The sequence below is a fragment of the Nanorana parkeri genome, unplaced genomic scaffold (genome assembly GCF_000935625.1).
Source record: "Nanorana parkeri isolate BGI_ZX_2015 unplaced genomic scaffold, ASM93562v1 scaffold389, whole genome shotgun sequence".
Classification (NCBI taxonomy): Eukaryota; Metazoa; Chordata; class Amphibia; order Anura; family Dicroglossidae; genus Nanorana; species Nanorana parkeri.
The window spans coordinates 555334-609437 of NW_017306657.1; the positions used below are offsets into that span (position 1 = coordinate 555334).

General features: G+C 42.1%; 3 protein-coding genes across 4 annotated transcripts in view; 2 read left to right on the plus strand and 1 right to left on the minus strand.

Annotated features, from left to right (window-relative positions):
* The first annotated feature begins 4769 nt into the window (after nucleotides 1-4769).
* On the plus strand, nucleotides 4770-5394 carry LOC108789353 (RING finger protein 223-like). Its single transcript, XM_018559333.1, has one exon. The coding sequence runs from the start codon at nucleotides 4819-4821 to the stop codon at nucleotides 5392-5394; it is 576 nt and encodes a 191-aa protein (XP_018414835.1). The 5' UTR covers nucleotides 4770-4818.
* An 18659-nt stretch (nucleotides 5395-24053) lies between these two features.
* On the minus strand, nucleotides 24054-39083 carry WDR31 (WD repeat domain 31). Of its 2 annotated transcripts, none has more exons than XM_018559351.1 (10): nucleotides 38915-39083; nucleotides 35069-35193; nucleotides 34241-34370; nucleotides 33066-33140; nucleotides 32809-32953; nucleotides 31383-31483; nucleotides 29722-29789; nucleotides 28154-28295; nucleotides 25482-25644; nucleotides 24054-24538 (listed from the first exon to the last, which is right to left on the minus strand). In XM_018559351.1, exons 2-10 carry the CDS (start codon nucleotides 35113-35115, stop codon nucleotides 24378-24380), a joined length of 1032 nt encoding a protein of 343 aa, XP_018414853.1. In that variant the 5' UTR covers nucleotides 35116-35193; nucleotides 38915-39083; the 3' UTR covers nucleotides 24054-24377. The 2 variants fall into 2 exon arrangements, with proteins under 2 accessions (XP_018414853.1, XP_018414855.1); XM_018559353.1 differs by having other exon boundaries at nucleotides 32809-32949; nucleotides 33062-33140.
* An 11009-nt stretch (nucleotides 39084-50092) lies between these two features.
* The window catches only part of BSPRY (B-box and SPRY domain containing), a 13904-nt gene continuing 9892 nt past the window's right edge, over nucleotides 50093-54104 (plus strand). The window contains exon 1 of the mRNA XM_018559342.1: nucleotides 50093-50422. Coding sequence (XP_018414844.1) covers nucleotides 50276-50422 — 147 coding nt within the window. The 5' untranslated portion in view covers nucleotides 50093-50275. The remainder of the gene's footprint in view (nucleotides 50423-54104) is intronic.

A 54104-nucleotide genomic window follows, 5' to 3' on the forward strand; every position in this document is an offset into this window, starting at 1 on the left:
ACTAATCCAGCCTTTCGGCTGCAGTTCAGTGAAGACTGCCAGAGTGCCAGCTGAAAGGATCTGAGTGCCGGTGTACCGGAGCAGCTATGTGGTCTGCTTACGACAGAGATGCTGCCGCAAGTCAGGTACGCAGTCCAGCAAGTCAGGTATGCGTTCCATGACTGCGTGCCTGACTTGTCAGTTGGCTGCGGGCTACAAAGTACCCACAGGCCGGTACTTTGAGGCCCCTGGTCTACAGGGTATGTGCCTAGTGTACCTCAAGGTAAACTGAGCCTTGTGCATGGCTATGCTCTGAAAGTGTCCTAGATGGCCAGATCAGCAAGCCTAGCACCACCACAAAGTTAAGCATCTCTAGTCAGATCAGGGTGGACCAGCACTTTAAAGAAAACAATGCTTTAGCTAAATAATTGTTATAATATACAGCATAGAACTGTTACATTTTGTAACATTTAGCTTTCCATTTCAATCTGGCTGCTAAGATTTTCTAGAGCTGTCAAAGGATTCAAACTGTGTAAAGGACAGCCTCAGAAATTTCATATCCTGCTCATTTCAATTTCACTCAAAGCTTCTAGAAATCTGCGCCGACCCAATAAATTTGATAAAATATGTGCACACTAAAGGAAAGCAGATGGCGCTCCTTTTCCTGTAACTCCAGGACTGCACAGGTGGTTATAATGAAGTCAGACCCTCCCCCACCTAACAGTCAGATTGAAAACTTACATTACAATGTGTAGCACAGGAGTAAGTAAGGACCTGCAATAAAATATATATGCCGGACTGCTTACAGTGCATGGGGTTCACCTGGGTGGGAGAGTTACTTTTTCAACAAAATGGGTGTTTTATTTAATTCATGAAATAATGATACTCAAAGAATTAGGGGTAAGGCTGTTATTTTGTAGTGAAGACTACAGAACCGAAAACTAGATTCTCAATGAACCATTTATTTACAAGCGGAAAAATATTGAAGGTAATAACATTTGCCTTCATTTCCCTGGCAAATGATCCCGGCATCAGCTGCGCTACCATGGTGTATACACTGTTACAGCAATGTCAAAGAACAGCTCACCGTTTATAAAGAATCCTTTACATGAAGGGGTCTGAATGGTCTTCCAGGAGCAATCCAGAACTGAAATGATTGATTTTCTATAAACCAGGAGACACAGTGCCAATTGCTGCTTAAAGTGGACCTGTCATTAAAATTCAGACTTTACAATAATTAGTATGGTAGATAGCATCATCCATAGCTACTAACTGTCCCTCATTTGCAGGGATTGCCCCTCTTCTGGAACCAGATCCCTCTCTCCCTTTTCCCTTCTCACGTGTACCTCTTTCATAGCTACTAACTGTCCCTCATTTGCAGGGATTGCCCCTCTTCTGGAACCAGATCCCTCTCTCCCTTTTCCCTTCTCACGTGTACCTCTTTCATAGCTACTAACTGTCCCTCATTTGCAGGGATTGCCCCTCTTCTGGAACCAGATCCCTCTCTCCCTTTTCCCTTCTCACGTGTACCTCTTTCATAGCTACTAACTGTCCCTCATTTGCAGGGATTGCCCCTCTTCTGGAACCAGATCCCTCTCTCCCTTTTTCCTTCACTAATGTGTCCCTCTTTTTGGTCCGATGACCAGACCGCTATAAAAAAAAGTACTATTTACCTATCAATGTACTACACCACACTATACCTTCATCCCACTTCTGAATGATTGATTTGCTATTTCAGAAAGCCAGTAAAATAGTAAAGTAGTAAAGAACCACTTGTGTGTTTAATCATTTATTGCATATTCATTCTTTAAGGTCCATGTACTCGGGGCGAGGCAGGGATGTGTCTTTTGCCAACATACTTTATGATTTAGGATGTCCCTCTTTATTTTGGAAGTTGGGAGGTATCCAAAATGATATTATTTTGTGTAAAAAAAGTGCAAAAGTTCCAAATCTGCAGCTGCCGAGATGCCTCATCTGACCTAAAGGCTAGGCAGCTCAGATCACATTGTCTATGTCTCCCAGGAGCACTGTGACCATTTCATTTATTTGGAGCTCTAGAAATTCTATTGTTATTAGGCAGAAAGACCCTGTCCTTAAGACTTCCAGTAAGACAAGAAGAGCAGTAAAACACAATCACAATCAAAGCACAATACTTTTGCCATTTTTTTTAGTTTTGCATAGAGTAGGGAACAATTATAATCTGTTTGAGTCTTCTTCTTAGCTGTAAGATTTTGTATTCCTTTCCTGTCCTGCAGACACAACAGAAATAGAGAGGAAATCTCTCCAAAGTGAGGAGAAATCCCCTCTCAGACCACTGTCACTGGCACAGGTGTCCCCATTGGAAGACTTCACATCTATTGTTTTGTTGATAACAATAACATTTTCAATTTTCCATCAACAGAAAAATGAAAGCTCTGCTTATTAGATCAGGCCCCCCTCCCTCTATAGAAATTGATCTAGTGTATAAGGGTAACCATGTACCTGTAAGGAAAAAAGTGAAAATATATACTTACTATACCCCGTCTTCCACTCTCTGCGATTAGGTGAGGGCAATGTCATGATCCTTCCAGTGTGATCCTGGGAATGATGAGGATCGTAAATCTCCATGCTCTTGCACTGGGCTGTAGTGTCTTCTTACAATATTTGGGGTACTCCCCCCAGGAATCTTGGGGAAGGATAGGTCCGTCACTCCCTGCAGTGCAAGAAACAACGGTTAGGTAAGTGTTCACTCTGACTCTTTTCCTTGCAGGTATATTTTTGCCCTCCTTGCCATCTTGTCTTGAATTGTATTGTGATAGTAATGTCTTCCTTATATTGTAAAGCACTACGTAAACTGTTGGCGCTATAAAAATCCTGATGAATATAAAGAAATTCTGCACTATGGAAGCTGTCTCAAAGTGATAAATATCAAATATAAAAGATGAAAAGCTGCCATGCTAATAATATAAATAAATTTGATAAAACAGATGCACCGCCCTAATCAATCAGCATAATGCGTGAATAATAAAGTGCTAGGTATCAAATTAATCACAGGTAACCCATATAGTTCATAAATACTCATATTTATATCTGTTTGGCCTAAGCTATAAAAATCCTGTAAAATAATAATAATGATAAATTATGGGGGGGGGGCCCTGATCTAATAAGTAAACCATACATTTTGCTGCAAGGACCACTTTAAAGGAGAAGTGTTGGCAGAGTATAATATACCTTTCCCAATACTTATAGCTAGCATGGGACACTTCAGCTGTCACACATATGCCAATGTTGTACCAATAGCCTTGGCAGCCCACATAGCTGCTATGGGTCCAGGGGTATGAGAGGCCCCCATTAGGGGTGCTGATTAGGAAAACTAACTTGTTTCCAACATAGATCAGGGTTGTCTAGTCACAGATCCTCCTCTGTGCAGTAGAAGCATTTGTACGGAAGAGCCCTGGGGCCATGCTAAAAAAAAGTTTAAAAGACAGAATTCTGATTTTCCAACTTAGAATTTTAAAAACAGAGTTCTGAGATTATAAGTCTGAATTCTGACTTTCAAACCCAGAATTTTGACTTTTAATCTCAGAATTATGTTTCATATTTTTTTTTAGCATGGCCCCAGGGCTCGTCCGTACATTTGCTTATCTATCTTAACAGTGTAGATGTATTGCCCTCTGAACGTCTCCTTCAGAATGAAATTAAATCCATATGTGTAATGTAGTCACTAATCTCAGAGTTTCACCTGTGTAAAAACCTTATGGCGGTGCTGAGGTCTGTAGTTCTATCACACAAAAAAAAAGCTGAATGAGACCAGAGTTTAAAGAAGTTTGAATTAGATTGAAGAGTAGATGTTTTTGAACTTATTAAACAAATGTAACAAAACACTTTCAATGGTACACGTAACATACTAAAAGGGACCAAACAAGAGAAGTTGATTGTTAGGGTTTACATTCACTTTACTGAACAATCAATTCCCCTCTATATAGGAGTTTGAAGATTAATCCTCCAGATATGGTCCAGAAAATTCCTTACAGGTTTGGAAGTGATTGCCTTCTTCTAGTTGGCCTTCTGCCTTCGGCTTTTAGCGAACTCCCTCTGATCTAAAAGGACATCAATGTGGCAAAAGTAGATATCACACCTTAATGAAAGGGATTGTGCTGAGCAAGAAGGACAGTCTTGAATTGTCAGTGAGTAACATGATCCCGTGTCACTGTATGAGTCCACGCCAACAGAATAAGTAAATATTGTTACTAGGAGCATCGTGAACACAAAGCTGACGAGCAAGTAATTAATATTGTACAGCCTATTCCAGTCCAACACTCTTTACTCAAGAACAATCCTTTATGAAGCAGGGCTACAAACAAATGGATGACTGCTCGGATACCTGGGCATTCAGAGATAAATGGAACAGAGAACTTCTACAGTCATGTTCCTAAGTTGGGAAGCTGACAGCCCCATGACCTGAGAACTTTCAGACCTTCCTACACAGGTATGGTAGCCTGCTACAACATAGTGTCTGATGTATAGATGATAATTGGGCCTCGTGCCTAAGTTTGTAAAACCATTTTCTAAGATTCTATCACCTCTTCCTTCATAGGAACTTATCTTTGCTCTTGGATACATGTAGATCGAAACTTTTTCATCTATACTAGTTTGGATTTGACAGAGGTTGGTCTTCCATCTTTGGAGACCACAAACTGGACTATTATTCAATTTATCTAATTTCATCTTGCTTCTTCTACAACTGAAAATGAAACTCTGGCATCTACTATTGAAAAAGACCTTTGCAAAGTCAACTTGATTCCAGGAAGAACTAAGACTTGTATTGCTTGCTCTCAGACTGCCCATTTTGTTTCAGACATGGAACAGGAGTATGCAGTTCCAGAATGCCCAATTTGCTTTGGATCTTATGATAATGTCTTCAAAACTCCTCTCCTGTTGCCTTGCAATCATACCTTCTGCATGGAGTGTTTGTCCAAGCTTTGTGTCTTTCAGAAAGAGATGGAAGCATTTTGCTGCCCCATCTGCAGGGCCACGGTCACCATCCCACAGGGGGGCATCCCACACTTACCCCCTAACATGGATATTGTCTCCCATTTCCCGCCATGGATGAGTCAGCTGCAGAAAGTGTGGCTTGAAGGGTCTAAACTTTGTTGGAAGAAAGATCATGGGCAGACCTACACCAGCAGTACCAGAAATTCTCTGTCTCACTTCCCACAAGGACAAGATGAAAATATCATTATCACAGTCTATCTACTGGGGGCTGCTCAGCCCCGCTTCTCTCAGTCACGGGACATAACCACGGTTACTCGACAGCCACACTACCACCGCTGCCACTTAATGTTGAGAAATTATGGATGCCTCTTGTGGATTTTCACCTGCTGTATTCTTGTGCTGTTTTTCGTTGTGTTTTTTCCTACATATCTGCGTATTTAAATCATTTAACCTAACAGGTGCACATGTGGCAACTGAACATCCTTCAGCTATTCTGCACCAGTAAGGACCTAAATAACTACCTTTAAGTATCAGTCCATCCAAAACTGGTATTTGACGTGCAATTGGATGCTGGTGGATCTATTCACACACCACCATTGCTGTCCCTTACCCTTAAGGAGTTTCTTTCGGCTGCATTCTTCATAATTAAAAAAAAAAAATCCAACAAGGAAAAACAGACCCGCTCATTACAAATAAGGCAAGTGGGTGGTGCTGGGAACTCAAGTTCAAGATATACATCCAATGGGCATCTGCCCCACTGACATCTAGCTTTGTTTGGACTGACCCTTTAAATAATCATTAACTTACAAATACAATCATCTAAATAGGAATTTAGGAACAACCATAGATATATGTTTCTAGAGCACTACAGGACAGGGTATATTAAAGCCAAACTTCAGCCATTTTTTTTTAATCACTTATAGAGTGAGTTAAAATTAATGGCAGGCCTTTATTTTTGTCTGTAACCCGATTGAGTTATGGGGCTACAGACAAATTCTGACATCTGCCACATTTGGGGCTTCTGGTGCTTCATAGGGTTGCCAGTAGGGATGCACCGATACTAGTACTAGATACTAGTCAGTGGCAGAACTATCACTACAACGACCAGGCCCTGGCGCTCCACCACTGTCCTAAAATCAAGCACTGTCACATGACACTATAACAAGGTATCGGTAATTGGTATCAGCGAGTACTTGAGGAAAAGTATTGGTACTCGTACTGAATCTGGAAAAAATTGTATCGGTGCATCTCTAGTTGCCAGCATTGATCAAATGTTTGCACATCAACATTGCACTTATGTTAGATATCTGATTCATTAACAGCAGTGGGCACTCTGTAACATTTTCATTTCAGGTTGATTGGTTATTTAACTTTAAACATGAACCTCCAATATTGTAACACACAATGGACAAAGCACATTCTTGTCAATTGTATATAACAATGTTTATTTTAATTTATAAATAACGCTGAACTTCTTTATTTACCAATCGGTGACGGGTCCCATTATATCGTTGGTGAAACATAAGCTGATTGCTAGCTATACTATGTCAGGCTGACTACTGCTTGATGATGCATTAGGGGCTCAGTCAACCCAACAGTGACATTTTGGTGGTGTGGTGTCTTGGAGACTTTAACAGTGAGATCTTTCTGGCATAATTCCCGGCTCTGCTCCTGTCCTCCTGGGAGTTTTGGGTGCTCCCGTCACCTTTTCAGAAGTGTGTTCCCGCTACTCTTATTACAATCTCCATAATATAAAATAAATGAAAATCCAGACCCAGAACTGCAGAGAGTTTTGCTGAGCTGATTTGCCTCTCCAGCATCTGACAAAAACTAAAATATTAGTTCTGGCTGGACTGACTCCTAAAGCAATAATATATTATTGCCAGCCTCAATAATACAAAATTTCAAAGTTTGGTGTACGCATTTAAAGATTTGTCCTACACATCCTACTGTTCTCCAGCACACAAGCAGAAACTATTTGCATGATAATTTACTCCAGCATCAATGGGTTAACATTGGCCAGGCACCCCGCTGCAAAATAGTAGGCTACAGCATACCTGCTATTCAGCTCTGGCAATTAAATAGTTAACATGTGCAGGCTGTTCTAATATAGTACCTTGATTACCTAGTACACTGTAACTCAGTCCTGCACTGAAGTTATCAATTTGTAGACAACACCCTGCTCCAGTGCCATCGTGCAATGTATCCTTTGGCTCAAGCTGCTTTTGTTTGGCGCTGACGGGGTTATTTTGGCGTGCTGCAAAGTGGTAAAGAATAAATGCCCCATTGTATTTAAAAAAAAAAAAAGAATGAACATAAATCATCATGTTGCTCCATGTCTACCTGGCAACCCTAAAACAATTATGTTTATATTAACACATGCCTTCAACGATGTGTATGAAAGCAGGTGCAGGAAGAAAAAAGCATATTGAGGAAATGGCAAAGAAAATGGTCTGCCGGGCTTTAGGGTGATAGAAGCAAGTCTTCATTTAGGCCCCGTTCACATTGGGCGATTTATCGCGCGGTAATTCCCGCGATATCGCCGCCATATACCGCACGATATCGCGCTTCAATGCATCTCAATGGGGCAAAGGGTCCTGCTGTCGCGGGTCGTGTGTCGCTACAGCAGGACCCTTTTTGGAGTGGATTTTGCCGCGATTTGTGAACCGCTCAATGTGAACGGGGCCTGAGAGGAGCAGGCTTTGTGCTCATTCTGCAGGCTACCTGTGAGTAAACATGCTGCATCTAAACAGATGATAAAGGTGGTTTCTTCTACATAAATTTGTATGCAGAGTGACTTGTATCTGCAGACAGAATTAGTAGTCAACAGAAGCAAGATTGACAAGCAGACCAACTGATGTTCCCAGTACAACTCTAAAAGGACAGCAGGAGTAAGGAAAAGGGCAATACCTTGCTTGATCTATCTATCTATCTATCTATCTATCTATCTATCTCATATCTATCTATCTCATATCTATCTATCTATCTATCTATCTATCTATCTAATATCTATCTATCTATTCTATCTCATATCTATCTATCTATCTCATATCTATCTAATATCTATCTAATATCTATCTCATATATATCTATCTATTCTATCTCATATCTATCTATCTATCTCATATCTATCTCATATCTATCTAATATCTATCTCATATATATCTATCTATTCTATCTCATATCTATCTATCTATCTCATATCTATCTAATATCTATCTCATATATATCTATCTATTCTATCTCATATCTATCTATCTATCTCATATCTATCTATCTCATATCTCTCTATCGTCTCATATCTATCTATCTCTCTCATATCTATCTATCTCATATCTATCTAATACTAATACTATTACTTACAAATACTATTACTTACAAATACTATTACTTACAAATGTACGGGTCATCAGACTCTTGAAAAACACACAGCATTGGTGTATTTAGATGTATGTGGATTTTGAGTCACTTGTTCCCGATAGTTATTGCTATGTAGGGCTCATACAAAAAAAGCCCATTGCCCATAGCAACCAATCAGGAGCTTTAATATCCTTGCCCTAGAAAAATTATAGCTTAGACTTTTCTGCTTGACAGCACCTCAATTTCCAGCTCAGTTTTCATAAAGCATTGTGAGTTTCTAAGCATTGTACAGCCACATGACCAAGGGTGTGAAATAAATTCAAATGAGAGAACAGCAGTCACGGGCCCAAAGATCCCATCATCTATTGCAGCCTAGCCGGTCATGCTGATTCTCCAGTTACAGGATGCAGTTGATGAATGTGTGATAGTTGCCTCTGAGCCCTTCCATTGTTCGCCTCTCCAATTGTTAGTGTTGCCATGGGCTGAGGGACGACCGAATGACCCAAGGAACTCTCTTGGCTGAATCTTGCAGCTCAGGGCTGATTGTTAGTTACTAGGCAAAAGAAGAAGCTATATACATAGAAGTTCAGAGCTGATTCAACGCTAGAGGATAAACTGAATGGGAGGAATGGGAGAAAGTTCTAATTCCTAATGGAGCCAAAGAATGGTAAGATTCCATACAGAGCCTAAAGATGGGGCTGGACACATGCCAGGTAGCAGGTAGGCAATGTACCCAAAAGTTTCAGCTGGCACTTAGTTATTTAGAAGACTTTTTATGATGTCAGTGGGATGGATGGCTTTTGCATTATTTATGATTTTTTAAAGGCTAGTCCAAAACTGATATATTTCAGTTACATTAGGGCATTGGTAGGTTGGACATGTAATATATATTTACATATGTAGAATGACATAAACAGAGACGGGCAATAAACTTTGCATGTGAACAGACTACTGAGAATGGGCTTAATGTGTGACCTAACAGACTTTGTCGGTGCCAGGAAGGCGGGATTTCATTACTGGAAAGGTTGTAAGCGTAAAGTATCTAACACCCATTTGCACGAGTAATAAAACAATTTTAGGTCATCTGCTTCTATTGTCAGATACCATTATGTCTCTAATTAAACACATTCATTAACCTGATTAATAAAATAAGGCACTTATTAGTCTCACAGAACCATTACTACCTCTAAGACTACAGCAGTATACCACTATAAACTGTTTGTTAGACATGCCAACATGTTTTGGGCATTCTTTATAATGCTCTCTAACAGTTCTGTACTGTTGGATACCACTGTGGCCCTAGAAGGGGTTAGTATTCTTGGAGGCCAGTGACAATCTGCTGAGTGATTGTTAACCTATGATGTTTCTAAACTGTGTGGGTGACCTTGGAGGTGGACAGTGAATGACCCAGAAGACATGGAAACATCCTCAAATATGGAAAAACATGGAAGACGCCAGGTGGCTTCAACCATAACAGCAAAACACCACAGCACCGTACAATTAAAATCACAATAAAATAGTGGGTTACAATGACGACAAGGACTGATCTCATTATCCTTCTTTTGTATTACAGAAGGGAAGCCCAAATGACTACTTAAGGTATTTCTACTTTCTAAAGCAAACTGCTGAAAGCTTTACATAGTCTAGAACATCAGTTCTAGACTATGACTTAGTGGGAATAAAATGTTTTCGGGTCCTTTGACTACCAGTGCACCAACACAACAATAGGATCAATGTGTAATGATTTTGAGATAAACCCAAAAGGCAGTGTCCACAGAAGTAAGGATTTACCCATCAACTTTAGACACATATGTGACACAGCGATATCTGCATGGTCGGCTTTAAAACTTGGATGTTGCTCAACATTTATACAGTCACTGATATAATGCACAGCAAATGCTTACAGTGCACTACATATCTTCACCTGCTAGATCTTACCTTCTCATTCTTAGGGCCAGATTTACTCTCTTTGCTGCCCCAAGGTCAGGTTCCTGGAGAATGGAGAATGGCAACAGATGGAGGGGGCAGCAGGGTTAGTTTTATTTTGTATTTATTTATTTTTACTTTTAATCGCTTAGTTACTTTTTTTAATGTTTAATTATGTTATCATCTTTTACTCTTTTTTATTTGTTATCATTTTTAGCTTATTATTTACTTCCTTTTTTTTATAATTTTTTACTTTTTAATCACCTTTTTATTTTAATTATTTCTTATTTTTTACTTATTTTTTTAATTCTTTTTATTTATTTAATTCTTTGTTTTATTTATTTACATTTAAAAAAAAAATGTCTCCACTTAAATTTATTGCTATCACACAGGAGCCAACAATCCCCTGTGTGATAGCATTTGGAGGTGACAGGTTCTCTTTATTTAACCTGTCACTTCCAATACAGGAGTTCTAGCACAGCACTGTGCTGGAACTCCTGTGACAGCTGAGAGGGGAAGGCTGCGAGTGCAGCTCTCCTCTCACTGTAAACGGAGCGGAGCGGAGAACCGACGTTCTCCGCTCTTCTTCCCGCTTTTCATCCTGAAGATCTCCGAAGAGAGGTGGCCAGCAAGCAGAGAGGTACACGGTGGGGGAGGATGGACCTGCAGTCTTATTACAAGTGATTTTGGCGACATTGCCGAGATCACTTGCAAACGAACGAGCACTGACTTCCCTGCTCTGCATTTAGCTCTGCTTGCCCAAAGCAGGGTTAAATGTAGAAAACAACTACCTGCCCGGCGCTGGGAACTTCATGTCCCAGATGTCGGAAGATTCCACACCCCTGCCACCCGGCCTCGGTGGCCTTGTGGCAAATCCAGCCCTGCTCGTTCTCACCCCTTTATGTCCCCATAACACAGACTGCTAAACCTCTCACTACATTGTCTACAATATAATGGGTAGCTATTCTTTGAACTTTATGTTTTTTTCTCTGTACGCTGTCTTATTAAAGGGTCAGAACACTCAAAATTGGTATTTCAGTAATGGGTGGTCTTTGGTGTCCTGAATAACAGCTTCTCATACCTCTTGGGTGCTCCAAAAGAAAAATGTCCAAGATGCATGTCAATTACAATTACATACAAATTACAAGTCAACAAAATGCTACAAAAAAATTAACTCATAGAGTGAGACCACTTAGTGACAGCTTTGGCAGGTGATTAGGTTGGGAACTCAGATCCCCAAGAAATGTAAGATGTCAGGTTGGTGTCAGCAGCCTATAAGTGAATCACAGTTGAACCCCAAATTTATGTCCTCAGTTTTCTTGCAATATATGTCCATTTTGTCCCAATTATTTTCCATTTCCTACAATTTAGATATTTTTTTTATGGTCCTCTAAGATTTATAGAGAAGGACTTCTACCATATCATTCATTGGTGGACCGACCCTAAATCCACAGATAATTGATGGTGATCAAATGTTTTCTCTTCACAGTAGGTAGATGCAATTTAACCATGCATAATTTGGATAATAAGAAGCTCTTCATAAAGAGATGAAATGGCTACAGATCCTAGGAATGAGCCTCAAGCAGAGGAAAACCTCGGGAACACCCTGGAGTGCCCCATTTGTTACATCTCCTATGACAACATCTTCAAGACCCCGCTATTGCTCCCATGTTCTCACACATTCTGCATGGAATGTCTTTCCAGACTTTGTCTGTTTCTCAAAAAATCTCAGGACTTTCCCTGCCCGCTTTGCAGAAACTTGGTCCAAATTCCACCAGAAGGAGTACCAAAAATACAACCTAACCTTGACATTGTGGCCCAGCTGCCACCTGAAATGCAGAACCTTCAGGAGGTCTGGTTGGCTGGTTACAAGCTATGTTCAGTGAGAAAAAAGGACTCCGTGGAAGAAAGAGGATCACTGATGACACTCCATCTCTTGTCCAGTGACCGTCAGATCCCTCCTGCCCCAGATGGCCTAATCACTATAGAACAACATGCCTGCAGGGCCTTCGTAAGAAGTGTGTGGGGTATTGGGTTTGCTATACTCACACTTGGGATCCTTTTATTCACTGTGTTGTTCTTACCAATCTATATGAATAGAAATTAGTGACTGGGGTTTTGAGATTTTTAAAGCTATTACCTGGTGCCATCAATTGTATTCGCCAACATTCCCTCCAGTTATTGCGTACTGCTGTAAGCGATTGCATTAAAGGCAAATTAAACCTGAAATCCAGGCAAACAGTTAAACACACAGATGAAATACATATATGGAAGCTGTTTAATCTGCCAAATGATTTGTATTTCTGTCCACCCAACCCTGAGATTTACACAGCTCTAAACAGGGCAGGAGAACTGATTTATCTCTGCTGCAATTAAAATACCCTTTCAAGACTTGCTCTTCTTACAGCCTGTTACTGGACAGTTCAAGGAAAAGCAGAATACTAATTGGGCTAAATTATCTGTTACTCCTCCTATCAGCATGTTCCATGCCAACACATGAGCAATGCAGCACAACTGATTGGCTCCTTGTGCTGATTTCCCCTCTGGGCTTTGGTGTACAGAGGATTGCAAGAGGCTGATTCCAAGTCAAATTCATTTATGCATTTATAGATGTATTAATAAATACAGAGCTGCATTAGTTTGTGTCTGTTATATGTGCCTGGAATTCAGCTTTAAAGAGCTGGTCCAACCAAAATTGATACATCACTTTTAGACAGTTGCTGGCTGGTTGAATCTTCCAGTGGCTTCATATAGTTCTTGGTGTTTCTGATTTCCCAACTAATTCTACTGATACGGCCATTGGATTCCTGCCATAAGAAGAGTCAGCTGAGGTCGAGAGGGAAAACATGTAACTCTTCAAGGGTAAGATCACACTGCTGGTCTTCCCAAAAGGCAATGGGGGTGTTAAACCCAACAGCATCTGTCCATAACCACAGTATAGGCACTGGGAGGACTGGCCTGCAACCCTGTGCAATAAACGATTGGAGGACTTTCCATCAGCTATAGTTTGCTATCAAACTGTCTTCCGGTTTCCCAAAGAAATAATAAATGAACGGCCTATATCAATACAACAATACCAGTACTTCCACTGTGAATGTATATGTTATTAAGTAAGACAGAAAATAAAGTACACACCAGGGTGTCATCTGTATCTGCAGCACTGAAACCATCCAATTTGTGTCCCAGCATAAACCCTTCTAAAGTTAAAAAATTAGCTCTGAACCAAAAAAAAAAAAGCGGTTACATTGATGGTGTGTTCAACACAATGCCATGATCAGTGATGAATTAGTGTTGACAAACCCTTATAGTATATATACAGATGGGAACCTACTTTTATTTCATCTGCCCACCTATCAAAATGCAGGAAACAGATAAACATTGGGAGGAGCTCAGATAGGTATGAAAGGCATGATCATGCAGGATGAGGCTCCCCCATCTTTTCTTTATGAAGGGATTCACTGGAGATTAATTAAAGCTACAGGTTAACTAGAAAGTGCCTTCACCTTGGACCCCATCATGACACAATAAAAGGGAAACAGTCATGGGAGCATAATTAGAGGCTCCCATTGCTGAATTCTGTCATTGAAAATGTTAGCTCCCTGAACATGTATAGAAATAATGAATTCTGACACTCATTTACAGCCTGCTTGTTCTAGGTCTGTGCATAAAAATGACCAAAACAGCCAAGAAGCCAACATTTTCAGTTAAAGGCAAGTGATAGCCTTGTAACAGATTCACTTCAAGATAATGTGGATATTCTCACATTTTGGGGCAACTGATTGACAATTGGTCACTTTGCAGGGAAAGTTAGAACAGAATGATTGTACGAAAAAAAGGCAAAATGAGCCAAGTAAAGATTTGGGTAGAAATTGTTCTAGGAAAGGGAAACTATAATACATTTCAGCAAGTCAATATTCTGATGTTATATTGCAATATTATTGTTAATATTGCCATGAAATATAATTTGTATGTAACTTTTACAGTAATACCTGCTTGTTGTATTCAATTTTCATTTTATTTTTATACACATATACAAATTGCTGATTCTTCCTCTAGTGTCTGCCTCTATTTTACTGCAATCAACTCTACTTATCAATGCCTGCGCAGATAAAACCCCAGCGACATTGCACTAGTTTCCATTTGCCTGACCTGACTGGTAGAATGTATTCAGAGAGTTAAGCAAACTGACTGGTGTAGCCATGCTAAGCCTGCATATGTAATAAGCAGATATGGCTGCCTCCATGTATACTGTATATTGGCATTCATGTGTATATCAAAGATCATGTCACACTATCAATACTCTTGCTAGTGGCAAATCACCAATTACACTATTGCTAAGAGAACACTCACCTTCTCTTATAGCTGGCTAAACCTGCATGATGTTGCCCTGTAACTGTTCTGCTCCAGTTATTGAGATTCAGCAGTGTTTCAACCAGGGAAAGCATGTGAGCGCTGTCTGTAGTGATACTGTCGCTGCCAGCAACAGGATCCTTGGTGTGACATGATCCTTGGTGTGACATGATCCTAAATACATAAAGGGAATGTAGTCTGTATTCTTTTCTACTGAGCTAATATTTAAATGTTTGTATCTAAAAAGGCATTTTTATTGTGACTTTTCCCATCCTTTAAAAAGGAGAACTATGAGGCCAGTGAAAATCACTCAGCTTCATAGTTCGAGCCGACATGTGACAATGAAACTGTCACACGTCGGCTCAATAGAGCGGGAAGTGAGCGAACACATACCGTCGCTCGCTCACTTCTTGATCCTGTGCCTGCAGAGAGCCGTGACTGTCACTCACGGCTCCCTGTAGGGAATCCCCCCTCCCCTGTCCGATCCTCCAGCGCTGACTGGCGGAACGGACGGGGGAGGGGCTGCAGCGTCTTAGTATACCGCGAGCTGTAGCTTGCGGTATACTGAGCTTTGGGTGACATGAGGACGCTAGTTTGTGTCCTCCCGTTACCCTTAGGAGAACTATATGGAAAAGCACTGACCCCATAGTTCTCGTTTAAACTAAACTACAAGAAAAATAAATATGCTGGTCCAGCTTAGTTACATCTAATGCTTGGTAAACTACATCCGAAGGGCTGCTGGGGATGCTAAAAATTCTTAGTTGTGGTCTTCTGGCTCTGCTGCTGTAACTTCCCATTCAGTGCTCTTCCCTAGTCCAATCACAGAATGCCTTGTATTCTGTAAATAGAACGTTTTATCAGTGAGTGCAGGGGGAGAGTGAGCACCTACTATCCCTGCACTGAACAGGAAGTTAGCAGTGGAGCAGTGGAGCCCAGAAGATCAAAGCTGACAGTAAATCTGTGATGAAGACAACAAGATTGTTAGCATCCCTGGCAGCCCTCCGGATGTAGTATACCAAGCATTAGATGTACCGAAGCCGGACTGATGTGAAGTAAAAAAAACAACAAAAGTTTTTCCCTGGAGTTCAGCTCTTCCATATTCTGTTACTGTAAACAAAAAAAAACATTGTGGATTACCACCAGAGGACGCTCTCTATGTGCCTTTGCCTCTATAATCATCTCAATTAACAACTTTTGAGATATCAACCACACAGGGAGAGCATTTTTTTTCAGACGACTCATGGACCTGCATTGTGAGAAGAAGCTAGAAGAAAAAAAAAAAAGAGAGTCTGCAAGTGTAATAAGTAAATATGGCTGCCTTCCAATACAAACAAAACTAGAGAAACAAAGTTTACAAAACATTAATAATGTTGATAACATTAAATATATTAAGCTGATCTCTTTTACTCGTGTGTCTAAAAACTATTAAAAAGTTTATACATTCCCTTTAAAAATAATATTTCTCTTTGAGTCTGTGCATTACACACATAATTGCAGTGCAATATTTGGTCATCAGAGGGTGATAAGAGGTTATTGTGGACACTTGGCAGATAAGAGCAGGCTATTGGAATGAGACCAGCATGGCGGGTTTGTGTTACTAGGTGTGAGCACTGGTGCAGAATAGCAGGTATTGAACAGAGAATAAACAGGGCATGACGAGACTTGTAGGGACTTTGACACACAATAGGAAACAGATCACCAAAGACAGCGCAGTGCGGGCCAAACACAGAGCTGCACCTTCATTCAAAGTCTATGCAAAGCACAAACTGCCTCCTGATCGCTAAACAAACTCTTCTGCTAGAACTCTATGGGCAATTTATTTTTACATTTTATGGTTTAGCTAAGAGACTTCGAATTCTAAGTGACCATGTGACGTGCGATCATCAAATCGATATTTAAATCTTTAGATTGTGGTTTAAAGGTGAACTCCAACTCAGAATGGAAAAGTAAAACCTATGTCCACCTGATGTCATATTGTTATTCAGCAATGGGTGCAAGGAGGAAAGTGCCAAACAGGGTGTTTGGAGTCAAGAACTGATTAATGGCCACATTCAATCTTAGTAATCCTAATGTGTGCCCCCCATGCACGTTCTTCCTAGGCCAAAATAATTTCTCAATTACCCACCACTACCATCATCATCATCATCTCTGTTTCCATTTGTCCTCCTTCTACTAATCATCACCTCATATTCAGTATAACTAGAGGAATTGCCATTTAAATTGTGATCAGGGACACAGAGGACACATAAAGAGACCCTGCCACCAACTTAAAACATTGCAGATAAAATCCCTGAAAAATCAAAAGTGCTAACTTGCAATTTTTTCCTTTCCATAACCTCATTTTTAGTTACTTCATAATAGCCTCTGAACAACAAAACTTAGCACAGTCCCCTCCCTCCTTGCATGTTATAGCCTCCTCCGCTTCTGGAAGTGTCTAATTACTGGCTGGCCAAGCTACTCTGCCCCTCCCCTCACCTCCTATATTACCTTTTATATAGCTTACGGGGGAAGAGAGAAGCAAGGTACTATAAGAACAGTGCTGGACAATCCCAGGAGCCACGTAGCCAACGCACCTTAAAAATCACAACTCGCACCTACCTTTTGAGGTTTTCTCCTGAATTTCATATTAAAGTGACATTAAAGCATACATTTTTTTCCCCTCCCCCAAAGTTAATGTCAGCACTTACCTTAAATGATGTTTCTTAATCCTCTTTGCTTGCTGGCACTTCCTGTCCCACGGTGTCTGCATGCGGGTGCACGCCGTCCATAGACTTACCTTGCGTCTCTCCTCGTCTCCTGGCCGAAAATCTGAACTGCACATGCGCCCGCCCCAAGATCCTTTGCGGCTGCCCGGGATTTTTCTGATTTTCGGACGGGAGCGTACGGTGAAGACACAGGTAAGTTTTAACCTGTTTGAAAGGGTTTTAAAAAAAAAAAGGTTTTTGCATATAACTACTGCTTGCTAGCACTAGATATATGCAAAAAACCTGAGGGTTTAATAACCCTTTAAGTTTGTCCAACCCTGCTACAGAATATAATTTAAGTGAGAGCTCTGAGTCTGCTGGGGCTGTTGATATTACATAAAGATGGCAGCAGCAGTCTCAGGTCCTTTGAATGCCTACATAAGGTAGGCTTTTACATTCAAATAACAGGCATTATATTATGCTCATATAGTATTTAATAAAAATGTTTTTGAAATGACTGACTTGGACAGAGTCTCTTTGATGGTTTCACTCTGGTGCCCTATCACACATACAGTAGTTTCAGTCCTGGGAGTCATCAGCTGAGTAAAAAGTATTTATAACCCATTTCATTTTGCCTGCGCTTAAACAGGTCCTAAACCGAGTATGTCAAGTACTCTACATGCTTTTTAATTCTATATTTGTGAATGGGATCAGCATAATGTCAATAAGATACCATCTTCTGTGTATAGTTTGTAATGATATATGTACACAGGCGCTGCCATATTTGCTCATTACAAATGAAGATCTTAAAGAGGAACTTAACCCATATTTTTAAAATAACAACAAATACACCTTTATAAATGTTTAATGATGACAATCTACAAACACATACTTCTACATAATTTCAGGCTTTTTATTGTTTGCATACCTTTTTTTCCTTACTTCCCCAGTCTTCTCACAGTGGCCATGTTCACTAAGGGCAGATTACTAGCTTTCCCTTTACTTCCTGAAACTCTGGCACATGTACCTAGGTCATGTGACCATGCACATCATCTCAGGGGAGGAAAATGCCTTTCCCTGAGATCTCATGAGATTACAGATGAGATTTCCCAGCAATGCTCTGCTGATGTAACCTTCCCAGGATGCAACGCTTGGGCACATTACATAATTTGTGCCAGAAGTGGACTTGGAAGTAGATGAACATTGTAAGTAAATGAAAAACATGTTCGTTTAACTAATGAATGTAAGATGATTTTGTATCATCATGCAGAGCTACATGCTGAAGTGATTTTTAGTGAAAAAGGTCCGCTGTAACTTATACGTTAGCCTCCTTTGGGGGAACTGTGTCAAATGCTTTTGCAAAGTCCAAGCATACTATATCCACAGGCATTCCTCTGCCCTAATTTATTACTCACTTCCTCAAATAAAGAAAGTAGGTTTGTTTGACAACTTCTGTCTTTGGTGAATCCGTGGTGACTATTGCTTATAATATTATTGTCAAGCAAAAACAAGTGCATGTGATCCTTTATCAAACTTTCAAGTGTCTTCCCACCTATGGAAGTTAAGCTTACAGGTCTGTAATTACTTGGTAAAGACTTTGATCCCTTTTTAAATATAGGCACCACATTGGCCTTGTGCCAATCCATTGATATAAAAGCCAGTTATTAGAGAGTCTCTAACAATTAGATACAATGGCTTCCAAATTACAGAACTCAATTCTTTAAGGACACGTGGGTTTAAGCCATTCAGTCCAGGTGCATTGTTTATTTTAATTTTGTCTGTTTCTGGACCATATCAGTTGTGAACCATTGGGGTTCATTAGAGCCTATGGCACTGCCATCCCAATTATGGGCTTCCAACGTTGAACTATGTCTACAGAGTTTGTGTCAGCACAGTCGCTTGTAGTGTCCACCAGGTGTGCATGTGATAGGGGACACTACATGATAGGAAGTGCCTGTATTTTTTAATTCAAACCTACAGATTTAGGGCCGAGTTGACAGCCTTTAGGCTTGGGCCGATGGCATCAGTTTCAATCAGATCAGAACTTAGTGACAGGTGTACTTGACCATCAGTTGACCTTTTTCTGACCTATATTTGGCCTGCTTCAAATGGGGTTTGCATTCCCATAGTTTTGTATGGGCATTCAAAACTCCTCTGACATAAATCTTGTCGACACAGAATGAAAAATAATTCTTAAATTACATTAAAGGAATTGTAAAGTCCCAGAATATAATATTCTGTTAGAACATCAGCATTGTGAAAGGAATACATACTGTAGTTGTTATTGATACAATCAAAGCTTACATGAAAAAAATCAATTTTATGTAATGAGTGCTGCCTTCTGTCTGTCCATCACTTTCATCAACTTCCTGGATTCCCAGTGTGCTTTGCGTCTCGTTCTCTGCTACTTAATGTGATGCAATATTCATTTTTTAATACTACATATTCCATCATGTATTGCTTTCAGCAAGCAATGATAACGTTACATTGTTCAGGCACTGAGCTGTATTTCAGAAGGCAGGTTCTTGAGAGTTGTGACCCAAGGAACTGCATGTTCACAGGGCTGAGTGACATTGTCAGCACATACTATGGGTATCATCAATAAGTAAGTTTACAAACATCTAGATTGATATGGTTATTAGGAGCGGGATAGAACTTATGGAACTTCAATATAGAAATACATATATATTTTTAGTTTTTGACCATAGATACTCTTTCACATGTTAGTGTTTGTATTGTGCTTGTATTATATTTTAGTAATTTGGTTGAGATCTACCTAAAAACAAACCTGTACTTTACCCATCAGGGAAAAGAAATATGATCATTGGATATGGGATATAGTAAATCACCCCTGACACACCACGAATGGGCAAAGTATAGGTTCACACTAATATGATTCTGTGTGACTGGTCTGCCCTGACTGAGCACAATGGATTCTCTTTGTGAAACCACATTTCTTGCATCCAGATAATCATTAGAGGGAGTATTTCCCAAACTGTAAACACACTACACTGACAATGGGCACAAAGCCTGAACCAGCTGTATGCAGTTTGGAATAAACAGCTGTATCTGCACTATACTCCAGCGGTTCTGGATGTGCAGTTGGCTCTCCGGGGCATAAAAGAATGATTGGCATGGCTCCGCCCACTGTCCTGCAATGAGGAATGATCCCCTGATTTTTGGGATTTGTGATGGAATGGGACATGAATACCTTCTGTTCTCACAAGGTTCTATTGTGCTATGCACGGATTCCTTTGGAAAGCTTTTTGGTTCCTTTAGTACCTTCTCACCATAAACGTCATAGTTATACTTTCCCAGTCTGCAAATACCAGAATATGAAACACCAACCAAATAAAAATATGAAAGTTACGTCAAAAGTTACTTTCAGGCAAATATTACAATAATGACTCAAAATATGATCTGGCTGAAACTACAATAGTGTTTATCTTCAAATAAAGCTGTTCCACAAAGTGTTAGCAATGTAAGCATTCCATAGACAACTATGGGTAACGGGGATCTGTCACCCAAAACAACTTCCTGTGTCACCTGACTGCTCATTGGACAAAGGTGATGGTGCCGATTCATCGTCTAGTAATCAGGATGGAAGCGAAGGTGACACGGGAAGCAGAAAACCAAAACTAGGAAACAGTGGTGTCACCAGCTCACCAGCCTGGCCATGGAAAGCAGCAGAGGTGTGTAACTCACAAGACTGGCCTAACAGAAGTACACCTTACCTTGGCAGATGAAGACATTTTCAATTATAAACCAGGAAATTGCTTTCTGATACTTACCATCATTTTCTGTTGCTGGCACCTCACCATTTTTGTAGTGACTAATGATGTGCCACATGTTAACGGTGTGTAATAAAAACAAGAACAAGCCATTACATTTCACATGGACTTTATATCTACAACATGGCATATGAAAGTTACAATGATACACATTCTACTAAGGAAGATGAATAGTAACATCACCCCGCAATGCAAAAGCTCACCATTACCATCTTGTGGTCTTAAATGGAACTACTGATGCAACAGGACAAAGAAACCCCACGAAAAATATGGAGGCAGCCACTGCCCATCTCCCGTTCTAAACATTCCACATGCTTGGCTTTCATGCTGAACGCCTGTTTTTTTAATGTTCTCAGTCACTGACTCGGAAGAAGTATGCACACCAGGAGTTCTGATTTCACTGCCTTCATATTTGCTCCAGGAAGAGATGGAAAATACTGAAGGCAGAGAAAGCCAGGCAGTTAGTATTTTCAGAGAAAGTAAAAATGGCCGCCCATGCATTTCTTTAACATACATAGCAATACTGTATGTGACAATCATTGGCATGTGATATCAAACTAGTCTGTATAAAAATACTTATGGTCACAGTTTCTACAAAACAACACACAGACTTAAAAATCTGCCAATTAACAGTAACAGAAAAGTAAAAATCTTCCCTATTTCCATAAAAATCTATCAAGTGCAACTATAAAATGACATGGCCAAGTCTAAGTGCATCTGTCAAATACAATAACCATAGAGGCAGTGCTACAAATCTTCTGTCTATTTAGAAGTCACACGTGACAGGACAGATTGGAGGGTCTGGCTGGTTTGGCTAATCCAATCTGTTTTTAAAAGGCCAACTGCACCTAAAACTGGTATTTTACATTCATTGGCCGACACACCTAACAGATTTTTGTAATGTTATGAGCTCTCTACCCCATCCCATAAGGTCATACCAGCAGTAACCCATAGCAAGCTATCTGCCTGTATACAGTATATGGCTGCTCTGGTGGCTTTACATTGAAGAAAAGAAAACTTTGGTTACTGTGGGTTACTGCATTTTGCACATCATCATTGTTCTCTGCCTTATAATATAAGGCAAGGTAAAATATCAAGTTCATTACTCAAGTTCTGTCAAAGAAACCTTAAAGAGACACTAAACTCAGGAGTTAACCCTTAAAAAATACATTCAAGTACCCGAAATGGTAACAAAATGTATCTTATTTGTGTATCACTCAGCTGTAGATCCTCAAATCATTTCTGGATTGGTGCTGACACTGTCCTTCCTTCTGGAGGGTGGCTACTTTTGTTCCCCATGGTCCCTGTGAGTGGTATAATGTAGTCACCGCTCCAAGCCCAGGATGGATTACAATCTCATGTTTGGTTTACTCATTTGTATTGAGATTGTAGTCTATCAGCGAGCTTGGAGCGGTGACTACTTTACAAAACACACAGGCTCCATGGGGAACAAAAGTAGCCACCCTCCAGAAGGAAGGACAGTGTCAGCACCAATTCAGAGTTGATTTGACGATCTACAGCCGAGTGATACACAAATAAGATACATTTTTGTTAATATTTAAAAGTACTTGAATGCATATTTAAGATTTACGTCCTGAGTTTACTGTCACTTCAAAGCCCATTTCCACGTTTGTAAGTGATTAGCATTTATTGCAGTAATGTAGAGATACAGTATGGATGTACAGTATATGTGTGTATATTTTCATGACTCACATTGCTGGCTTTTTACATTTTCTATGGACTTTTTAGTGGGCCTGAGTCCTATAAATTCATAATTCACTCCACAGGAAACTCAATCTAACATTGGGGTCAGATTGTCTTGTACAGGTGGTAAAGCAGCTGAACCCCCTCCATGTGAGGCAATTGTAACAAGATCACTGCACACCAGCTCAGCCCCCCAGGTCACTCTGCACTGTCCAAGGGGTGTTGTCACTATAAATATTAATGAATGGGGAGAAAACAGAGAAGCTTGTGCATGAGAGAAGCATAGCATTTGGGAAATGTAGTTTTCCATCCCCCTACATTGTAGTTCCCACTGTGCAGGGCAGCCTGTAATTTACACAAAGTGTTTGGAAAGCACGGAGGCGGCCATTTCGAGGAGACGAAGAGGACAGCTAACAAAATGTATGTTTTTGTGTTCGTATACAGCAACTGAGAGAGATTTCAGAAAAGGATCTATACCTAGGTTAGAATTGGAACCAAAAGGATCTAAGCCTAGCTTAGGCCTGGAACCAAAAGATTCCAGAAAAGGATCTCTGCCTAGGTTAGGCTTGGAACCAAAAGATTCCAGAAAAGGATCTCTGCCTAGGTTAGGCTTGGAACCATACATTTTCAGAAAAGGATCAATGCCTAGGTTAGGCCTGGAACCAAAAGATTCCAGAAAAGGATCTCTGCCTAGGTTAGGCTTGGAACCATACATTTTCAGAAAAGGATCTATGCCTAGGATAGGCTTGGAACCATAACATTTCAGAAAAGGATCTATGCCTAGGTTAGGCCGAAAACCAAGATTCCAGAAAAGGATCTAAGCCTAGGTTAGGCCGAGAACCAAGATTCCAGAAAAGGATCCAAGCCTACGTTAGGCCTAGAACCAAGATTCCAGAAAAGCATCTAAGCCTGGGTTAGGCCAGCGAAAAAATATCTACACCTTGCTTAGGCTGGAAACCAAAAGATTCAAGAAAAGAGGTTATGTCTGGGTTAGGCCTAGAACCAAGAGATTTCAGAAACGGATCTATACCTAGGTTAGAATTGGAACCAAAAGGATCTAAGCCTAGCTTAGGCCTGGAACCAAAAGATTCCAGAAAATGATAAATGCCTGTGTTATGCCTGGAACTAAAGATTGCAGAATGAGATTAATGAATAGATAAGGTGGGAACAAAAAGTTACCAGAAAAGGATCTACACCTACTGTATATAAGGCCTAAACCAGCAGTAGCCACTAAATGATTTACCCCTAAACAAGGTCCTCAAGCTAAAGATTCTAGAATAGTATCTAGGCCATGATTAGGCTCTGGACCAAATGACTCTAGTAAAGCATCCAGTGATCCAACTTTTCAAGTCTGCAGGTTTGTAGGTTAATCTTTCAGCCATTCTATAATCCTGGGCGAAGGCTTTTACAGTGTACTCCACGTGGTCATGTGGACAACAGTGTATTTTGGTAACCCATGCATTCACCATACTTGGTTTAACTTGCTGGCAATACTGTCAGTTTTGTACAATGAAAACCAGAAAGTTGGTAGGACCACCCTCCAGCCCCATCCCTTGACACTTGTGTACTATGAGGCATTGGTCTTTGATGAAGGTAGAGTAGTCTGACATCAGAAGCTGATGAGTTGCTGTAGTGTGGCTCCCAGGCTGCTCTGCATACGGAGGGAGTGGATTCCTGAGTTAAAGCTGGCGACTAAGATGGAAGAGTCATCACAGACTGCCAGGGAGGATAATGGCCCAGAGCCATCCAAGCACAGGCTGCTCAGACATGCTTAATGTAGAAGACAAAAAAGAAAGGGGAACATTTTTTTAGCAGTTTTTTGTAACAGATGTAATCATATTCTACTTTGAAGAGCATCTGCTGATCAAAAAATATAAGGAACAAAAACACATAACAGAGTGTCCTAATGACCTCTAGAATCTCCAATAACTAGATACTGTAGTGTGCATTCTCAGTGCTGCATTCAGACTCTACTCAGTGGATAGGCTGCATTCTCTCTAATGTCACTGGTCTCTAGTGAATGGGTAGGAGGCATTCTCAGTGATGTCACTGGTCTCTAGTGACTGGATAGGCTGTATTCTCAGTGATGTCACCGGTCTCTAGTGAATGGATAGGCTGTATTCTCAGTGATGTCACCAGTCTCTAGTGAATGGATAGGCTGTATTCTCAGTGATGTTACTGGTCTCTAGTGAAAGGATAGGCTGCATTCTCAGTGATGTTACTTGTCTCTAGTGAAGGGATAGGCTGAATTTTCAGTGATGTCACTGGTCTATAGAAAACGGATAGGTGGTATTCTCAGTGATGTCACTGGTCACTAGTGAATGGATAGGCTGCATTCTCAGTGATGTCACCGGTCCATAGTGAATGGATAGGCTGCGTTCTCAGCCATGTCAGTGGTCTCTAGTGAATGGATAGGCTGTATTCTCAGTGATGTCACCAGTCTCTAGTATATAGATAGGCTGCATAATCAGTGCTGTCACTAGTCTTTAAGGAAAGGATAGGGTTCATTTTAATGATGCCACAGGCCCCTAATAAATAGATAGGGATGCAATCTCAGTGATGTAGAAAATCTCTTAATGGATAGGCTGCATTTTCAGATGATGGTACTAGTAGTTTGCAATTGAGGATTTCTCTCCAAAAGATAAACTGGTATCTGCATCTTAATCAGTTAATGGCCATTATAACCATATATTAAATGTCATGCAATACTTACCTCCAGTGTCTCGTTCCCAGATTTTCACTGTGCAGTCATGAGATGCAGTGGCCACTAGTGGGGTGTCCCACGTGTTTTTTGCAAGAAAGACACAAGATGTGGTGCTCTGCAGGTGCCCCTTATATTCACACACCTTGTCTTTTGTCTGTCGGAGGTCCCATAACTGGAAAAAAAAAGAGTGCAAGTATCACTAATTGAAATTTGAAGCAATTGTGTTCCTTAATAGAATTCTGGAAAACTAATGCTGAAGCCAGCCACAAGTTACAACCTGGCTGTACAATGTTATTTGGAATTACCAATGATTATAGGTGGGGGGCTACCTAAACAATCTCCTCAATGTATATTCAATCAGGTTACACTACATAGCTGTTGGTAAACTAAACGGAGTCTGTATAATTGGACTGTAACACGTGTGTGGCCAGGGTAACACAGTAAAAGTAAGCCAAAAAAGGGAAAGAAATTCCAACATTTTTCTGGTCCACTCTGCTCTTTGACCCATTTTACTGACAAAAAATATGGAAACTTCTGTGATGTGCTCCCTTTCCCTTATTTACATATACAATTTAGCACTTTGTTATCTATTCTATAAGTGCAAATAAATATCTATGGATCTGCCAGAAATCTTGTGAGCTGACAACTTCCTGTGCAATCTGTCTGTGTAATATCAAGGAATCTAATCACTCCTTTAGTTTTCCCAGTGAACTACAGAATACCTTCCACTATGTTATGGGAGGGGCAGGTGTTTTGTAGCTCAAAAAAACAAAGATGGGCAGGGCTGACAACATTCCTAGCGATTTCAGTGCAGCAAAGTCACTTCTTCAGATTGGGCCCTAAAGGCTGTGGCACTGTTCCCTATCGTCTAAAACAGGGGTGCCCATAAGGTCGATCGCAAAGCTATCGCTGGTAGATCGCGGGTCGACTCCCCGTCCCACGCTCCGTGTACCCGAATGTGTCAAACGCTTAAGCATCCGACACATTCGTCTCTCCCCTCCTGTCTGAAGCGGCCAATAACCTTTCCTACCGCACATAGCGTAAGTGGCCGTCTCTACCCGCACAGACACTGACACACTTTGTCCACACACTCGGCCCGCCCCTCCGTCTTCGTCAGCGTCCAATAATCATTGCCTCCCGCACGTAGTGGCATCGGCTGCTCCTCCCTCTCCTCAGTGTGCACGTTTGACTGGCCCCTCCCCGCCCGTAACTTTGGACACCTCTGACCCGCTCCAGTCTGCAGCATCAAGCACGTTGGGACCACACCTGAAGAGCCAGAAGCAGGTAGGCTATTGGCTTGAGTGGGATCTGACAGTATAGTTAAGGGGCTGCACAGCTAAGACTTCTAAAGCCTCCTTCACACCATCCTCAGTGCTTTCCGGCGCTATTGTGGCCGGAATGCACCGGATCACATTGCGGCCGGCTCAGTTTGTTGTGGGGTGGGAGGGGGTGTGGTGATGTGTTGAAGTGAATGGCACCGCAGCCATGCCCTCCGGCCGCAATGCCCTCTGTGTTCAAATCATATCTCTGAACATGTGTTCAAATCACATCTCTGAACATGTGTTCAAATCATATCTCTGAACATGTGTTCAAATCACATCTCTGAACATGTGTTCAAATCCAAGTGCTCATATTTGTTATGGAGCAGGCAGAAGGGAATACACGCAAACACCTCTTCTTTGGCTTATCATTGGAAAACAATAGCGAGTGGATAAGGTTTTCTAGGCCACCCCACCTTTATTTGCTCCTGGATCTCTTGCCTGCGTCTGCAAGGTGTCACATCCACTGGCATGAAACTGTTGCACAATGTTGCCAAAACTGCATAACAATTATCTATAATCTCATATCTATAAATACCACAAAGTTCTCCTTCCTAAAAAATGCTGCATACATAACCATTGCTGAACAACTGCCTAATGTCAAGTCTTCATATTTATGGGATTATGGGGGGGGATCAGAACAGGTTTTCTAACCTGTCAAACTATCTCTCCACAGGAAGCCATTGTTGGACATCACCCAATCTAGCGGGTGACTGTGTTTTCCCATCTATGGTGCTGGTAAAGACATAGACCCCAATGGCTGCCATTTCTGTTATTATAGTAATGTTTAAACAAAGGCACCCATAAACTCAATAAACATGACCAATCAGGTCTACCAACTTCTTTGCTTGCAATGGAAAACCAAGCAATATTTAGATTAGTACATGATACCCTCATTCAGTATGTATTTGTGCCCAGCCCTTCTACTAAATCGTGGTGTCTCAATGTACAGCTTAAAAGAACAAAGTCCTATTCTATCATGGGAGCCAGGTTTTTATTTGCCTGGCAGATGTAACAAACTGAGGATTCAAATACAGCTTCCATAAGCTTTTTACAGCCAATCAGTTTTTAAAAGATAAAGGCACGCTTATTTTAGAATTAATTCTGCATTACACAAGATGTTCTGAAAAGAGTCTTTGGCAGTGGCATTGTAGCTAATGCCTTGGCTCTATTCACATGGCCAGGCGTCATATCTTCTAGGATTCCATTTTACAGAAAAAAGTACATTTTTCATTAACATTTCCTTAGGCAGACGAGCACACTAAATGGTACATTGACTCTGCCTTTATTTTATTGTAAAGTTTCAGTTTAAAATGATTCAAGTTATATGTAGCTGGACAAGAGCACCAGCTGATCTCTCACCGTAGCTTCACAGCCTTGTCCACCAAAGCCATTGCTGCTGGTCAGGCAGTAATTTCCATCTTCGCTGACATCACAGTGCATCTGTATGTACTGCTTCATTGGGAACATGTGCGCTACCTGAAGGTTACGGATGTCCCAGACACTGGAGGGAGTGAGAGAAATAGAAGGAACGTATTGAGTGGTAATCAGTGGAAGATATGCCAGCATCAAAAAAGCAACTGCAACCACAGTGACTGCTACAAAGCCCAGGGATCAAGGAAGGCCCAGGATTATCTAGCTCCATGATGATTTTTTCCAGCTATAATTTATATTCAGATTATAGGGGGAGATGAATCCGAGATTAAAAGGAACAAACTGAACAAATATGTACAGCTAGTATTTTAAAATGCATTAAACAATGTTTTTTTCGATACATAAATGAAACAATGGATTCCCCTTTAATCCATCCAGGCCTCTCTAGGTCACTTGGGTAGAGGACTAAAACTTTGCATTGAGGGATGGGGGAAGGTGGGGTGCTTATGCTCAGGAAGTAGACATTTAGTTAGGAAGATGGGGGGGTCCAGGAACATCTAGTCTGGAAAACAAAATAAATGTTTTTGGGCCATCTATGCCAATGTTATATACCATGGAGACGGGTTTGCTTTAAATGTTGAAAAAGTGGCTGGAGAGGTGAAGTAGATCTAAAACCAAACCTTGTTTTTGAAAGACTGGTGAAAGGTTTGATCCTCTGTCGTATCTTTATAGCTGTTTGTTTCCCCCCATGGAGAGTTTCAATCTCTCTTCTTGTCCTAGTGACCATTGTTTTTGGGACCGCAAGTGATAGGTTCAAAATTTTACAGTAGTCACCACAACAGGAGGTGAGCAGAAATCTTTCCATGGACACCTGTTCTGGTAACAAAAGATAGAATTGCCTCTTAGTTTTTGTTGTCTCCAGGAGAAAAAAAAGAAGAGAAATCTCCCCAACAAGACAGAAAATAAACTGACAGGGGCTCTAACCATCCCCTATATCCAAAACAAATGTTTTGGATAGAAATACAACTAATGGTTTGTCGTGTCTCTCTAGGACTCCAGCAATGAGATTTTAAGCTTTCTGCAACTGAGTTCCCAGTCCAATTATTTTCCATAATGGAAGATGTTAAAAGGTGGAGTGGGAAGACCCCAAGGTGGTAAAGACCACACAAAGCTACAAGATTGGTGGGAACAGAGCCAAGAACTATAGTGGGGACATTTTCCCGCTACAATGTGCAAGAGATATAAAGAGACAGCAACACAGAGAAGCCAGTAGGGTACTCAGCCAAGAGATGCTCATAGCAGATATTATGGCACCTCCTCACTTTTCTGCTCCTTTAAGGGTACAAACAGCCTATAAGACACTATACTGTATATGGGTTTCTCTTATATTTATTCAAGTCGAAATGAATAAATTATCATACTTGTATTATACAATATGCTATGTCAGTATTAACATACTGATCTCTGACTGTAATAGGACACATTGGAAAATGAAGATAAGTTATATCATTATTAATATACTAAAACATCGAGTATTAATGTAACATGTTACTGACCGGACAATTTTATCCTCTGAGGTCTGAACAACAACGGACTCTCCGGGAACCCAGCAGAGGTGTGTTACCTGCGGGACAGGAAGCACATAATATATGGTGAGTTTTGTTACTGTTAAAGTAAACCTTCCACCTCAGCTGTTATGTTCTCCCTTGTACAGTTGCACTGTGTGAAGGATTACAGGAGTCTCATATCTAAGTAAACTTACATACTTACACTAGTTTCAGTTAACAGATATGTTTGTTTGAATGAATGCTATATTTTTGCTTTTTTTATACTTAATTTTGTCAGATGTCTGAACAGTCGTGTGCCAGGGTCCTCTTCCTCTTCTGGTCCTCTCTTGGAGGTGGGTGGAGTGTTCCTAATAATGCAGTGAGCAATAAGCACTGCTCATTGCATCAATACTCTTTGAGTTCAGGGTGCTGCAATGATACCCCCTTAGGGAGAAGGTCTTTGACGCCCTGCACTCACAGTATGTCTTCCAAGCTGAATGGCACAAAGACTATTGACATCTAGTATTGAAAAGGTATTACTGCAGGGGACAGAACCAGAGACTAGAAAAACAAAGTGCACAGCACACCCCTATCATGAGTCTTTGCAATCCACACTCGGTGCACGGATGACTTTCTTCTGGAATGATAGGCTCAAAAACTTTAGAACCTTTGTAATAGCTGTGGTCATAGCATCTTTACAAAGCTGTGGTTGTTCTTTGCATAGATGCAAGTGGAATACAGTTGGAATTGCTTTGGAAGATCATCTTGTGCTGGTTCGACAGAACCAGAGAGGTAAGTATTGCAGCCAAAGGTGCATGTTTTTAACCATTACTGTAGGACTATTAAGCTTTATGCTTAATTCTTTTTTGCATATGGCCACTGTAAAGAGATTAGGTTGTGAAGGCTTGGTTTCATTCATGGTGATGGAGATGGTGAATGACTGATGAGCCTGTCACATCTAACTCTACATCAAACCATCCTTGATGCATTACCAAGTACAGGTTCACTTTAATGATCCAAAGAACAGGCCAGGGTCTTCTTTAGTTTACATTTTAAATTAATGAAGACTAATGCAAGGCAGGAGGGTAAGGGCCGACTTCAGCACAAAAACACCTGTTCTATATACCTGCAAAAGAGTAAAACCATGCAACGGTAGAAATTCTCTCATTAGATTTTGGGTCAATTTAATTTTTATGCTTATACCTTTTTGAACTGATTTTTTTATATGCTTTGTTTCTCTTTATATGAAATGTATTTAAAAAAAAACTTTTTTAATGAGTTCCCCTCTGGCACTGGTGTCACAGAGCGTTATGGGTCATCTAAAGAGAGATCACAGAAGAGGTTGTTTGCTTTCAGACTGTCTCTCTCTAAGTGAAAGTCTATACAGAGCAAGGATCAGACCTATCTGGCTCATTCAGTTGTGCTGTATTGTGGCTCCCAGGCTGCTCTGATCTTTTTCAGCAAAGCAAGTATGACTAATCTTGCATAAGGTGTGCCACCTGCTCGCTGCATGTGAAAATACAAAATATTCTTATGAAATATTTTGTGTTTACCTGCCTGATCCAGCTCTAAAAAGAAAGAAAATGTATACAAATCCACAATAACATTCCCTTTAGGTAACAGTGTGGTGAATTACATCCCACCAACACCAAACACACATTTACTCTCACCAGGTTTCTAGACACAGCAGTCTTCAGCAGGCACTGGCCGGTCTCCACATTCCACTTACACAGTGTATTGTCTCTGGAGCCTGTCAGTAGCTGGGTGCAGTCTGCAAACAAAAGAGGAGATTCTATCAGACAGAAGAGGCACCGCTTGTCCTGTGCTAGATCTCGGCACTGATCCCTGCATTTACACTAATAGGACCATTATTGGTAGACTGCTAACTCACAGCTGTTTTACTTCTGGAGGATTACTATTTCTTTTACTGGCACAATTGCATTTTTTAAATAATCAGAAGACATAATTGATGCAATCCTCAAATTATGTGAGATACCCAGTGCTATCAGTGCATGTCAGGAACAAAGAAAGCAGAATGTTTCCAGGGCATATTGTCTTCTAACCATAACGTATGTGTCCTTGAAAAACTGCATTTTCACTGTCCTGAGCTAGCTGTCTCCCCTGTCATCTATGGGTGATGTGCAATGAGAAATGCAAATGCATAAGGATTTTAGGTGTTTCTGATGTTGTTCTGCTAAATCTTCAATAAAAGATTTTATCTGCAACAACGTGTAGCAGTAACAAGCCAGACAAGCACCCGTGAGGGCTGCAGTTGGCATATTTGAGCCAACTTGTACTTGAGTTGTAATTGGTTATTACATTGCAGTCTCTGGGGATCTGTAAGAATGCTTTGCTATTTCTACATGCTAACATTAGACCAAGATGGCTGGTTACTTTCAGTACCTACAGGTGCTCTAATACCAGCAAGCAGAGGGATTACAGCTTCCTACCTCTTAAATAGAATTTTTACTAACAAAATACAAAGGGTACAATTGCAGATTCCTATCTGATACACTCCTTGGAGTCAACTACCGGATTATTTATCTTTCTGTCTCTTTTTTATTCTTCTATCTTTTGCACATTGCAGCAGTAAAATCTCCCCACCAGAATTCCTGGCCCTGTATTTGCCTATCTTGTAGGTTTGTTTAATCCAGCCCACCTTGGAGTGTACCTACTCCACCTTTTACATTCTCTATTATGTAAAATAACTGGACTGGAGACTCAGATGTAGAAGTCTCAAAATTTGGAGTCTGAGAGAGGCATGATAAACCATTCGGTGGTATAAAGTGTATTTCTAGCCAAAACTTTAGGGACCTTAAAAGCAAATTATTTTTTTTTCAAAAAATTCTTGCTTTTTTAAAACTGCTTTTGAGCAATGTGAGGTGACCAGATACTATAGTGCTCTGATAAGTGATAAGTCAGATATTCCCAGCAGATGGCACTATAGGGAAAATCGGGAACACTGAAATCGGTAATCCTCAAGAAACTGGAGCTGTACTTCTAACTACTCAGGAGGTACCAAAGTAGTGTCTACATTAAAAAAAAACAGCTTTTTATTGCCATTGAAAATAAATTTGGTAAAGAGTGCAGTCTCACCAGGACTTACTGCCAGCCCGGTCACTAATAAATGATGCCCCAGAAACTTCTGAGCACTGCCGGCCTTGCAGTGCAGATCCCACATGAGAACCGTCTTGTCCCGTGAGGCGCTGAAGAACCGGTTTGTCCCAAACACACAGGAAATCTATAGATGGATGACAGATGTTATTAAATGACATGGAGGCCTGGTAATGTGTACACCTTATATTTACACAAATGCATGAGAGCACACACACACATATATATATATATATTACCTTGGAAACCTCTCGATCATGCCCCACAAATCTTTTCAGAGCCGCTCCAGTTCTCCAATTTGACACAACAACTGCCTGAATATATGTGAAAGGCAAGATTGTCATCACCGTTCTTTATTATCTGCATGTATCTGACTCTTATCTGTTACTACTAATTTTTACATGCAATGGTTAAGCACTTTGCAGCCTTATTTAACTATATGTTAGCATTCAGTATAGTCGTTTAGTGCTGATAACTTGGTGCAGGTAGTATTGCCATGATAATACAGTGTCTGGTCTATAACCTGCGGCTAGCTTGTAAATGAAGAAAGAAAGGGCAGCAGCATGTTCGTGAAAGCATATTTGCAGTTTCGCTTTCCCCTAGCAGTCAGCACTCTGCTCTTCTCCACTCCTGCTGTGACATGTCCCTCGGCATCCTCACATCTAATCAGGTCCACGGAGCCCAGAAGAGAAAAGGTAGTGTGGACCAGTCTAGCAGACCACTTCAAAGGTACTTTTTTTTTGGTTTGCCCAGAGATGAGCTTCAATAAATACAATTTTTTTTTTCCAAATGTCCAACTTCAGGTTATTTATTTTTTTAAAGGTTCCCCAGGAGCTTTGGTTGAATTACTCAGCTCAGGAATTCCTTTCTGACACAAAATGTGTTGGGTTGAATGACACCCTAGGTCATTTATCCTGGAAGACTGAGGGCATACTGGGACTGCATGGCATCATGGACCTGCCCCCTGATGGGACCTTAACGTGGATGCAGAGAACAATGCTAACATCATTAAGTCAGTCCTGCTCTCTGCATCCCAGAGGACCACCAAGCACCATGGAAGAGGCAAAAAAAACCTTGCTCACTATGTCAATGGCTTGAAGACATCTGGAAAAAATTAGAATAAAGACAAAAATTAAAAAAATATACTCTGGGGGGCCTTCAGGAAGGAATGTGGGGTGTACTAGGAGTGGAGCCAAGAGTTGGGCTTTAATGTATGCCTGGTGTTCAGTGTAAACACACTCTCCATTTATTCAGCTCAGAAGGAGTGTGAAATCCTGTCAGTCTGTGCAGTACATGCAATTGCATACTTGTAGGCAAGCAGAAACCTAACCCCCTGTGCTTTAATTACAGAGTAGCCTATATCACAGTGCAGGTAATGTATCCACAGGTCCGTGACCACACAATTAGCACTTACCTTGTCCTTCCCTCCCGATACGCACAGGTCGGATTTCAGGGCCGAGATGTAAGTAACGCCATCATTGTGAACTCGGGTTTGCTGTGTGATTGGCTGGGCTGGAGGAGTCTCCTCTGCATGGTGGTCAGCCCTGAATGCAAAATGTTACAATTAACCAGAAAATGATTTCACTATTAGAAATTCTTAAGTTTTACATTAAAGTATATGTACTGTAAGTCAGTTTTCTTTTTTAGTTTGGGGAGGATGGGGAAGGGTTAGAACCATTTATCCTCTCTATTTGTCCTGGTGATCTGATCCAAAATGTTATAGTTGTCACCAAAAAAGGAGGTGAGGGAAATCTGTCCTGGTGACAACTTTGTAAAAAAGGAATTCCTATCACTTTGGAGAGATTTCCTCTTGCTTTTTGTTGTGTCTCTGGGACAGGAAGCGAACAGAAATTTCCCAAAGAGGACAAAGACGACAAGATACACCTGATGGGGTTTAAACCTTCTCTGCTCCATCCAAAAAAAAACAAAAAACTGGGCTTTAGATATTTTAAACTGTGGCACTTGGATCCCAAAAGTCAGTAGTGGGAGCATTGATTTGTAAATGGGTAATAGCGGTGATCAGTCTCTAGAGGACAGTCCCCAATCTCTCGCTGTACACCCACAGCATGTCCACATCCATGCTCGTGTATATCTGTAGTCTCTGATAATTCTCTCTAGCATGACATATACTGAACATTATGGTCAGCCCTTTGGTGATGTCAAGGGCCGCATGGGAGGCACACTATACCTTAAGGGCTGACAAACACTGCTAAAGGGTGAGCAGCTGAACCTGACATTTTACCTGTATTTCGAGCTGTTGCGTTTGACTTTACTCTGGAATTTTCCCATATTTCCAGGAGGGGAGAAGGAAGAAGCAGGGCAAGAGGACCTTTAAAGTACCGGACATCAGGAATTCTGTGCAGAGTCCTATCATCAAAGAAATATCAGATCAGAATTCTGCTACATTAGAGCCATTGTCAATGATAATTGCAGCATTACGACATTACTACTGGCACCCTCACTTCTGTCATTTTTCCTCTATCACTTATATTTTCTGTCTGTAAAAAGTTCTCACGGTCAGCAAATGTCCTTTGAGACATGATTTTGTCATCAAGATTTTTTTCTCTGGTAAATAAGCCATGAAACCTTTCTCTGCCTTAGCAATGCATGGCTCACCGGTCAATAAGCATGCTCACAATGAAACATTGCATTATGAGGAAAATGCTAATTGTTGAAACAGCAGAGGCATCCTACAGCTCTAATATTATTAGGTTATGTACTGAGGGCACATTGGGGTTCTCAGCCTGAACCTGGCCACACACTAAGAGGTGTTCACCCAGCATATAACCACGCATTTCTGCCACTAGATGGAGCCAAGGAGAATTCCTATGCTCCTCGGCTCCATCTACTGGCATTAATGAGCTGCAAACTTTTTTTGCACAGCAATACGCTGTGTGAACGTGTAATAAATCAGACCCTTAGATTTGTATCTGTCATATTTACATTTGCCAGCACCTGTGCAGTGTGAGGGCCTAACCAGTCAGGCTGCTGCAATGATATCTCTGTGGATATTACACATCAAAATCTGACTCTGTACATTCAGACAGAGGTCAGGTATGTTTATGGAGGCAGAGTTGCAAATCCCTAGAAATATATTTGTAACCTCACACACGGAGCCACTTAATTTCGGGTGAAATAAACACAACCTGTTAGTAGACTGACCTACACTTTGATTTATCACAATATCTCAAATAAAAACTGTCTTGGTTAAACTATAGCAACCAATCATATATTTAAGTCTATACAGGAAACAGCCAGCTGGGATGCTAAAGGAAGAATGTATCTGTCAACGCAGACAATTTGGGTTTCATACACTTGTAATAAATAACGATTGTATATTCCTAGCCACTAATAATAAATGCAGAAAAGCTTTTCTAGAACAGCGATAGGTCAATGTATATAAAGTATACAGTACATAGTTCACAAGCCACAGCATTTCAGGGATGTAAGATGGGCGGAAATTACACCGTGACTCATTAGGAACGGATGCTTTACAATCCACTTTAGAGTCTTAGAAGATTACAGTGCATATAAATAAACCCATTTCATGCACTGACAGGATCCCGGAATGATCTCTGCACTCAAATCTGATGAAATGGGGTCTGAACTCGACGCAGAAGCAATGGAACAAGAAAAAAAGAAGGCAGATTTAAATGAGAAAGCTGTATTCGCTCACCATTTCTGATGGCCGGCATTATGTAGCTACGGGAGACAGCCAACCAAATCCCATTAGGATCAGCACTCAGCAGCGTCAGTCTGATTGACATGACACCACCAGAAAGCTTCTTAGTCTATTAACCTTCATATGGGGAGGGGAAGGGCTCAGGACAGCCTGATAATAATTATATACTGTCACCCCAGCAGAGGGAAGTGACATAATAAAGGGCCCATTCATCCAGAACTGATATTTCAGTGTTAGGTGGATGCCGGTTTAACTGTCAGTTTCTTCTATTCCCCGTAGACTCTATTAGTTAGATCTCTATGCAAAGTTCCCAGGTCTGCCTACCTGATGTGCACATTATAAGGGATTTCCACGCTTCCTGCTGGATTTTTAAATGTATTTTATATTATGGAGAATGTAACAGGAGGAGCTGGAACACACAAAGGTGGGCAGGAGTACTGAAAACTAGATTTAGGATTTATGGCAGAAAGTTTCACTGTCCAAGTATGCATGGCATAGTCAGGAGCCGACTCAGACCACTAGGTTCCACCTATAACATGAAGAAATAACTATAGATATTGCTTATAATTATTTATTATTAAAGGCAAAGTCCATCTTTAACAAAAGGTAATAAACGCACACACGTTCATAAAAGAAGAAAAAATGTGAATTTGTTATTTGTGGGCATTGGGGCCAGTAAAGCATTGCAACTGGACTTCCAGGACTTCTCTAGAGTCTCTCCCATCCTTTGGAACTCCTTACCCCAACCTGTCTTTCTATCCTCTACTCCAGGGGTAGCCAAACTCCGGCCCTCCGGCTGTGGTGGAACTACAAATCCCATGAGGCATTGCAAGATTTTCACAGCCACAGACATGACTACCAGAGAGAGATGCATCATGGGATTTTTAGTTTCACCACAGCTGGAGGGCTGCAGTTTGGCTACCCCTGTTCTACTCTGTCTGCCTTTAAGAGACCCCTAAGAACTCATCTCTTCAGGGAAGCCTATCCCTCCTTAAACTAACCATTGAACTATCCCGTTCTCAAACAATTCATCCCCACACAGCTACCTCCTCATATATCACTTGCCCCTCCCATTTAGATTGCAAGCTTTCATGGGCAGAGACCTTCTTACCATCTTGTCTTGATTTGCATTGTAACTGTAAAGTGCTGTGCAAACTGTTGGCACTATATAAATCCTGTATAATAATAATACATGTGATCAGCGAGTTGCGGGTGCAATGCTCTGGCTCCTGCAGACTCTTCCTCTACTCCCACATCCATACCGAAGTACAGACTTTCATTTAGAGGACAGTAGGAAGTGTCAATGGGCTACAAGTGTGCTGATGTCACTCCGCTGAGAAATACAAGTTCCTCTGCTACAGTCAGTGGCAGATGGGTTTTGTAGTCTCTACAGTTACAGACCCTTGCAAAGGATCTATGAAAGGATGACACAGTTGTGTGTGGCTCCACCAGCACAGTTGCGTCATCCATCCACAAATCCCATGAATTCGAAGTATGACAGGAGCCTGTGGGGTGAAGAACCCTGTGATTTAGGTAAGTGATGTGACCATGTTTCATGTTACACACAAAATATAGGCGTACAAAAATAAACCTAAAGATTTAATGATCGGTTAAACAAGTAATAAGTGATAAATAGTTGGGGAAAAAAGGGATCCCTGTGGGGATTTTCTGTTGCCTTACCATGTTGCAACAGTTTACACACATGGTTGCGGCTCAGTCCCATTCATTGCATTGGTCGCATTTGACAAGCAGCACTGCCCGACAAATGCGACATGCTGTATATTTTTTGACATGTCATGACACAAAGCATTGCACCCATGTTCTGTCACAGTGGTGACATCGCAGCAGGCGACCGTGGGGGGGGAGAGGGGTCAATAAAATGGCAGATCATCCGCCTGGTTTTACCACCCGTGTGAATGAGGCCTTAGGGAACAGAAGATGACCCAGTGTGCGTGAACCATGAACAGAAATAGCAGACACATGCAAATGATGGCATGGCATTGGCAATCACTCACTTTTATTTCTAGTCATGAAATGAAAAGTCACCCATGTTCTATAATATGACTCTTCAGAACATGACAATAGGGAATTGAATGAATGATGACTGATTTGTTGTTTTGTATCATTATCATTTGCAAACACATGAGCAATATGCAGAATGCAATAATAAATAACAACGACAAGGGCATCACCACCATTCCAGAGACATGTGTACTATATCATCAGCACATACTATAATAATAATAATAGTCTCCAGATGTAATTGATGGGATGGCGGCGAGAATAAATGGAATGTAACAGCGAGCACTATCATGATAACGGCGCACAGACAGCGGCAATTACAAAGGACCGAGGTGCTAGTCGTGTGCCTGCTGCAGCCAATGGTGGAAGAATGAAAAGTGTTACCCCGCACAGTACACGGTGGCCCCGGGCTAGCCCATCCTCCGCCGTCTTCTTCTCCTCTCCTTAGCAACGCGGCACCGGTTACCAGGCGCGGGTGTCACATGGAAAACCATCCTACCTGGGCCAGAGCGCATTGGTTCCGCCCCTTAGGGAGTGCTCTACATCACAGAGTCATGTGACCCACCTGCTGCCTTGTGGCTACGGGGAAGGCAGTTATGTGGGTTGTGCAGGTTCGGGATGAGCTGTAGTCACTGCATGGTTTCCACGGACTCTGGGACAGGGATGGTCGATAAAATAGCCCTATACGGGTTATAAATGGATATATTCTGTGTTGGGATTTTGTTTGCTTCAAGCAAATTTTGCATTCCTATGGGAGTGCAAAACCCCCCTTGAAGCAGGTCAGTGGCAGGTCAAATGAACCTGTCAATGAATTCTGAATGATCGCAACAGCTTTTCAAAACTGCCGTCAACACAAGCCCAAAGCCTACTGACACAGGCTTTTATACTGTTGCATTGCAGGATATGGCAACCCAGTTTCTTAGGTGATGAAAATAAACATAAAGTACTCTGCAAGAGAAGGAAGAATGCCCCTCTTCCTGGTGTGTTAAGACATTGCTCTGTTCTGAGTGCCGCTACTATCTGACACTTCCTGGAGTATGGCACAATGTGTCCCCTTGCTGCCCCTGGTGGTTTCTCCTGCCAACCCAAATGTGACTATTGTGGCCCAGAGCAGGGGTGGGCAACTCCAGCTGTTGTGAAACTACAAGTCCCATGAGGCATTGCAAGACTGACAGTTACAGGCATGACTCTCTCTGGGAGTGTTGAGATTTGTAGTTAAAGGAGAACTATGAGGTGAGTGCTTTTCACTCACCTCATAGTTCTAGCCGACCTGTGACAATGAGACTGTCACAGGTCGGCTCAGTAGATCGGGAGGTGAGCTCACCTCTTGATCCTGTCACTGCTCTCTGCTGTGACAGGGGAGGGGCTGGATTCCCCCCTCCCCGCTCTGATCCGCCAGCGCTGACTGGCGGAGCAGACGGGGGAGGGGGCGGGTACAGCTAGCTCTGCCTCTAGATAGGCAGAGCCAGCTGTCAGTCGCGCAGCTGGGCGGATCCCGGCATAATTGTCGGGATCCGCTTCAGGTGCGGCGTCTCAGTATACCGCGAACTACAGCTTGCGGTATACTGAGCCTAGGGTGACGGGAGGACGCTAGTTTGTGTCCTCCCATTACCCTAAGGAGAACTATGGGGAAAAGCCTTAACCCCATAGTTCTCTAAAGCACAGCTGAAGGACCGGAATTGCCCACCCCTGGCCTAGAGTGATGTACAGCTTGGCAGGAGGAACCACAGCAACCACCATAAAGTGTATGTATAACCCCAACTTCTTTTTCTTAGTTTTTGAAAGAGTAGGAAAGGATTAGACTCCCCCCCCCCCCCCTTTTGTTTTTTATTGTCTGTGTCCCCACTAGGTAGATTCTAGTATGACCATTCTCATCAATATAGAAAGTGATGTAAAATGTAAAATTTTAGAGTTGTCATCAGAACTAGAGAACTAGATGCAAGGGTAAATCTTCCAATAGGGACACTTTTTCCAGTAGTAACAAAGAGGGACATTCCCCTCACCTTGTATAGATTTTCTCTAACTTCCTGATTTTCTATGGGATAGGAAGTGAAAGTAAATATCTCCAGTGAGACACAAACAGCAAAAAGACACAGACAACCATAATTAAACTTACAGTGGTTTAAAAAAATCTTAAACCCTTCATGACTGAGGCCCTTTTTTCCATTTTTGCACCCATGTTATATTCCACATTTTAGGCCTGAAAATGACGTAAAACCATGGGCTACCCCTTCACTGCAAGGATTAAGTGCTTCTTTTGCCTCTTTCTTTCACATCAGAGTCCCCCCTTCACATTACAAGCCGCCCCTGTACATCAGAAGCTCCCATCAGAGTCCTGCCACCACACCAGGAGCTGAAGCTGTGGCAGCAAGACAGAGGGTGGGAGGTGGAGTGGGCCTTGACGGAGGTTAACTTCTATCTATTGAATGGATCCCACCCTCCCTAGATTAGAGTTATTATTTTCTATGGTACTGGTGGCCAACCTGTCTGCACCATGGACAGGCATATGCTGTAAGAAAATTTAGAAGCACCCCTGAGGAAGCCAAAAGGCACCCCAGGGTGCCACGGCACACTGGTTGAGAAAGGCAGGCTTAGAGTACAGTTCAGGGTGAAATGGTGTACCTAGAGTTCCACACCCTGTAATGGTCAATAATGACCAAATATTATACCATTATAAATGTTTCACAATACTCTTCATTATGTAGGGCTCTTTGCCCCCCCGCCCTTCCTCTTTTTTAATGGCAATACATTTGGAAACTAATTCTGCAAGCAGGCAATCCATTCATGGCATCGAATAAGTTAATGATATGATAACCCATGAGGAATCAAATAAAAGCCTCGTGACTCAACTAACTTTCAGGATCTGACGAAGCCCCGGGATTGTAGGAGGGGCGAAACGCGTCATCCGATGAAGGGATGCTAGTTCAATTGACTTCCTGAGAGTCAAGCATCTGATCAGCCTGTGTGTATAATTTTATTAGCAGGAGCAAAAAGGACTTCATATCGGATCGGAAATCTTTTAAAACCAAAAACTATTGGGACTGCCTAAATTGGAGGAGAGTATAGGAGAGTATAGGAGGTCTTATCCTGTGGACTACTTGAAATATCGGATGCTCGGTTATGAAGAAAAAGAACACTAATCAAAAATCCAAGTGAATAATAGCCCAAAGATACAAACTGACCGGTCGAAGCAACAAGGAGCTGTGAGTATATATTTACTCGAGTTTAAGACTACTACAGATAGATTGGTGGTATAATCCCCAAGTGTGGCCACAACTCAGCGGCATTCCGTATATATGACTACCGGGTCTTATATTTCATATCTGGCTATACCTCGCTTGAAACTCTGCAATCAAGCTAAAACGAATAATAAATGAACACCTCCTCCACTTAAAGATAAGAACATCGAATAAATTAAATCAAAATTTCAAGTCATTTGCTTTCGAGGAAAGCTGGGCAGCCCACATTATCTATTGAACATATAATTTTTTCTTTTCCATCCGAAACCGTATATATACTTTGTTGCTCCCTTTTCCTAAATCTGAGGACCACCAGATGAAACTAATTACGCTGATCAGCTAGCTCTCTGTGTGTCTGGGTTGTGGCATGTATGTGTGGATTGTTGCAATAATCTTTTTTATATTGATTGTATAGGTGGTGGGTTCGAGCTGCGCATTCGCTTTGTGTATAAGCATATGTTTTTACTAATAAAATCGATTTATATTACTATTTAATTCTCCGACCCTTGTTCATAGCTGCACTAGGTTCATAACCGCTTTTGGTTGAACACATTGCTTTTTTAGAGTACAGTTCATCATATGCTGTAAACAATAAAAAGACATGGCAAGGTGGAGGTGAGGCAAAACACCTCTGGCAGTCAGGTATTTTGTGGGAACTGCTTAAATGAGAAATGTGGGGCTCAGGCCATTAAATAATGTCCCGAGTTATGTCGAGCAGGTACACTGGTAGACTTTTGAAATATACATTTTGTAAGATAATTCTTGTGAATTTAAAATAACTTCTACAAGAGAAAATCAACATCCAAAGTAAGACAAGAAAGGCTTGCAAAACAATTCTCTTTAACTCAGACTGTGTAGTAATGTAGTTGCATAGTATATACTTCAGGTCAAAGGGTTATAAACAGCCCCTTTAATCCGGTTATAAATTAGCTCCTTTTCCACCCGAGGCAAGAACAGAAAATTGTGTCCCCCCCCCCCCCCTCCTAGGTTATTTTGAGGAAAGTAAATAAATAGCAAGGAAATCAATTATATTAGAACTGTTTATGGGATGATAGGGACAGAGCAGAGGAGTAGAAGGGATTTTTATTAGGTGATGGGAACAGAGTATGGGGACATAGGGTGATAGGGACAGCACAGGGGAGTATAATTGATTTTTAAGGGATGATGACAGAGCATGGGGACATGTAGGGATAAGGACAGCGCAGGGCAGTATAAGTGATTTTTAAGGGGTGATGGGTACAGAGCATGGGGGCATTAGGTTATAGGTACAGAGAAGGGGAGAAAAGGAGATTTTTAAGGGGGTGATGGGGACAGAGCAGAGATCATTTGAAGATGGGGACAGAGCAAAGATAAGTAAAAGGGATTTTTTAAGGAGTGATGGGGATAGAGCAGGTTATGCCAGAAAATACTCCCAATGCGTTAGAATTAACGTTCCTCTTGTGATCCAAATCAATGCATTTGTACTTATATATCTTACATCAAGAAAATTCCCTGAATTTAAGGGCTAACTACACGTACAGGATACCAATTGCTTACTTCATGATGGGTTAGAACAGGTTATATCAGAAAATACTCCCAATCACATTGTTAGTTAATTCCTAGGTCTCCTTCATTCCCAAGACTTCCTTGCCATCTCTAAGCACATTTTAGCTCCACGTGTGGGGTGTAGAGGGAGTGGTTATGTGTGGGCCAATGGTGTGGTGCTTCATTGGCTGGTGCACAGAGTTTTCAGCTGGCTTTAAGCAGCATTAGCTGACAGCCAATTGCTGACTGGGAGCGCCGTGCATCAGCCAATAAGTAAAGCAATCAGCTCCTCCCCTCCATGGAACCAACCAATACACAGCGGCGATGCATGTGTGTCCGCTGGTCACCTCTATGGTAAACTGAGGCGATAAGCACGGCAGCCGCTCTCAACTCCCCCCACACCTGGGATCCAGCCAATAAGCGGCAGAGCTGGGCATGAGTGAGATGGTAATGTGAGGCGATCAGCACTGCATCCAAATCCCAAAGCACCTGCCCACCTCTTACCCTTGCTGGGCAGCAGGTCCAGGACCGGCCCTGGCTGTGCCCCCTCGCAGCTGTGCCTGAGGCGAGTGCCTCACTCGCCTCACCCCTGCTACGACTCTGTATAAATAATAGGATTTCCTAAATAATAGGATTTCCTAGGCCAGCCTAGGAAAACAGACTCCCACCACCAGCAAACCCCAAGCTGACCATACATTGCTTGATTTTCAAAATAAACTTTTCAGAACATTGGATAATGCATCAAAGGCTTGACAAATGTTGTCTGAAATTTTGTTACAATTAGAAAATCAAAAACAAAAATGTCCTAGTGCACGGCCAGGTTTAGTTTTGTAGCAAGCAATACCAAAAACAGGATCATAAACACAGAAGAGTTGAATCTGTGTCCCTCACTGCAAAAGTAGTGTAACTGAGGGGTGTACAACACAGCAAACAAACACTAATGGGCCTAAGGAAACAGCAGAGAACTTGGGGACTACATGCAGATCAAAGAGCCACCTGAATGACCATATGCCTGTAGTTGGTATCAGATGAGGCCTCAAGGTCCACTTGGAGGAACTTAGAGAACTTGTGAACAAAAGACTAAGTTGCAGCCTTGCAAATCTGGAAAAATAGTAGCTTAATGCTGAAAAGCCAAAGAAACGCTCACAGATCTAGTAAAGTGGGCCTTGACAGGAAAGGGAACTACAGTTCGAGGCACCCCCAATAGTCTGAGAGGCAAGCTGTCCAATTGTGCACACATGTTAACAAACACCCACCGCCCCCGCATGTGGAAAGTCAGACATGGTTTCACTAAGTAAGGTTACAGGTAAAATCAAATTAAGTGAATGACTTCCCAAAGAGAACAGAGATCTGGAAAGGCTTTAAACAGATTCTCTATTGGGTCCTTAAAGTGAGATGCGTCCTCTACTGCAATAGTAAGCACCTTGCTATAGCGGGACACTGTTGGATCCACAGTGGCAATAGACCACTTCTGCACAAAATCCTCACCAAATGGAGGCAAGGTTAATATGCGCTTGGGTGGGGGAAGGGGAAGGCAAACATCTTATCAGGGCGCTTCCAATCATCATAGATAAATAGTTGGAAAATTGGGGGCAAAGGGAGAGTCTTTGCAGCCTCTATAGTTTTAAATGACCCAGACTGGAAAGTTTACTGGTAGAAGCAACATGCTCATCTTCTAGTTTCAGAGTGGTGTGCACAGCACCCATATGAGCCAAAATGGTCTCCTTTCATTTGATGGTATTAGCTGAAGACTGCGACTCCTCAGGGGCATGCTCATCAGACAAGAACTACAATGACTCAGAATCAGAGTCTCTGTGGTCAATGGCCCAGAAGGCCTTGGGCAAATCAGTTGTAGAATCTGCAGGTGAAGACTGGTGAACAGACTTGTGCCCTCTGCATTCACAATCAGCAAATAACTGGGTGATCTTGATCAAAAAGTCTTTCATGAGAATGGTAAAAAGGGTCAAGCCACACCCAGCGGAACCAAAGATGACTCTAAGGATGGAACAGACTCTAAGAGCCAAGGATAACATAATTCAAGGCTGCAGACATCAGCACCATCTGTAGGCTTTCTGCAAGCGGCAGTAGTGCTGTTAGTCAAATGTGAGCTGGGGGCACCCGGTACACTGTCACTGTGACCCCTAAGGTAAGGCCTCTGGTATTTACAACAGCTGGTTACAGATAATAGGCGGATGGGTGGAGGTGGGCAGCAGGAACAGATTGAAGATCAAAGTTCCACATGGGCCTTTGCAAGCAGGAGCAGCAGAAGGGAGATGCTTCCTCAGCGATGAGCGGCAGGAAAGAAGAAATGTATGACACTCCACCCAGTGCATGATGTCAGCACAGTGCTGACACAGTAAAACTGTCAGGAATGGGGAATAAAGACACCCAGCGGTGTGGTAGCTCCCGGTACTTGGCTTATTCACTAAGCACGATTTCACAGACATGGCAAGCGTCGAAGCATGGCTAGTGGCTCTGGATCTGGAAGGCCCTCTGCAGCGGCCCTTGATTCAAGAAAAAATCAAAGGAGAAAAAATTGCTAGCATAAAATTACATGTTATATATATAATAAACAGTTTAAACCATAAATGCAAATTGATAAAAATGATGAATATACACTGAGTGGCCAGATTATTATGACCACCTCATCAGTACTACGTTGGGCCACGAGATGACTCCACGAGATGACACCATGAGATGACATCGTTGGGCCGCCTCGTGACTCCACGAGATGTTGAAAGGTGATGCGAGGAATCTGACACTGCACTGTTGCCCTTCTGTTGTCTTGTACCAGTCTTGCCACTCTCCGTTCTGCCCTAACATTGACTAGTCGCTGACGGCCACAATTCGCACGTTCAGACCCAGATTTTCGGCTGACAGTCCAGTCTTTAAACACTTTAACAACAGCTGCTCTTGAACATTTAACGAATTCTGCTGTTTTGCTGATACTCGCTCCATGGCTCGAGCGCCAACAATCATCCCACGTTCAAAGGCTGTTAAATCGCGTTGTTTCCCCGTATCTTCAGAAACAAATCACTTCTACTGTCGTGGTAAACAACCTGATCCCCTATTTATAATGGTCTGGCCCTCTAGCAACTTCAGCGCAAAATCATAGCTAATTTGCCTACAAACGTCAGGTGGTCATAATAATCTGGCCACTCAGTGTATTTGTTTCATGGTCTGAAAGGCTCAGACCACCTAAGTGTGAAAGCAATGCTCATTGAATGAGCTGATAATCACAAATATAGAAGTTTCCATGCACACATTGGATGTTTACCACTAACATAGCTTTTTGTCTTTTGGACTTCCTGATACTTTCTGTTAGCTTCCATTTTAGGGTGGTTCCCTGTATATATTTAATACTTTCTATATTATTTGTAGTATGATTTGATCTTAAATCTCTGAAATGAACCTCCTGAGGAAGCCCTTAAGAGGTGAAACACATTGATACATTCAGAGACCACAGTTGCAATTCCATCATCACAGTGTTCTGAACTGGATTTATGATGCCCTTGTCTTTTGTTTTTACTACGGACTTGGTGTCTGTTTTTAATGCTGGAAATAAAATATGTACATTTTTAAAATACAAGTATTTTGGACTATGTAGCTCTGAATGCTGTTGAAAGCCCCTTATTTCTTGAGTTTTTTGTAGTTCATCTCTGAATTGATACTGACTGAATTCATACTGACACTGTCCTTCCTTCTGGAGGGGGGCTACTTTTGTTCCCCATGGTCCCTGAGTGTGTTGTAAAGTAGCCACCACTCGCTCCTGTGATGGACTACAATCTTAATACAAATTAGTAAACTAAACATGAAATTGTAGTCCATCACAGGAGCGAGCTTGGAGCGGTGGCTACTTTACAACACACACAGGGACCATAGGGAACAAAAGTAGCCACCCTCCAGAAGGAAGGACAGTGTCAGCACCAATTCAGAGATGATTTGGGGATCTACAGCTGAGTGATAAACAAATAAGATACATTGTTGTTAATAGTTAAGTTACTTGAATGCATTTTTAAGATTTAATTTCTGAGTTTAGTGTCACTTTACATGCCAAACAATGCATGGAATACTTCCCAGTGGCCTTTTGATGACGGCAGCCTCCAAACGATTGTTGGTGGAGAATATCATTGGGAGTCTGCTGAGCGCTGTGGTGTGCATTTTTTTTAGTGTCACTTTACCTGGAAAGGTGTTAGGTTGGTAGGGTAGCATTGACTCATTAATCATTGGGTGTATACCCCACAGTGCCTAAGGGGGTGATACCTGGTATCTAAAAAGATGAGTGGTGTCACAAGAGACTTCTGACATCACAAGCACTACTATTGCCCAACCTGTCGGTCCTGGTTATGAAAGGAACTGGCGTTTTCTTCTTAAGAAAACAGGTTTAGCCCGTTGTCGTTGTTCTTGAATCAGGAAGAGTCACAATTTTCGGATGACTCAGGGCCACACGTGCTTACACTGTACAGACACAGCAGCAACCACACCATGTCATTTATAGATGATGTATCATTATCTAATTCACTAATAAATACACAAGTGGAATACAACCAGAGGAAGTGTAGTAGTAGCTGTCACATGATTTGTAAAGTCATGTGCTTACGACGTGATTTATCATTGTTGATGATTTGTCTGATGCTGAAACTGTACTTTGGGGAATTTATTAAAACTGGAGCCGAGAGAATCTGCCCATTTCAACTAATCAGCTTCTCTCTTCAGTTTGTTTAATTAAGCTTTGAAAATGAAAGAGAGAAGCTGATTGGTTGCCATGGACAACTGCTCCAGATTCTGTCTGCTCCAGTTTTGATTAACTCCCCTCATTGTGTATTTGTGAGCTGGTTTGGTTGAACGCTATGATGAGAAAATTATTGAGGGATACAACAACACATTTGAAAAAAAAGACGCATGTTAGTAAATAAACCCTTAATTCCTGGTATGCTGGTATATGTGCCAGACATAAGAGAGACATAAGCTGCCTAGTGAGAGACATACATTGTCTGCTGGGCTATGCGGTTCTACAGCACCAAGCGATTTGTCCTCCCTAGTGGTAGAGAAAGGTAACCGTATTTAGACTGGGATGCTGGGATATGTAGTTCTTCAGCAACAGGAAAGGCAAAGGATGCCAATCAGAAATCTGCATTGCTTAGCCTGGCTCTGCTGGGATATGGAGTTCTACAGCAACAGGAAATACAAAGGATGCCAATTATAGATTTACATTGCTAAGCCTGGCTATGCTGGGATCTGTAGTCCTACAGCAATACAGGGAATATGCAGGGAAATAAATACATAAATAGGTTGTGTATTCTACACAAGCTGGTATATGTGGTTGTGCAGCAGCAGGAAGGTTAAAGGCTACATGATTCATCATTTTTCTATCCTGGCCATGCTGAGATGTGTAGTTCTACAGTAGTTGAAGATATACAAGGGAGATACAAAATTTGCTCATTTTCTACATGCTGGATATGTAGCTCTAGCAGCAGACATGGCATAGCATGCCTATTTACAGAAATAATCCTTGCCTGAATGTGCTGGGATATGTAGTTCTACAGCAAACAAAAGCATAGGCTGACTACTGATTGAAATACATTGGATGGCTGTTCTTCTGGCACTCTCCTAGTCAGACATAGGTTTGATCATGCTGGGATATGTAGTACTACAGCAAACAAAAGCATAGGCTGACTACTGATTGAAATACATTGGATGGCTGTTCTTCTGGCACTCTCCTAGTCAGACATAGGTTTGATCATGCTGGGATATGTAGTACTACAGCAAACAAAAGCATAGGCTGACTACTGATTGAAATACATTGGATGGCTGTTCTTCTGGCACTCTCCTAGTCAGACATAGGTTTGATCATGCTGGGATATGTAGTACTACAGCAAACAAAAGCATAGGCTGACTACTGATTGAAATACATTGGATGGCTGTTCTTCTGGCACTCTCCTAGTCAGACATAGGTTTGATCATGCTGGGATATGCAGTTCTACAGCAAGGAAAGGCATACGCGGACTACTGATTGAAATACATGGTGATGGCTGCTCTTCTGGGGTCTCCTAGTAGTCAGATACAGGTTTGACCATGCTGGGATATGTAGTACAGCAAGGAAAGGCATAGGCTGACTACTGACTGAAATACATGGTGACGGCTGCTCTTTCGGGGTCTCCTAGTAGTCAGATATAGGTTTGATCATGCTGGGATATGTAGTTCTACAGCAAGGAAAGGCTGACTGACAACTGACTGAAATACATGATGATGGTTGTTGTTGTGGGGGTCTCCTAGTCAGACATAGGTTTGATCATGCCGGGATATGTAGTCCTACAACAAGGAAATGCATAGGCTGACTACTGAATATAATTCCATGGTAAAGGCTGTTCTTGGTGTGATCATGTTGGGATATGTAGTCCCCCAGCAGGAACCTCAGTCTAGTAATGGAGACTGTGACTGGCATTTCTCTCTACAATGACACTGGTTGCCTTGGCTGCGATCTGCATTTCTAATGCAATCAATGGGAGAAGCCTGTCAGGCAGCGAGGATCTGTCATCAGCGACAGCCCGTCCCCCAGCCATTCCTCTGCTAACTTTGAATCGACCTCTGCTTGGGTGACAGTGTGGGGCCCCTCCCATGGGGCGGGGCCACACCTGGGGACAGGTGCAGGGAGCAGTCAGGAGGAAATCACATCCAGATCTTCTTCCAGCAACCTCCTGACATGTCCCAGCCGGACTCAGTGCACGGGGACCTGCAGCCCCCACTATGGGTCATCACAGGCTCCCACTTCTGGACTGGCACAGGACTGCAGCCTGCTGACAAGGACACCAAGTCTCCCTTTGCTGTTGAGTGGATCCCTGATGGCCAGGTGGCCACCTTGTCCCTGGACCCCTCTGGGAAAGAAGAGACCATTGATCTTGGAGAGAACCCCTTTGGGGATCCACCACCTCCCTACAAGCTGCAGGCGCCAAAAGGAAGATCTTCCTCTGCCCAATCCTCCATGTCAGACACCTGCAGGGACCATGGGAACCAGCTGAGCCTCTTCTGCTACCAGGACCAAAAGCTAATCTGCCACCAGTGCAAGTCCCATGGGACCTGCCAATCACACAAGACCAAGTCAGCGGAGGAGAGGGCAACCCAGCTGAGGGTGAGTGCAGATCTGCCTCCTATGTACTGCTGCATTGCATATGTGTCCATCTTCACTGCTCCTGTGAAGTAGGGTTATTATCATGGAGGTGCTGGCATTTAAAGGGTTAAACCATGGCACCCACCCCTGGACGGGAGGGAGGGTGCTGGAGCAGTGCAGCAAAGATCAGACTGCGGGCAAATCTCAGTGACTCAATGCAGCAGAGGGAGAAATAAATAGATCTGCTATGCATCACTATTGAAGTGTGCCAGGTTTCAATTCATCATGAGAGGCAAGGGAGGGGTGTGAGATCCTACAGTGAGTGCAGGTGAACTGTGCACCATTTACAACACAGAGACTGCCAAGTGGGAGGGTGCCAGGCACTTGTTCCGCAGATAAACTGCCCTATGTGAAACGTCTCACGCCTTTGGGGTGACTGCAGGCGCATAAAGAGGACCTGTGATGAGGCACATCAGGTCACCAGGAGATTGTGGCTTGGGTGTTGTCATGGTAAATGCCAATGGCAACACCACTTGCTCATTTTCCTGTTCCACTAATGGACTGTGGGAGCCAGGACTGTTGGCTCTGTTATATGCGCACATAGGAGGGCGAGGATTTGTTACTGTGCTGAATCACACACAGGGAAATGTATCAAAACTGGAGCAGGCAGAATCTGGAGCAGTTACCCATAGCAACCAATCAGCATCTATCTTTCATTTTAAAAGCCTAAATTAACAAATTGAAGAGAGAAGCTGATTGGTTACTATGGGCAACTGCTCCAGATTCTAATTGCTCGCGTTTTGATAAATTGCCCAAACAGAATACTCTAAGTGCCTGTTCACACGACGTCCGTTTTGTGTACTGACCTGATCCGTACGTTCCTGCACTCAAAATGCATCCCAATGTATTTTATGGGCTACAGTTCTCACGGGCGCAGTCCGTTCAGGTTACGACAGAAAAATACTGCATGTCACATTTTGTACGGTCAGGAAAGGCAAACGCATCGGAAACGCATCCAAAACGCACTGCATCAGTAGCACCGCGTCTGCAGATCCGGACCTGATCAGGACCTGAAACTCATGTGAACAGGACCTAAGGGCTTGATAAGTGTTGTGATTAAAGAGTAGCTCCAGCTAAAAGTTTTGTTTTTGGGTCTTGAATAGACTATGGAGGGGTGTGAACCTCTGTTAGGTCTATACTACTGTGTTCTCATTGGGCAGATATTCCCCCAATGAAAGTCAGAAGCTGATTGGTCACTGTAGGCAACTTCTCCAGATATTGGGGGGGGGGGGGGTTTTAAAAAAACTGGCGAAAGGCAACTTCGCCAGATTTTGGGGGGGGGGGGGGATTTATCAAAACTGGAGAAGACAGAATCTGGAGCAGTTGCCCATGGTAACCAATCTGCTTCTCTCTTTGCAAAACTTAAGTGAACACACTGAAGAGAGAAGCTGATTGGTTACTATGGGCAACTGTTCCAGATTCTGTCTTCTCCAACGCCCCGCTGTGCCTGTAGAACTGAATGAAATTTCACTTGTACATTATGCCCATATGCAGAGGAGCCGTCGCTCAGATCTCTACTTTGTGGGCGCACATGCGATGTTGCGTGCAATCCCGCATTCCAAAATCGCATTTTGCAATGTTAGGTGAGCTGCGGTGCCTTTATTTCTTAATAATACGCCAACGCACCTAACCATCGCATGTGTGTTGCATCACACCACAGTGCATGGTAACCTATTACCATACGTTGTATTGTGATTTTAAAGGCTAAGTTCACCTTTCTGGCCATGTTTAATGTTACACCTGTATTTAGGGCGTAACATAAAACATGGCTACATTGCACGTCCCCCCTTCCTGCCCCCCCCACCTGAATTGCAGGGTTCTTCTCCCCACAGGCTTGTTTACCTTTTTCAATATGGCACAGCTGTGTAGGTGGCAGCTGTGCCATCTATTCACAGATCCTTTGCAGCATCTGTCAATGAAGAGACCACAAGTCCCATCAGCCACTGTGGCAGAGGGTTTTGTAGTTCTCATACAATGGAATACAAGTGCGGTGACATTCCTGCACTTGTAGTCTATTGGCACTTCCTGTTCTTGTTACTGAATGTCCATAAAGAGGTATGAATGTGAACGGGAGGAAGAGTCTGCAGGAGTCAGAGCATTGCACCTGCAATCCACAGATCACAGTTGCAATATTATACTGACTCCAATGCCAAAAAATATGCACATTTAAGGAAGACATTACAATCACAATACAATTCAAGACAAGATGGTAAGGAGGTCTGGTAGGAATTTTAGGAGGGGCCCCATTTAAAAAAAAAAAGTTATACCAGGCCCTTAAGGTCTGGTAGGAATTTTAAGGAGGAACCCCACCCCCAAAAATGGGGGAAAAAAACATGGGGTCCCCCCTAAAATTACATACTAGACCCTTGATCTGAGCACAGGCCTGGCAGGGCAATAAAGGGACGGACGAGCCAGTGTCCTCCCTCCTTGCGATACCAGACCACATGGGGCCTCTTCCCCACAAGCCCTGGGGCGTTGGGGGCTTATTCACATCAGAGTACCCCTTTAATAAAGGGGCACCCAGATGCGGCCCCCCTTGTGAATGAGTAAGGGGTACTTGTACACTAAAGGGTTAAATAAAAGTTTTTAAAAAAGAGGCTAGACTTTTGAGAAAATCCTTTATTTGAAAAAAAAACAAAAAACAAAAGACGAGTTTTTGACAAGTCTTTTATTAAAAAAAATAAAATGGATGCACCAACGTAATCCAGGGTCAATCACAACGTCCAGTGTTGTCCACGACGACTCCACGAAAATAAAAAATAAAACAAGAAAAAAAAGAATATAGAAAAAGAAATAGAAATAATAATTCAAAACAAAACCATGCCTGCCAACCCATCCACTTGCGATGAACTCCCGCCGCAGAATGGCATTCTGACAGATGCCGGCAAAATATAAACAATTGGGTGGAGCTAGCGGTGACAGCTAGCTAGCTCCACCCAACTGTTTACAGCTGTACGGCATCTGACAGGTGAGCCATGATTGGTCAAATTCATCAAAGTCATCATTTCTTTGCACAATTATGGCTCTTACAGAGTACTGTGCCCTGCTTGGGCAAAGTCTTGCTCCTGACCTGCGGTCAGGCGCAAGGCTTTAGCCAATCAGGGCTCACAAGGCACTGTGCGGTTTGCCCGCCGAACTCCCTGACAGTTCTTCTGTTCACCGAACACACGAACTGCTGATGTACGGGTCGAACTCTTGCTCAACTCCAACATCGAGCCCATCCCTAATTGCTATTAGGAGTGGGATAGAACGTATGGAAATTCAATATAAAAATACATGTTTATTTTTTTCGTTTTTACCATAGATACCCCTTATGGTAAACACTGTAATAATAACTTATGATAGGTGTCCTTTGAGAATAATGCCTGCTTCATACATTGAGAGATTCTGGTTTCTCGTGTGAGCGGCGTTCATCTCTCTAGCTTTAGAAGAGAGAGACATCTTGATATTTCATTTTGGAATGTAGAATTGATCTCGTCCATCCAGATAAACACTCAGCATGAAAGAAAAAAGGTTTTGGGTTGTAGAGGGAGATCACAATACATCATTCTCTACATCTGCGGCACACACAATACTCTCTTTATACCCTCCCGAAAGTCTTGGCTCCCATTGTGCATATCAGGAAGCACTGGGAGAGTTGGGT

Excerpts from the sequence above, each read along its gene's own strand:
- WDR31 (XM_018559351.1), bottom strand. The coding sequence starts at position 35,115 with ATGGGAAAATTCCAGAGTAAAGTCAAACGCAACAGCTCGAAATACAG. Across the intron at positions 34,371-35,068 it reads CGCAACAGCTCGAAATACAG|GGCTGACCACCATGCAGAGG; the intron begins GTAAAATGTCAG and ends TTTTGCATTCAG. Across the intron at positions 24,539-25,481 it reads CTGGGAACGAGACACTGGAG|CATGTCTGAGCAGCCTGTGC; the intron begins GTAAGTATTGCA and ends TTCTACATTAAG.
- LOC108789353 (XM_018559333.1), top strand. The coding sequence starts at position 4,819 with ATGGAACAGGAGTATGCAGTTCCAGAATGCCCAATTTGCTTTGGATCT.